Genomic DNA, 72,089 nt, shown 5'->3' with positions numbered 1-72,089 from the left:
AAATTAAACTAAAGTTGTTTACCAAGGCCAAGTTTAACCGACTCAACCCAGACTCAAGCCCGATTATTTTCACGTAACCTGTCGCGGCTCAAAGCGTGCTCGCCGCTAAAGGTAGAAAACCACGATCCGCGTCAAAAGAAATTGGTTAACCCTATCCGTTGATCTGGACCTAATCGAACGGTTGGAAAAGAAGATCGCTTAAAGTATTAGCGACGATGTCAATGGAGGCAACAACATCATCGCTAATGCTCCAAAAAAAACGTGGTATATTTTCCCTCCAAACGGTGTCGCTGCTAAAACCCCAGTGTCACCGTTAAAACCTCCGGTCGCCGCTAAAGGTGTGCTAAAACTTTCTGTATTCTGTAGTCGCTGCTAAAGGTCTGCTCAAACTTTATGTATTCTGTCATCATTACCCTTCTCGTCCATGTTAATCATTCAGACGATATAAAAATTGATCGAAACCCTCGCAACCTCTATCACCGGCGACGACAAGAGCACCATCACCAGCCATAGAAGCAACAACACCGACGACAACATTTAGCTGCTAGATTTTCTGTCAGGACGCAGTTTTTTCTCTGCATTTTTTTCTATTTATTTCATCTCCAGTGACTATCCAAGTGATTATCTACTAATTTGGGTGTTTGATTTTGTGTATTAAGGTTTGTTGACCTCTAATTTCGGGTTGTCATCACCACCACCACATCGGCCAGATTTTTGGCCACCACAACGCACCCACATCACCACCACCATTCTGATTTTGTTCCACCACAAGTTCAACTCCATTTCATGAAGTATTCTAATCTAGTTTTGTATATTGTATGCATAATATATATATATATATATATATATATATATATATATGTGTGTGTGTGTGTGTGTGTGTATGTGTGTGTGTGTAATGTGTATGATGTAAGTATATGAAATAGAATGCATAAATGTATGCAATGTGTGTACATTGGTATGTAATGTGCGTATATATGAATAGAAAAAATGATAAAAAGTAGGATGCTCTAATGGAAAAAATATATAAAAAAGTATGATGCTATAATGAAAATGTAATATGTGTATGAAGCATGTTTAAGTGTATTTGTATGTAATGTGTGTATATATGTATCAAGGGCTTTTTTGGAAAGTACAATGCTATAATGGAAAAAATGAAAAATAGTAGGATGTTATAATGAATATGTAATATTTGTAGGATGTATGTTTAAGTGTATTTGTATATATTGTAATGTGTATGATGTAAGTATATGAAATAAAATGCATAAATGAATGCAACGTGTGTATATATGTATGTAAAAAATGAAAAAAAAGTAGGATGCTATAATGGAATAAATGAAAAAAAAGTATGATGCTATAATGAAAATGTAATATGTGTAGGAAGCATGTTTAAGAGTGTTTGTATGTATAATGTGTGTATTTCTGTATGTAATGTGTGTATATATGTATCAAGGTCTTTTTTGGAAAGTACAATGCTATAATGGAAAAAATGAAAAAAAGTAGGATGCTATAATGAATATGTAATACGTGTAAGATGTATGTTTAAATGTATTTATGTTTCTATATTGTACATCTTGTAATTTTGCAGGCTATATATGGGGTTTAGTTGGGCGATACACTTTTACATGATGACAAATGTTATAAGCCTAGGGCATAGAGGTGATGGAGTCGGGGATCCACCACCTGTAGTGTAACATCCCAAAAATCATGGCAAAAATTTTCATTTTAAATTTAATTAAAACAACTTAGTAACTTTGCTCAAAACATTGAAAAGCATTCTACATAAAACAATTATCAGAGTATTAATCCCAAAGATCATATAGTGCGGAAAATATAGTGTGATGCGCTGCAGTCGCCCCGAGCTCTTTCATTTGAAAACATAAGTACCTGAAACAAAAGCTGAAAGCCGTAAGCATGAAGCTTAGTGAGTTCTCCAGATACCACATACCATACATATCAACTGATCCATACATGCCATACATAACCATGAACCATACATATATCATAACCAAATAAAACGCTATGTGCCAAAACATAGTCTTGTCATTATGCCACAGGCCAGCACATGGTCTTTCTTGCTAAGCCGGGGGCCACCCCCTGGGTCTTACAGACAAGTGCCAAGAGCCACCTCCTGGTCTTCCATCAAAGCATCACAAAGACAACTAGCATACATACTACTCTACTTGGCTAATCAACATACAGTGTGCAAGGAGCCACCTCCTGGTCTTTCATACACAATAGCATACAATGTGCCAAGAGCCACCTCCTAGTCTTTCATACATAATACCTAGGGCTAACCCCCAAGTCTTCCTACCATACATAATAGCGTACAGTGTGCCAGGAGCCACCTCCTGGTCTTTCATACATAATGCCTAAGGCTAACCATCGGGTCTTCCTACCATACATAATAACATACTGAGCGCCAGGAGCCTCCTTCTGGTCATTCATGCATAATGCCTAGGGCTAACCCCCGGGTCTTCCTACCATACATAAACTAAATGGGCCGGCATTGTGGCCATAGACCCATACACATAGTAAGGAGACTCACCTCACACTGTTGTAGTCCCGCGAATAAATCGCTGGCTGCTGGCTGACAGATCCCCAAAATGTCAATCATCAAAACAACACCCAATTAATAATTGGGTTTCAATACATATCCATAAGTCCATGCTTAGGGTAAAAGGCTACTTTACCCCCAAATTAGCTTGACTCAAGCCCAAGGCCCAATCCAAAGGACCAAAAGTCAACTATAAGTCAAAGCCCAACATATGGCCCAATTTTCCAAATTAGGCCCAAACTCTACATGGTCTTCCCTTATGGCCCAACCATTTAGTCCAGTCCAACATTTGGCATTTCTAATAGCCCAATATCCCAAAATCATAAAGGCCCAGACTATGGCCCATCTATGGCCCAATTTTCCAAATTGGGTTTAAGCCTCACATATGGGCCTTACCCTAAAGCCCATCTAAATATTCTAGTCCATATGATCATTCTTGGATGGCCCATTATTGGCCCAATTACCAAAACCCAATAGAAAAGCCCAACTCAAGGCCCAAGTGAAATTAGGGTTTCACATAAAATGACAATTAGGGTTAAGTGTTTCTCACTTGACCCATTAAGGACTTAATCCATTAAGTTTGTCACTCTACTAAATAAATGATATGGTGTAGTTGGGCTTAATACATAATCCAATACCAATGGCCCAAAATACGGGTCCGATAAGTCCAAGCGCATAATTCCAAAATTAAGGTTTTCTAAACCCTAATTAGGGTTTCCAACCCATTCATAGCCCAATAGGCTCAATAGCTAGGTCCTTAGATCAATTAGGGTTTATTAGGCACATTAGAGTTTTAGTCCCTTTGTCCAAACATCTCAAACGAATCAAACACAACAAGCATACCGCCACCCAACACGATGGCTGGTGGAGGCAGCCACCAGCCTACGGTGGTGGTTTTGAGATTTCTTTTTATTATTCCGACACTATTACAGTTTACAACCCAAATACCGGTAACACACCCACTCACTAACATAAACACACACACACACACACAAACACCCTGGTGGTGGCCGACAGTGTTACATGGCGGCAGCCACCACCGTGAGTCTTCCGGCCAAAAATCCCAAATAAAACATCACAAATGCTAAAATCAACGCATATACGCCCCTTGACACACAAACACATCGTATTACAACAGAAAACACACACACCCGATTGCAAAACTCGAACACAGTCGTCTCTCCCCGGTGGCATGCGGCGGCGACGACGTTTGGCAGCAGCTCCCGGTGAAACAGCCGCGTGGCGGCGACAGTAGTGACGAGACCCAACAGCAGCCATTTCGACCGATATTCCCACGAGAACAACATCGAACTCGGCGGTCCTTTATCGGCTACACAAGACGTCCGACGACAGGGGATGTTGAGGAAGTACCGACAGCAATCCAGCAGGTGGAAGGATGGCGGTGAATGCAGTGGGGAACGGAGGTCGCACCTCCACCGGAAAACGACCAGAGTGGTCGTTACACTCGCTTCATCCGGCCTTCATAATGGTTGTGGTTTCATCCTTGACTTCGTCGGCGACAGAAGTGATGGTGGTGCAAGCAACGTTATCCGGCGGCGATGTGGTTGACAACGGCGGCTAGGGATGAGGGGCAATAAGGTGGCGGCGGCTGGAGACGTTCCAAGGGTTGTGGCGGCTGGGGAATTGAAGATCTAGGGTTAGGTTTAAGCAATGCAAGGAGGGACGGGATACGTGGGGTTAAAGTACCGCTCCAAGCAAATCTTTGCACAATTGACGAGTTTGGTCCCTCCCATGAGAATCTTTTCAAATTTAATCCAATATTTACCCCTTTAGACCCCGATTCAATAAATCTTTACAATATAAATCCAGAATTTACATTTTATGCCTTGCTTCCATAATTCCTTTCATATTAGGTCCAAATGATACCAAACACCCCCTGTCCTCTAAAAATCTTTACAAAATAAATCCCTAAACATATACTTTTGTGACATCCCCAAAATCACGGCCAGAAAAGACCGGTTTCATTTATGTTTTTAAAATAATTTCAGAGTAAATCCATTGATTTAAAAGAGTTGCGAAATTCGTCCCCAAAAACATTACATGATAAAATAAGGTTTATCAAAGCATTTCTTAAAGAAATGTATTTTCATTATATATCAAAACTCGGGATGTCATATTCCGATACAGATACAAAAGCATAAACAATAAAACATAGACCTTACACAGTTATATATAACTACTCGTCTATAAACAAAACATCTTCACAAGTTCTCCAACTTATGCTCTCGCGCCACTACCTCTAATACAAAGAAACTGAGTGGGTCAGACATGGGAGCCTGGTGAGCATATAGGGTTTTCAACCCACAATAAATAATTATATTTAATTTCACCAACCAACAATAACCCGATTACCCATTCCCGTTATCCTCACTTTACGTCCCTAAAACAACAACTATCACAAGGGACCTAATTTAGGATTTTCATCGGGACGAACAATAATGCAAAGGGGTTTCCTCAACAATGAATGTCCTAAGGCAACCATGAGGGGGATAGAATACAGCAAATGAACACCCAAGTTCACCAACACCTACACGTTATGAGCCTGACAGCGTTCCATAGGACAGTCTAGAAAGAGTCCGTGGTCGTCATCCATATTCTGCTGAATGACTAGATCACAATCACATCGAGGCCTCTCATCAGTTTATCACACATCAACTATCTACCCAAGTTCTACCCAACATTTTAGTAGATAACAACATACATATGCATTCATATGCAACTTAAAAATGATAAGATACTCATTCAATACTCATCCCAAATAAACAGATAACATATATATACACGTATATTTATACACACGTAACACGTATTCTAAAGTAGATACTTCATATCTATGTGTTAGAAGAAAGGGAATATACACTCACTTGATCAGAAGATGATCGGACAGCACTACGGCTCTAAAAGTAGTATTCTTCGGTGAAACCGAGAGATCTTCACACACCGGGCTTCTCGCGGGCAGAGTTTCGGCTCGGAAACTCTTTTCTTCTCGGGATATTCGGAGCTTCGGGACTCGCTTCGGGTCTCGGGATGATACCGGGGCTTCGGGGGTACTTCAAGAAGGCTAGAAAGAGTATCGGGAGTGAGAGAGATGAGATAGAGCAACCTAAATCGGCTGACCCTCGGTTTCTATTTATAGGGTCATTTTTCAGCTCTCACGTCGTGAGTTTTAAGTTCTCACGTCATGAGCTTTAGTCGTCACTACGTGCGTCATCACAGGTTGTGTGTGACAGGCTCTGAAAGGTCAAATCATTGAGTTCACGTCGTGAGCACTGTATTCACGTCGTGAACTCTGACACAGTATCGGGGTTCGCGCCCCGAACTTCATAAATTCATAACTTTCGCATACGAGCTCCGTTTTCGACGTTCTTTATATCGAAGCGTAGGTGAGACTATGCTCTACAACTCTCATTTAGACTCCGTCGGCTAATTTTGATTTTATTTTTATTATATTATTATTATATTATTTTTAGTAGGTCGGGACAGGAAAACTCCGTTATAAATTCATAAATCCTTCATCTGAAGTCCGTTTCCGTCTGTCTTTTTACCGTTGGACTACTATCGATGAGATCTTCAATTCTCGTTTAGATTGTTTCGGCTAGAAATCACTCGATCTCATATTCGAACTTCGGGCTGCATACCGCTAAGTTGAAACTTAGAAAAATCATAACTTCCTCATACGAAGTCAGATTTAGACGTTCTTTTTATGCACGCTCTCGGTTTAACGTATTCTACGAATTTCTTTTAGATCACGAAGGCTAAATATCGCTCTATCTTAAATTCATATTTTACGTCATTCAGCGTCGTGCCGGTTCTGTCGCGACACTTCGACAGGTCATAACTTCTTCGTTATAACTCGGATTTCAGCATTCTTTATATATTCGTAAACCTCGTCACGACCACTACCACATCCTTCATAGATATCGAGTTTATCTAACAGTTCATTTTGACGCTTATTTTTATCCTTAATTCAATTAAGCCACACAATTAAGCATAAAACACATAATACTCAAATAATACATTCTTATTATTTCAAAATGAGTTACAAAGGTTAACCTAGACTATTACATGCATATTAATGCCTAGCCCAGAAACGCGGGCGTTACAATTCTCTCTACCTTAGGATGATTCTGTCCCCGGAATCACACATCAGCAAACAAATGCGGATAGCGGCTCATCATGTCACTCTCCGTCTCCCAGGTGAGATTTGGCCCATTCGCATGTTTCCATCAGACAAGCACAAACTCGACCATCTTGCGTCGCAACTTCTTAGTCTTTCAGTCAACGATTGCCTCTGGTTCTTCAATTAACCTTTTGTTCTCATCAATTCTTAACTCAGAAATTGGAATTATATCGGGAACTTCTCCCGTGAACTTCCTCAAATAACACACATGAAAAGTGTTATAAATTTCATTCAGTTCTTCGGGTAATTCGAGCTTCTAAGCTTGGTTCCCAATCCTCTGAAGAACTTTAAACGATCCAATAAACCTTGGACTCAGTTTTCCCCTTTTACCAAACCTTATAAGTCCCTTCTACGGCGAGACTTTAAGTAAAACCGAATCTCCAACTTCAAAAGTCACCGGTCTTTGCTTTTTGTCAGCATAGCTCTTTTGACGATCCTGAGCTGCTAACATTCTCTCCCTGATTATTTTCAACTTTTCAGCAGTCTGATGGACTATCTCCGGTCCCATAAACTGCTTTTCCCCAGCCTCAAGCCAACAAGACGGCGTACGAAACTTTTGTCCGTACAAAGCTTGATAAGGTGCCATCTTAATGCTTGAGTGGAAACTATTATTGTAGGAAAATTCTACCAAAGGCAAATGTGCATCCCAGTTGCCTTGGAATTCCAGGGTACATGCTCTCAACATATCTTCAAGTGTTTGTATTGTTCGCTCGCTCTGCCCATCAGTCTGTGGATGGTAAGCTGTACTTAAACACAACTTGGTGCCCAATTCCTCTTGTAGACTTTTCCAAAACCTTGAGGTGAAACGACTCTCACGATCCGATACAATCGTTAACGAAACACCGTGAAGCCTCACAATTTCCTTCACGTAAGAATTCGCAAGCTTATCCATAGACCATTTCTCATTGGCTGCTACGAAATGCGCACTCTTAGTGAATCGATAAACGACCACTCAAATCATGTCGTGACCATTCTTTGTTATGGGCAGTTTAGTGACAAAATCCATAGCAATGTCTTCCCACTTACCCATCGGCACAGGTAAAGGTTCGAAACTCCCGTACGGTTTCTAATGTTGTACCTTCACTCTTGCACATGTCACACACTCGACCACATACTTTGCAATATCAAGCTTCATCGTCGGCCACCAGTAGTAGGGTTTTAGGTCCCTATACATTTTAGTGCTACCAGGATGAATCGAGTACATGGTTTTGTGAGCTTCTTCCATCAGAAGATCTCTTATTCCTCCTGACTTAGGTACCCAAATACGATCTTGGAATACCTTCAGTCCATGACCGTTTGTACCGAACACCAACATTTTGCCTAAACGTTCCTCCTTCCGGTCATTCTTTTCAGAAGCTTCCTCTTGAGCTTTATTTATACTCTCCACAATTGTCTAGACAACTTCTATTCTCAACGCTCTTGGCCTTTTTCTCTCAAGATTGACTTTCCGACTGAGAGCATCAGCGACAACATTTGCTTTACCGGGGTGGTAAAGTATCTCACAGTCGTAGTCCTTAAGTAATTTTAGTCAGCGCTGCTGCCTCATATTCAGTTTTTTCTGACTAAAGAGATATTGGATACTCTTATGATCAGTGAAAAGTTTGTACTTCGTGCCATAGAGGTAATGTCTCCATATTTTTAGAGCGAAAACTACCGTTGCCAGCTCCAGATCATGAGTGAGATAGTTCTTTTCATGGTCTTTTAGCTGTCGAGATGCATATGCTATCACCTTTTCTCTTTGGGTCAAAACACAACCCAAACCAACACCAGACGCATCGCTATAGACAGTGAAGTCTTCAACTCCATCGGGTAAAGAAAGAATCGGTGCCTCGCATAGCTTCTTCTTTAGCAACTCGAATGCTTCTTTGTGCTTATCACTCCAAGCATAAGTAGCTCCTTTGTGAGTCAAAGCTGTTAGTGGAGTAGCGATCGAAGAAAAGCCTTGGATAAACCTTCGGTAATACCCGGCTAATCCCAAAAAGCTTCGGATCTCCGTGGGACTTTTCGGTTGTTCCCACTTCATCACAGCTTCAATCTTTGCTGGATCAACCATTATCCCTTCTTGGTTGACCACGTGACCCAAGAATTGGACTTCTCGAATCCAAAAATCACACTTGGAGAACTTAGCATAGAACTTCTCCTTCTTCAATACTTCCAACACTTCTCGTAAGTGTCTTCCATGCTCCTCGTGGCTCTTCGACTAAATCAGAATGTCATCTATGAACACTATTACAGATTTATCAAGGAACGGATTACAAACCCTGTTCATTAAATCCATGAATGCTGCTGGAGCATTGGTTAGTCCAAACGACATAACCAAAAACTCGTAGTGCCCATATCGCGTTCTGAATGCAGTCTTCTCTATATCCTGCTCTTTCACCTTCAGCTGATGATATCCTGACCTTAGATCGATCTTCGAAAAATAGCTTGAACCTTGAAGCTAATCGAACAGGTCATCAATCCTCGACAATGGATATCTATTCTTTATCGTTGCTTTATTCAGCTCTTTGTAATCAATGCACATTCTCATACTCCCGTCCTTCTTCTTTACAAATAGCACCGGAGCTCCCCAGGGTGATGAACTAGGTCGAACGAAACCTTTGTCCAATAATTCCTGAAGTTGCATCATAAGCTCCTTTATCTCCGTCGGTGCTAGTCTGTAAGGTGCTTTTACTATTGGCGTGGTTCCTGGAAACAACTCTATTCTGAACTCCACTTGTCTATCAGGCGGTAATCTAGGAAGATCTTCGGGAAATACTTCCGGATAATCACACACCACAGGAATGCTTTGCATCGCCTTTTTCTCCTTCTTTGCATCAATCACAAATGCCAAATATGATGTACATCCTTTGACCAAACACCTTCTGGCTTTTATTAGAGAAATGATTCCAGAATTTACTCTGCGTTTGTCCCCATACACCATAAATGACTCTTTCCCTGGCGGGTTTACTTTTACAATCTTCTTCTTGCATAATATCTCGGCATCATTGGCGCTAAGCCAATCCATTCCCAACACGATGTCGAAACCATTTAACTCAATAGGCAATAATTCCTCGTGGAACTTATTCCCATTCAAATCAATTAAGATGTTTTTCATACGATGGCTAACAGGTATAAACTTGCCACTAACAACTTCGACTAATAAAGCATTATCTAGTCTATCAACAGACAAAGCTAGTTTTCTACCAAATTTATGCAAAATAAAGGAGTAGTTGGCTCCAGAATCAAATAAAATTTGGGCAGGCAATTCGTTTACGAGAAAGGTACCTGAAGCGACATCAGCTTCTTCTTTAGCAGCTTCCAGTGTCATCTGGAAAGCTCTTGCTTTAGGCTTTGGGGGAATGTTAGGTCTAGCTGCCTCCTTCTTCTTCGGACAGTCCTTCAAAATGTGCCCCTCTTCGTTACATCCAAAACACACTCTTTTGTTGGACGGACACTCGTTGGCGTAATGCCCCGTCTTTCCACACTTGTAGCAGGTCACTTCCTCACTACATTTCCTAGAGTGCTTTTTCTTGCACTTCTCACACCATTTCGGTTCGCCCCCTTTTCCTCCTCCAAACTTTTTCGAATCAGACTTCGAAAATTTGCTTTTCTTGCTGGAACCTGAAGTTCCTTCAAACTTCCTCTTCTCACCAACCTCTGATCTCTCCAGACCCTTCTCCCTGATCTGAGTCTCAACATTCTTAGCAACCCAGATGGCGGATTTCAAAGTTGTGGCTTGCTTAACCATTGGACCAAAGTCCGCTGGTAACCCATGGGCAAACTTGTTGACCTTTGAGAGTTTTGTTGGAACTAGATATGGGATAAGCTTCATCTTCTCAGTGAAACTTACAGCGTATTCAGCAACGCTCATCTTTCCCTTCTTCAAATTCTGAAACTCGTTATTGATTTCCAGAAGGTCCTGCTCTGGGCAGTACTGTAGTTTTAGTTGTTCCACAAAGTCTTCCCAAGACATCTTGCTCGCTTCTCCCTTGGGCATCGAGTCAGCTAACAGCTTCCACCAACTCAACACGCCAGATTTTAACAAAGGGATCGCAATAGCGGTCTTCTGCCTGTTGCTGCATTCGCAACTTTCAAACATTGTCTCCATTTCGTAGATCCAATCCATAACTTGCACCGGTGTCGGGCTTCCAGATAGACATGGTGGCTTGGATGCCATAAAATCCTTGTACTTGCACCCTCGTCCATCATTTCCACCATCCTGGTTGACTTGCCTAACAATCGGTGGGTTGGCTTGACCAATCACCCCACTAAAGTTTCCTCCATCCGACGGCCCTCCATTCACTTCGGGCTCTTCAACTTGTATTGAAAGTTCTTCATGATTTTGTTGAAGCAGACGTCTAGTTTCTCTCATCTGACGATCCAACATCGTCTGAATCATCAATTGTACACCAGCCATTGTCATTGGCTCAGGTGCTGCTGCTACAACAGGTATTTGCTCGATTACAGGTGGTTGATTCCTGTTTTCGTTCACGTTTCCAACTCCGCTTCTTGTTCTTGCCATTGTTGATCTATACACCGAATAAGGTGAATTTAGATTCTTATTCACGATAGATAATTAAATTATCCGTATCATTCCGAAACGTTTACATGGTAGTTCTAATTCCGTAGTCGCACGCTTAGAATCATAAACACATAAGGTCTCCAGATCCAGTTGACAACAAACTGTAGATCCGAATAAATAATACATATATGGCAAACATATAACATTTAGCACATAAAAGCATTTCAGGCAACTTTCCTAAAATAAACTAGTGCTCGTGTCTTAAATATAACAGACACTTATCTCTCAATCTTCACTTAGCATTCTAAGTTTAAGTCTAGAAATCCTACAAATTCCTAGTTCGCTTAAACTAATTCTCTGATACCAACTGTGACATCCCCAAAATCACGGCCAGAAAAGACCGGTTTCATTTATGCTTTTAAAATAATTTCAGAGTAAATCCATTGATTTAAAAGAGTTGCGAAATTTGTCCCCAAAAACATTACATGATAAAATAAGGTTTATCAAAGCATTTATTAAAGAAATGTATTTTCATTATATATCAAAACTCGGGATGTCATGTTCCGATACAGATACAAAAGCATAAACAATAAAACATAGACCTTACACAGTTATATATAACTACTCGTCTATAAACAAAACATCTTCACAAGTTCTCCAACTTATGCTCTCGCGCCACTACCTGTAATACAAAGAAACTGAGTGGGTCAGGCATGGGAGCCTGGTGAGCATATAGGGTTTTCAACCCATAATAAATAATTATATTTAATTTCACCAACCAGCAATAACCCGATTACCCATTCCCGTTATCCTCACTTTACGTCCCTAAAACAACAACTATCACAAGGGACCTAATTTAGGATTTTCATCGGGACGGACAATAATGCAAAGGGGTTTCCTCAACAATGAATGTCCTAAGGCAACCATGAGGGGGATAGAATACAGCAAATGAACACCCAAGTTCACCAACACCTACAGGTTATGAGCCTGCCAGCGTTCCATAGGACAGTCTAGAAAGAGTCCGTGGTCGTCATCCATATTCTGCTGAATGACTAGATCACAATGACATCGAGGCCTCTCATCAGTTTATCACACATCAACTATCTACCCAAGTTCTACCCAACATTTTAGTAGATAACAACATACATATGCATTCATATGCAACTTAAAAATGATAAGATACTCATTCAATACTCATCCCAAATAAACAGATAACATATATATACACGTATATTTATACACACGTAACACGTATTCTAAAGTAGATACTTCATATCTATGTGTTAGAAGAAAGGGAATATACACTCACTTGATCAGAAGATGATCGGACAGCACTACGGTTCTAAAAGTAGTATTCTTCGGTGAAACCGAGAGATCTTCACACACCGGGCTTCTCGCGGGCAGAGTTTCGGCTCGGAAACTCTTTTCTTCTCGGGATCTTCGGAGCTTCGGGACTCGCTTCGGGTCTCGGGATGATACCGGGGCTTCGGGGGTACTTCAAGAAGGCTAGAAAGAGTATCAGGAGTGAGAGAGATGAGATAGAGCAACCTAAATCGGCTGACCCTCGGTTTCTATTTATAGGGTCATTTTTCAGCTCTCACGTCGTGAGTTTTAAGTTCTCACGTCATGAGCTTTAGTCGTCACTGCGTGCGTCATCACAGGTTGCGTGTGACAGGCTCTGAAAGGTCAAATCATTGAGTTCACGTCGTGAGCACTGTATTCACGTCGTGAACTCTGACACAGTATCGGGGTTCGCGCCCCGAACTTCATAAATTCATAACTTTCGCATACGAGCTCCATTTTCGACGTTCTTTATATCGAAGCGTAGGTGAGACTATGCTCTACAACTCTCATTCAGACTCCGTCGGCTAATTTTGACTTTATTTTTATTATATTATTTTTAGTAGGTCGGGACAGGAAAACTCCGTTATAAATTCATAAATCCTTCATCTGAAGTCCGTTTTCGTCTGTCTTTTTATCGTTGGACTACTATCGATGAGATCTTCAATTCTCGTTTAGATTGTTTCGGCTAGAAATCACTCGATCTCATATTCGAACTTCGGGCTGCATACCGCTAAGCTGAAACTTAGAAAAATCATAACTTCCTCATACGAAGTCAGATTTAGACGTTCTTTTTATGCACGCTCTCGGTTTAACGTATTCTACGATTTTCGTTTAGATCACGAAGGCTAAATATCGCTCTATCTTAAATTCATATTTTACGTCATTCAGCGTCGTGCCGGTTCTGTCGCGAAACTTCGACATGTCATAACTTCTTCGTTATAACTCGGATTTCAGCATTCTTTATATATTCGGAAACCTCGTCACGACCACTACCACATCCTTCATAGATATCGGGTTTATCTAACATTTCATTTTGACGCTTATGTTTATCCTTAATTCATTTAAGCCACACAATTAAGTATAAAACACATAATACTCAATTAATACATTCTTATTATTTCAAAATGAGTTAGAAAGGTTAACCTAGACTATTACATCAATATTAATGCCTAGCCCAGAAACGCGGACGTTACAACTTTTAACCCCCAACTTCTAAAGCTGTGACAATTAACTCCTCGAGACCAACCCTTGATATATAATTATTGATTTTAGGGCTACCATACATTCATTAATTTATTCATTTAATAAGCAGGGTGTTACATGTAGTAGGATTTGGTCGCGGACAACACGAAGTGAATGGTAAGTCTTATTATGATATATTTATTAGCTATTTTTATTCATTTACTATAAGCTATCGTGAGTAATACTTTTAATTATATTTTTCAGCTGAGCTTCCTAAAAAAAATAAGAGGTCTATCAAAAAACATCAAACTATCAAAACTGATAAGGGAAAACAAGGGAAAGCCTGTGGATTTGGATTTCAACAGGGAGCTTACATATTCCCCTGTAGGGAATCATGGTAATTGGTTTACCAATGATAATGGGAGGTATATGTCAATGAACATCCCTTTGAGCATATATATGGTTGGGACAATGTTTCTCCTGCTTTAAGGAATGCCATAGTCGCACATTTATAGGTAACTTGGATAATATTTTAAGTTAATTATCTAACTTTTTGTATTTGTAGAATAAGTTTGATTTGGATAAGGTTAAATTGGATCCCGAGAATGCTCAGTTGTTGCAGAGCATTGATGCGAGTCCACAAAAAATTTACAGAGGCTGGAAAAGTAATGCGCATAATTGTTTTCAAATGCCGAGGGGCTTGCAGATATCCCAAGGGCATTAGCCAACCCCCCGACGGTATCTCACGTGGGTGCAAGCAGTCGAACATTTTAAGATGCCCGGATCTATAAAGCGTTCGACATCAAACAAATGAGTCTATGTACAACAACAAGTTGTAAACAGAGGGGGTTTATGCACGTATAACAATGCCTACTTCAAAGAAGTAAGTTATAATATATTTAACTGTTTACTTAAAGTATAATTAATCTAATTTTCAATGTTAAATACAATATCACTCAAATCGAAGTATTTCGTAAGGTTAATATCGATCATCAAGGGGTATTTAGTAGTCTTGCGGTTGATCAACAATATGTAAGTGGTTAATTTGTATTTTCATATAAGTGTTTATATCATCAAGGGGTATTTAGTAATCTATTTTTTATGATGTTTATCATTTTTTAAAATACATAATGCTTTAGTCTAAGAGATCAATCAACAAACTCAAGCTTCTTCTGAAGCAAGCGATCTAACACCAAAGGATATACAAAATTGTTTTAAATGAATATCGGGTATTTGACGAGGTCATATCAAAAGCATCGGCGTAAACCTTATACGGTTGTGTCTATGTACGATCAGGAACAACCACCGACACAATCACGACAACAGGTAATTGTTAGTTTAAGTGGGCTTGGAACATAACGCGGTCCACCTGTGCAGTTGGTGTAACCGGTGGTGTTCCGCCGGCACGTCGGTTACTTCTGCGTGGTGGCATTCTTCTGCCATGGTGATTAGAGATGGAATGATGGTAAGACCTTGATAATAGTTATAAATCGGGTATTTATCGAAATAGAACATGACAGCTATATGTTTGTTATGACTTGCCTTTATTGTAACTTGTAAACAATTCATAAAAAAATACTATAATAAGTAAACAATTGCATAACAATCTGAATTTAATAGTAATAACCAATGAAATAAAATGTAGGCCATTTCATTGATAATGTTTCATAGTAGTACATAGCTTTGGAAAATTGACCTTCATGGAGGTCTATAATACACCTGAAACCCAAAATAAAATCGACAGCATAACGACCCTTAGAATAGTGTAATCACTTATTCGTAGGGTCGGACCTACATACATGAGGGAGTAGAACCAACTCTTACTCACAAAACCTAGTCTATAACAAAAGTTGAGTATCATAAACACTACTCATGGTGAGTGACATCCTTCGACCATCGAAGTGTGGCTATGAATGCTCGCATCTCCCTTGTTTCCCCCCTGGCCTCCTCAGCTCGGCGCTCTGCCTCAATCATCCTCTGCTCCATGTTGGCATGCCTGTCCATGATCTCCCTAACCTCGACTCGGGCAGTCGTGACATCCTCTTGAAGACAATCGATAATCCTGCGTGTCTGATCATGATCTTCATCTAGACGACGAAACCGGGTGGCGGTGACCTTAGCAGTGGCACCAACATCTAGGATCTGGCTGGTAGACGGATTATCATGCTTATAAAGGCGCGAGATAAAACAAATCATGACAGGGAGAGCCCTGTCGGCTGAACCACCGTTACGGAGGTCGTAGAACTCTTGGCACATACCGTATGGGGAATGTTGGCCATGCTCACGGCTCCATCTATGTAGGTCCTCTGCCTAGTGGGGTGTCGGTTCCCATAGTGGTACACTTGCCATAAAAATATCGGGTCCACGAAAGGGACGTATCCTCTTACGAGGAGTGTGCATCCATAATGGACCACCTGGATGGCGGTATACCTGAAAACTCGACTCGGGCATAGGATCGTGCATGTTGCGGACAACAAAGCGTGGGTTGCTGACCTTAGACTCAGTATCGATGCCCTCCTCCATCAGGTCCTCTTCAATGTCCTCATCATCATCTTGACCCTCCTCCGAGTCCTCCTCAACGGCTGGTGCGTCAGCCTCAACATGCTCCTCGGGCTCCTCCTCGATCCATCCACCATTCCCAATATCGGGAAAGTAAGGATCTCCTGGTAGGTGAAATCCGGTCATGTCGACTGAACAAAGATAAGGGTATAAGAGGAACATAAGGAGTCTAGGTATATGGTTCTATAGTATCATAAAATACTCCTATAATATTTTAAACTTTTTGTTTAGTTCTTGAGTTCCTTTGTATGAGGTGTTGGTAAGTTTTAGACTTGTTGTTCACTACGACTATTCCCAAGCACATGTTAGTCACATCTTGGACAAATATAGTTGATTAAGCTATATCTATCGTAGATCTGATTACATAACTACCGATGCCTATTCGTAGTGTTCAACTTATCTTATTACTTTTGATTTGTGCTTGTTATGACACCATTCTGGTATGTATGTATGTACTTATACTTTATGAAAATATCATTATATTTTAAAAGTATACTTATATGAAATGTTTTAGTCAGAGAGTTTTAGTCCCATTGTATTTATATTTGTATATCTTATATGGTTTGATATACTTAGTTCACTATGAACAATGCTCTAATATCAATCTGTCACACCCCAAACCAGGATGGCGGAAACGTCTAGGGGTGGATGACTTCACGAACAATATCACAACATAATGTACAATAGTGATCAAAGCAAACACAACCATCGTAAATATAATTGAGAATGTTACATTGTTTCCAAGTATTGTATGTTTCAAAACCAATTACATTATGATGACAAAAATGAATAGTACGACGCCGTAACGTCCCATCCTCAAAAGCCTTGTGACTACCTGTTTAATGGATTCCTAAGAACACAAGTAGTTTTGAAAAGTGTCAACAACTAAGTTGGTGAGTTCATAAGAGTTTTGTATGGATAAAATCTGTAATTCTTTCCTTGTAAAAATGATAGTAATTGTTCCCAGAAAATCCAATATTTTCTTAAAATGTGTTGTAGTCTTAAAAACCTTAAGACCAAATATGTGTAAGTATTTCTATACTTAAAATAATATTATATACTTTTATTCTTATATAAAACCATTTGAACGCATGTTACCTCGTAAACTAAATGTATCGTTGATTTCCCATGTGAGTTATTACAACCATGCTAAAACCAAAGTTGGCCTGCCACAACGTTCTTCAGGCGTCAGAATGTTAGAAATTTGTCACCGCAGACCTGCCGGTCTAGCTGTAGCTAGCAGCTTAGGTGCGAGATTGTCAGTCTCGTATAGATCTATACACAAGTGTCACGCTATCTTACCGAGATTCTGGTTATAATTTAGGACTTTAGTGTGTACTCTGCTAGGTACAGTGAAGACTTTGTCTCACATAATTGTTTCAACAAGTTTACGTGTTAGTGTAATGAAAACATTTGTATGTGTAAATAACACTTTTCCATAGCATTAACATAGTGTATAATAATTATATACTTTTATATAATTATCTTGTCCTGTCCCCAAAATATTATAATAGTGTTAATGACCCATAAACTATACCTATTATAGTTTATTATAAATATATTGTTATATATATATATATATATATATATATATATATATATATATATATATATATATATATATATATATATGCACAAATATATAAGTTAACATGTTTTAGATTTTCATAAATAACATATATTATACATCTAACACAAATATATGAACTTTTAGTACGATAAAGTCAGTTTTCTAGTTTTTTGACTTTCTTTACGTCACCAAACGGTAAATATTGAAGTATGAACTTTGTAAAATTTGTTTTTACCTTTTTGTGACATTTAATTCAAGTTAACCTTATATGTTTAAAACAACATATTTTAGGTCAAATCTCACAAAAATGGTACCATAACCTGGTTATGACCATTTTTGCTATAAAAACCCTAATTTTACACAAAATGATAGATTTTTTTTTGGTTTTCTATTTGTAAAACCAAATCCATGGTATTTATAACTAGTTTTATAACATATGTCCAAAATAACATATTTTGATTTATATCCCACAAAAATGAGATAATAACTTGGTTAAAACCATTTTTGCTAGAAAAGTCATATTATGTTCATAAAAACCATAGTTTTTATAGTTTTGTTTTATGACTTTTTCTAAGAACATATAGCATGTTTATACCCATTTTTCATAGAATTGAATTTTATACAACATACCACACATAAATGTTCATAATACTAGGTAATAACATTATTTCATGTAAATAACACTTTTACAGAACATGAAGATAAAGCACGTATAACAACTTGTATTATAATACAAGTTTACTTGTATTCCCCCCCCCCCCCTAAAACTTGGATAAAAACGAAAATGAGGTGTATCAACTCACATTGAGTGTGTTTCTTGGTGGATAAAGAGGTGAAGATGAAATATTTCAAGCTAAGAACACTTGAAGATTGAAATATCCTATGAATATTAACACATATTAATGTGTGTAATTGTAACAAAACTAGTATATATATATATATATATATATATATATATATATATATATATATATATATATATATGTACATAATCACTAGATTAGTAAGGAAAAACTTACCAAAAGACCAAGAACCAACTTATGGAGATTAATCTTGAGAGAATGACTTGTTCTTGAAGAGTAGATGAAGAAAATGAAGAAGATGGAGTGAGGGGGGGGGGGGGGGGAGGTCTCGGCTGAATTAAGAAGGAGGGGAAGGGAGGGTGAGGCGGTGGGGTGGGTAGGGGAAAGGGCATGGTTTCTTGAATAAAAAATTCAAGTTTGACTTTTTAATTAAAATAACAATTCTTTATAAAAGGTGTAATCAACATATGAGACAAATGTTGTATTTGTAGTGTATTTGTATAAAAAATGGGTAATTTTTATAAGAGTTGGTGATTTTTATAAAAAGTGTGGTAAAAATGATGTATAATTACTTAATTTGAATCATCTAAATTCAAATTATTATAAAAATCATTATCATCAAAAATAATAACACATTACACGAAACTTAGGATGATTCCTAATTCTTTTCGTTAAAGTTTGAGCGTTTAGGTCGGGTATAGAATCTGTCACATTTGGTGACGAATTCACCAAAAATCTGAATATGTAACCTTTGTTATGAATTTGTCACGTAGTATATGGTTTATGAACTCAATTACATCGTGTTATGAATATTATTTATACCTAAATAATATATAATTGAATTATCGAATTTTTACGTTACTAACCCTAATTAGGGTTTATATTCAATAATTGGCAACAAGAAAGGTACTTTGTATTATAACTTGTCAATAGTACATTAGTAACATTAGAGAATATCACATTTCTCCTAAAGTTCTAATACGATTTGAGTTGACCTGGTTGACTCTTGTTGACTTTGTTTGACCAAAATTGACGACTGTGACAATCTTGTGCCAGGTGCAGCCTCGATTTCCAAGGCGTCGTACCGTTTGGTACCGCCTGAGATGCAGGAGGTGTCATCCCAATTGTAGGAGCTTCTAGGCAAGCAGTTCATCAGACAAAATAGTTCTTCGTGGGGAGCGCCAATTTTGTCCGTCAAGAAGAAGTATGGTTCACACCGGATGTGTATTGATTACCAGGAGTTGAACAAGCTAACGGTGAAGAACCGTTATCCTCTTCCGCGGATTGATGACCTCTTTGATCAGTTGCAGGGTGCATCTTGGTTCTCCAAGATAGATATGAGGTTTAGGTATCCTCAGGTTAGGGTGAGAGAGGAGGACGTAGAGAAGACCGCGTTTTGGACTCGTTATGGAGATTACGAGTTTGTGGTGATGCCATTTGGGCTCACCACTGCGCCTACAATATTTATGGAATTGATTAATCGAGTATGCAGGACGATGCTCGATCGTTCGATTATTGTGTTAATTGATGATATCTTGGTATATTACAAGACCAAATAGCAGCGTGAGGAGCATCTTTTAATCGAGAACGGCTTTATGCTAAGTTCTCGAAGTGCGAGTTTTGGTTACGAGAGGTTCAGTTCCTTGGACACCTCGTTAACCAGGATGAGATATTGGTCGATCTGGCCAAGATCGAGGTTGTGATGCAGTGGGAGGTTCCGAAATCTCCCTCGGATATCAGGAGTTTCTTGGGATTGGCAGGGTACTATCGGAGATTCATTCAGGATTTCTCTAAGATTGCGGTACCCCTCACTTGTCTGACGAGGAAGGGGTGGATTTACGATGGGGACCTAAGCAGCAGAAAAAAATTTGAGACTCTTTGGCAGAGATTATGTGAGGCCCCAGTTTTGACCCTCTCAGAGGGAATTGAGGATTTTGTGGTATTCTGTGATGCATCCATCACTGGTTTGGGGGCATTACTCATGCATAGAGGACGAGTGATAGCTTATGCTTCGCGGAAGCTAAAGCCGCACGAGATGTGATATCCCACACATGATCTGGAGTTGGGGGCAGTGGTTTTGCCCTCAAGATTTAGAGGCATTATCTTTATAGGGTCCGCTGTACTATCTACACGGATCACATGAGTTTGAGACATATTATGGATCAATCGAACCTGAACATGAGGCAGCGCAGGTGGCCGGGCGTAGTCAAGGATTATGACTGCGAGATCATTTACCATCCGGGTAAGGCGAATGTGGTGGCGGATGCCTTGATCCACAAGTCAGTTGGATCTTCAGAGGGGGTATCATGTATGAGGGTATCAGTGGACTCTTTGCTTTTGGGATTGATTAGGGAGGCTCAGGCCGAGGGTGTCCGGGAATAGAATTGGAAGAAATAAAGGATCAGGGGTGAGATTTCCAGATTTGTGCCGGATGGTCGTGGGTTATTGACTCGTTGTGGTCGGGTCTGGGTTCCGATGTCTGGTGGGGTCAGACAAATTGTATTAGTGGAGGCTCGTAAGTCTCGTTTTTCTATCCATATAGGGGCCACCAAGATGTATCGAGATATGAGATTGAGCTATTGGTGGCCGTGTATGAAGAGGGAGATCGCCTGGTACGTGGAGAGGTGCATGGCCTGCAGGATGGTCAAGGATGAGCACCAGATGCCGCATGGCAAGCTACAACCTCTGGAGATTCCCATGTGGAAATGAGAACATATTTCGATGGATTTCATCACTAAGTTACCGAAGAAGGCAAAGGATTTTGATGCTATTTGGGTTATCGTGGATCGGTTGACCAAAAGTGAGCATTTCCTGGAGGTTCGGGAGAGTTCTCCGACCGAGAAGTTGGCTGAGGTGTATGTTCGCGAGATCATTTCTCTCCATCGGGTTCCGGTCTCCATTTTTTTACACCGTGATGTTCGGTTCACCTACCGTTTTTGGCAGAAGTTCCATGAGGAACTGGGCACGAGGTTGCACTTCAGCACAACTTATCATCCGCAGACCGATGGTCAGAGTGAGCGGACGATACAAACCCTTGAGGATATGTTGCGGGTCTGTGTCATCGATTTTGGTGGGAGCTGGGACTCCTACCTACCTCTTACGGAGTTCGCCTACAACAATAGTCATCACTCCAGCATTGGTGCTCCGCCTTTTGAGCTTTTGTATGGGCGGAGATGTCGTACCCCGGTTTGCTGGGGCAAGGTTGGTCATAGGGTTATGGGGCGGACCGAAGTGGTCCTTCAGACCATGGTGATGATTCAGAATATCAGACAGAGATTGCAGACTGCTCAGAGTCAGCATAAGAGCTATGCCGACCGACACCGATCCGAGTTGTTGTTTCAGGTCGGCGACATGGTGTTACTGAAGGTCTCACCTTGGAAAGGTGTGATTCGCTTCAGGAAGAAGTGTAAATTGGGTCCCCGGTATATTGGCCATTTTGAGTGATCGCCAAGGTTGGCAAGGTTGCGTACAGATTGGATCTTCCTGAGGAGCTCAATCAGATTCACAACACTTTCAATGTTTCGCAGCTGCGAAAGTGCGTGTTTGATGAGGATGCGGTGGTTTCCTTGGATGATATTCAGGTTGATGAGTGCCTGAACTATGTTGAGAGGTAAGTAGCTATTCTGTAGAGGAAGGGGAAGGTTTTGCGTAGCAATGAAGTACCTTTGGTAAAGGTACGATGGAAGCACCAGAGGGGCTCCGAGTGGACCTGGGAGCCAGAGGCTGAGATGCGAGAGCATTATCCAGATTTGTTCACGATAGTAGACTTTGAGGACGAAGTCTAGCTCAAGCGGGGGAGAGTTGTAACACCCCGGTTTTCAGGTATTTTTCAATTAATCCCTTGGGTTTTAATTATGCTATTTTAGTCCCTAAGTCCATGAGAATGAGCCTTGAAGCCCTTGTGGCAAGATGGTAATCTTGGGGTAGGACGAGTACGCTAAGCGTACATGTGAGTACACTAAGCGTACTAGGGTGCGCCCTAGTACGCTGGGCGTACACATATGTACGCTAGGCGTACTCATGACCGAGAGAAACCTTAAGTTTTAGGGTTTGAGGGGTATTTAAGCATCTTTATGGCGCCTTTACCCCCCACCTTTTCAGCCTCCAAAGCCATTGAGTCGTTTTTGGCAAACCCTAGCCCCTTAAGAGTGTATTTTGAGCTAAAAGTGTGTTCTTGGTGTGCTTAAGGAAGAAGGAGTTGCATTAAGGAGCTTAGAAGTTGAAGCAAGCTTGTGGATCTTGAATCATTACCTTATTGGGAAGCTCCAGAAGGTAAAAAGTCTTCACCTTGATGCTTTGTTTGCTTGGATCTCATTTTGGTGACTTTATGTTGTTCTTCTTGTCTCAAAAGTCCCATTTTTATACATGTTTGGTTATGGACGTTTTGGGCTGTCCATGCATCTTGTAGAAGGTCTTAATGGATTAATACCATGCATTAATTACTTTATGGACGTGTAAAGTCATAAAGTTGGAAACTTTATGACCCTAGTATGCCTCTGGACCTTAGATCTGAAGTATGAGCTTAAGTGCTAAAGCCATTAAGCACTTAATGAAGAATTTGGGATCTGCGAGGGTACGCCCCTCATCGCTTGGTGTACGCCCCGCATACCCGGTCAACCACCCCGATGGTGGTTTCTGCGAAGCTTCGTGTACGCTGAGCATACCTCCAGAGTACGCCCTACGTACTCGCATGGGTCAGCCCATGTTGAGTTAACTCGGTTGGGTTGACTCGACTGGGTTGACTCAGTGGCTTATGGACTTTGACCAGTTGACCAAGAGTTTGATCAAGTTTGACCATGTTTGACCAAGTTTGACTTTGAGGCTATTTTGGGATTTTGATGGAAATTGGTCACTTGGTGGATGTAGGCATTTAGTAGAGAGCTGAGATTCGGAGTCGGGCCTTATCAGTCCTGTGCAGCTTGTGAGGTGAGTTTTCCTCACTATACTTTCAGGTCGAAGGCACCAAGGTCGGCTCATTGGGTTGATAACCTGATATTGTTGATATGCTGAGTATGGAATAGATATGCATGATAGTCTTGATATGCTAGTCTGGTAGATCTTTAGGACTACCTATGATACTGTCAGTTTATCTGTATATGATATTATCTATTATATGTCGACATATTGTGTGGGTTGGGTTGAAGTTGTACTGCTTTGTGCTGTAGCCAACAAACCCTGGAGCAAACCAGATATGAGCTAAGGGCCGAGGAGGGCATACCAGACTCATATTGAGGGCTCATGAGTATTCCAAATACGAGCTGAGGGTCGGGACGGGCATGCCAGACTCGTACTGAGGGCTTAGTGGTGTTCAGTCCGAGAACTGATCAGGTTGGGGAGCAAGCCAGACATAAGCTGTAGGCCAAGGGAAAGCCAGACTTATGTTGTGGGCTCAAGGGCAATCCAGTCTGTTAGCTGTGGACCCATTGCATGCTATTATTCTATATGTGCTCTTTGTTTGTGTATTGGTATTTTGGGGGAATTCACTAAGATTTTGGCTTACAGTTTTGGATTATGTTTCAGGTACCGCAAAGGATCGCAGGAAGGCGAAGGCGTGATCGTGCACCTCCTCGAGTTTTGATTTTATGATTTTGGGAAAATTCTGATATTAAACATGTTTTAAAAAGTATTTGTAAACAATGATGATTTATGAGTTGTTTTAAAAGTTTAAATTTTTCATGAATTTTATGGTCGTTGCACATATTCTGAGCCACAAGAATGCCAATATATGTAATAGGAAATTTACCCGGCTTGCATCCAGAACTCCTGGCCATAAGACTCACATCCTCGGTCCTAATTCCTAGACCATAAAGACTGGATTTTTGCAAATTTATTTGGAGACCCGACACCAAATAAAAACAATGAAGAATCCATACCACATTTGAGATATTTTCTGTAGACCATTCTCCAACAAAGATAACATCCTCTGCATAGAATAATTGGGAGCCCAAGGCCAAGATATTTACTCGATCAAATTACGGTTCGCAATCCCTAAATAAAAAATATCCCGAACGTAGATGTTACATCTAAACCGTTTGAATATTTAATTGTTTTTATTTGTTTTTTTTATATAGATGCACTAGTCATTATTTCAAATAATACCTATCATATAAAATTATTAAAATTAGTATTTAATACTGTTAACAAAACGCCTAATTTCCCCCACAAAAGAAACCCTAAAAACTTCCTAATTAGAATTCAACTTAAACAATATAAAACAATATAATGACTTAAAAAAACAACGATACAAACTTCATAATTAGAATTCAACTTAAACAATATAATGATTCAAAAAAAACCAACAATATTTAATATTGTTAACAAAATGTCAAATTTACCGCACAAATCAAACCCTAACAACTTCATAATTAGAATTCAACTTAAACAATACAAGCCGTCTAACCGCGCAATGCGAGAGGCAGCCAATACTTTATTTCGGCAATTAATTTAGAAAAATATCATATTTCAAAAAACACACAAGTCATTGGCAATCATCATTTGCATTAAAATATGTTTACAACAATATTGATGTCTTGGATTAAAAATAAAAGCACATTTATATTTTGGGTTAAAACTAATAGTGTGTTGTTGTTTCGGGTTAAAAAGAAAGCTTTGGGTTAAAAATAAAAATACCTTTATGTTTTAGATTAAAAAAAACATGTTTTGATGTTTTTGGTTAATAATAAAAGCTTATATTGAAGCAATTAGGTGTTGCAGTGTCGATTGCCAACTTCCATGAAAGCAAACCTACGAATCTCCATGAAATACAATTTTGTTGCAACAAATCCAGTCACATTAAGTGTGAGTTGGATCCTACTTCCATTTTCAGCTTCACTTAGAATAAATGTAGCATGATAATATTGAGTACTTGGGTTGACTCATGTTGCGGGTCTGCAATATTCACAGGTAAATTTAATGTAAAATAAGATCTTAATAACCATTTTGATTCAAATTCCTAGCCCGATCACTTTTCATGTCATATGTAATTATCAGCGACCTTCACAAATAACCTCAAACCAAATTGTAGGGATGTCACCGGTGATAGAAATTGGACAACCTTAGTGTCTTGTGTCGTTCAAGCCCATTAAAACTGAGCAACCTTGAAAAAATGTAATTTGTATTTCATTAGTATATTTTCATAAAGAAAACAATTGATAAGGGCATTAATTTATACAAAAAACTAATGGGGTCGGAGATAAGAATTCAATTTATACAAAAACAATTGAAAAAATATGAAGAATCAAAAACTACATGTCAACAAACAACAATATGGTAATATGAAAAAAAAAATCACATACCTGACCACTTATAAGTTATAGGACTTGCAACATGGAAGTTTCTTCTCTTGTGCGAATATAAAATCAATACATTTTTTTCTTTTCAAAATTCAATTTCCACTAATGGGAACAAATGAAAAAGAAAAGGTGTAAAATGTAAAATACCTCAACATTAGAAAATCAAAAGTTTCATCCATGTGCTTCAATGAGCCTCTTCATGTGTTTCTTCTAACCTCGAGCCTTCGGTAAAGTCAAAAGCACAATTAATGATGTTTAACTCTTGAACTAATAATATCTCAATCCAACAAATAATCACAAGTTGAGTAAGTGTAGTTCCTAATTGAAGAGAAGAATAAGTGTAGTGACCAATTGAAACAGTTTCCATTAGGAAGTTGTCGACAATTGCTAAAAAATGAGATGTAGAGTAGAAAAAGGAGGCTTGAGATGACAAAATCAAAATTAGAGGTCGTATTGATTATTAAAAATGAGAAAAACTACCAGGAACCAGCTTTGACAGAATCCCTAATTTTCCATCGTCGTTTTCAACATTTTGGAGTTTTTCTTGAATTGCGAGAAGGAACGCGGCAAACGGTGTATGGTTCGATAGAGGTGGTGACAATGGATGGTGTGAACAGCGGTTATGGTGGATAGATGTGAGGGTTACCAATGGGTAGTTAGCGGTTTGACCGTCATGAGTGGTGGCTGCTGGTGGCGACAATGAGCAGGAGTGAGGCTATGGTTTTTAGAAGGGCGATCATGATGAAGGACAACAATGGCTTGGAATTGATTTCAATAATGAATGGCTGTGAAGGGAGCTTTGGAATTGAAGAGGCGACGAAGATGATGTTGGCAGCGACAAAGGATGCAGAACTGCAGATGGTGAACTCAACCGTATATGTGATGGGGGAAGGGTGGAGGAGATCATGAAATAGAATTAGAAGCAGTAATCGTTCCTAACTGCGTTTTCCCCCAAATTAAGGTGCTCTTTGTTTTTTTTTTTAAAAAAAACATCTTTGACCACTTATCGCTGCGCCGCGCAGAACACGTGCAGCAGTTGGGCTTTTGTAGCTGCTTGTTTTTTAAAAGGCTTCTAACTAAAAATCCTCTGCCCCCGTGTGCTTCTTGGTGCAGCATTGGACCAACCACTTCAGAAGTCTTCTCAACCCTAATAATAATAATAATAATAAGAACGGACAAAAAAAATCACAAACGCCGCTCCATCCTCTTCCCTCGCTCAATCGTTCCTTCTCCAGATCGTCGACCTCAGCCCTTCGTCGGTGCACCTCCTTCCTCGTCGGCACAGGCACCATTGCAGCCCTTCAGAGCGTCGAAAGGTATGTTGATTTCTGATTTCTGGTTAAATGATCGTGGGCATATATCATGAAATCGATTGTTGTAATGTTAAAATGCCATAGACATGCTGAAACCTTTCATAGATTTGATGGGTTGAAGACAATTGTTCTTGAATACGATATGGTTCTAGCAGTGGCGGCCCTGGGGTGGTGTCGGCGGTGCGGTCGCACCAGGCCTCCGATTTTTAGGATAATTTATAGTTATAGTATTGGTATTTTTGTAAAATCTATTTTTATGTTTTATCAATAAATAAAATTAGCCCGGTAACTTTTGGTTCCAATTTTAGATGCGTTTTAACATTTAGCCTCCGATGCGTTTTAATTATCGAAACAAAGTCTCACTTTAAAATCATTGTCAATCAACAAGGTGGGAAAGTAGGATCCTGAAATAGTAAAAGCTCTGCATAAACTTGTTGAATAAGAGACAGACATAAAGATCATAAGTGAAGCTACTTGTCTAGCAGAGTATGAACTTGGCAGATTTGACTTTATAACAGGTATGGTTATATGGTATCATATATTGGCTAAAGTAAATAACGTGAGCAAACAACTTCAGTCTGAGACTATGCGTATTGATGAGGCAATGAGTAGTGTGGGAGCACTTATTGAGTTTTTTAAAGACTATCGAGAGAATGGGTTTGGGAAGGCTTTGGATTGTGCGAGAGCTATAGCTTCTGATATGGAAATTTATCCAATGTTTGTTGAGAAAAATAATAAAAGAAAAGTTGTTAAAAAAAGACATTTTGATGAGAATGACATTGGGTCATCAGAGCCGGTACATGAACTTTCACCTCCAGAGTCATTTAGGATTCAATTTTTTGTGTATATAGTTGATCAAGCTATTGGTTCATTGGAGCGAAGGTTTGAACAATACAAACAATATGAAGACATTTTTGGTTTCTTATTCTCAACAGAAAAGTTGAAGTTAATGAATACTAGCGAGTTAAAGTCATGTTGCAAAAATCTGGAAAAGAGGCTGCAAAATGGTCATATCTCAGACATTAATGCTGATGATTTATTCAACAAACTGGAGTTGTTACAAAAACATTTACCGGTTGAACACAATACAGCTAACGGAATACTAAATTTCCTAAAAATGATGAACACTTATCCAGTTTCTTGTCTAGCATACAGAATATTGTTGACTGTTCCTATTACAGTTGCATCAGCGGAAAGAAGTTTTTCAAAACTAAAGCTTTTAAAATCTTATTTGCGCTCGACCATGTCTCATGAGATATTAAACGCTTTGGCATTGATTTCGATTGAGAATGTGTTTCTTGAGAATATTGATTATGAAAGTCTCATAGATGAATTTTCTTCTAAAAAATGCTAGAAGGTCAATGTTTAGAAAATAGTAATGCGTTGTTTTTTTTTGTTGAAAAGTTGTTTATAACAGTTTTACAGTTTTATTTGATTACCAATGAGTGATGAAGACATTATTTTGTGGTAGTGAATTTATGAGATGTTTTTTAGCAACTTTATGTTTTGAATTAGTGGTAGCAAATGTAGTTAATAATATTTACAAGAAATTTTTGTGGGGCCTCATTTTAGTTTTTACACAAGGCCTCCGAAATATCAGGGCCGGGCCTGGGTTCTAGATTAAAATTTGTTGGAAGTCAATGTAAAAAGTCAAAATTGATGATATTGATGTTTGTTCTTGATCGAATAGGAAGTATGAAGACTTGTTTGTAACAAAACCCACTTGCTGCATGATCTCTATCGTTTTTCCAATCTTATGGAATGATTTTGTGTTCTAATTTCCTTTTCTGATTTTGCTGTCATATTTTTCTTCTTTGATTTTTTGTTTTATCTATTGTTTTGGTTTATATTATTTTACTGAAATAAATTGTTATAAATACTGAAGACTTAATCGAATAGGAAGTATGAAGACTTGTTTGTAACAAAACCCACTAGTGCAGTTTATCAATCTTATTTTGATTTGAATATGTTTTTTTACATTACCTTTGTTATAATCGTTTATATATTTAGTGCAATTTTCTTTTTTGATTTATGGCTTTGTCTCATGTTTTTATGCTATTTCAGTTACCAAGAGGGCAAATGTTAACCATATAAACCCACCTCCTATAGTTGTTGCACCATAGTCTACGGGTATTTCACCGCTGTAGCACGATATTGTTGAGACTCTAATTTGTACAAAAGATTGGTTGTTTGGAATTAAAGGTATTTGTATTTTTACTTGCTGAAACGTTGAATATAATGTATAAATTTTTTTCATTAACTTTACATTATTTTTGTTGTTTTGTAGGTGATGAAGGGTTTATGTTTACAAGAACTTACCAATGATGTTATGTAATTAGATAGCAATGATACACAGGAATAGATGAATTTGCTTTTATTTTGTTATAAGTTTGTTCGAAGACTTGTGCTTATTGTTTTTAAGCATGAATTAAGTAAATTGATTATTATAATTTTATTATTGTTGTATTTGTTGTTTTTTAAGTATGCATTCTATAAACAAAAAAAATTTTGTTACTTTTGTCGTGTTAATTTGGTCATTGGTATAGATGCACAACGAAGGATGTAAAATGAGTTTATTTAAGTTGTCTAAATTTTATTTCAATGTTGTAAGAGTAAAATTATTAAAATTTCGGTATTGAAAAAATATTTTAAGTTTTTAAAATCACTTTATTTAAATTCCAGATTATTGCAGCAGCCCAATGACGTTAAAAAATAAACAAACTTCTTATTAAAGGTTGCAGCCGTTTGTTCCACCTCTTCTGTTGCAGAGGATTGCAGAAGTGGACCGCAGACTTCATGAATTTTTGCTTCGAAAAAACAAACAGTACCTAAGAATCGAGATACAAGGATAACGATGAAAAAATGGGAATTTTAAAATTAAATCCGTAGAAGTTAATTTATCATCCGAGATATTTGGATTCAACAAGGCTTATATTCGGATCAAAAGTCTGTTAATAATAAAGAAATGTATGCATTGACTAATTGTATATTCAGCTTAAAGGTTTGGACGATTTTAAATTTAATATTATTTTATTAGTGGTATTTGTATTAACGGTTTGAACGTCTTAAAAAAATAATAATATTATAGTGAATTTATTTGTAGAAATAGTGAGATTTATTTTATAAGAGTACAGATAAAGCAATACGATGACTTAAATAAAAACTGATCCTGAATGTCTCAAATATTTACTAAACTTGAAAAGAACACACATGTTAATGTTAATCAGGTGTCGAGCTTAATTTTAAAACTACCCCGTTCCCGAGTTCAACTTAATGAGAGAAATGAAAGGAAATTGGTGGAAATAAGAAGAAAATAAAAGAAATTGATGTTCCCGAGTTTCATTAAAAGAGGGAAGTGGAAGGAAGTGGAGGGAAATGGGATGATCACTTTCCCTCCTAACTTTCCTTCCGATTTGGGAGGTTTTGGAAAGAAAGAACAAAATGATTCATTTTCCTTCCACTTCTCTCCAACTCGGGAACACAACAAAAAATTTGTTTTCCTTTCTTTTCTCTCGTGACTTTCTTTTCTCTTCTCTTCTTTTCTTTTGTTAAAGTTCAGAAATGGCCTTTTGGCAAATATCATAATTTTAGTTTTAAGTTTTTGATTTGTATCAATTTCGTCCATGTAGTTTCCACCATTTGCAATGTTAAGCCTCCATTATCGTCTAACTAACCCTCACTTAGGTGCTGATTGTTTTTAAAAAAAAACCTCTTCAGATCTTTTTTTGTTGCGCGGTGCAGCACACACGCAACACTTGCTCACTCGCAGCAGTTTCATTTTTGTGAGGCTTCAGACTACAAAACCTATGCGCGTTTTCTGCGCGACACAACACTTAACTTGCCTCTTCAAACATCTTCAACTTTCATTTTTTCCAAGTGATTTTTTTAGAAATTTGGTATAACTTATTTTTTTTTAAACTTTGATTTTTTTTAACTTGTTTTCTTTTTTATTTTTATTTTTTTATTATTTTTTTTAACTTTGATTTACGGGTTTGATACAATTTCGTTTTATAGTTTCCATAATTTTTTATAACTTACTTTTTAAAAAAAAACTTTGAATTTTTTAATTTTTTTTATCGTTTCTGTTAATAATATTTTTAGTTTCGGTTGCATCTTTTTTAACATGTATAATTCTTTTACGAACTTTGTAGACATTGTTTGCAATATCTTTTTAATTTTTTATTATTTTCTTTTTTATGTTTATTAAATTGAGTTTTTTTTTTCTAGAATAAAACCGATAGTTTCTTTTACATTTTTTAGTATTTTTTTATAAATTTTATATTTTTATTTTTTACATGTTCTTTTTAATACTGTTTCATTGTTTTCAGACTAGAATTATTAAAATTTCGGTGTTGAGAACTATTTTCAGTTTATAAATTTATTTATTTAAATTTCAGTTTTATTAGTAACAGTCTGCAGATATTAAAAAATAAACATACTTTTTATTACAGGTTGCAGTCGTTTGGTCCACCTCTTCTGCTGCAGAGGGTTGCAGAGGTGGTCCGCAGACTTCATGAATTTTCGCTTCGAAAAAACAAACAGCACTTTAGACTTTTCTTTATTACCATTTTGCCCCTTTTGTCTTTTCATTATTTGTCCTTTACCCTTATATATATATATATATATATATATATATATATATATATATATATATATATATATATATATATATATATATATAGTCTTAAGTTATTATATTCTAACTAATTATTGTGTGAATGTAGGAATGATTGCGAACCAATCATTTTACTTATTTTAAAAAAGTGATTAATACGTATTATTAAATTAAAAATAATTGAAAAATACCATCTAGTTTCATTCTAAGAGTATTTTAATCAATTAACATAGATCTAAAAAAGGACATTTTCATATTTTAAGGAATAATTAATTTTCTAAACTTTAAAAATCTTATTTTTTGGATAATAAATATATTAATTCGGACATTCTAAAAGAATGTGTTTATCATTATCTTGAAAAACACATTAAATTCTGACAAAATACTATAAACATATATTATCAAGATTAATATTTTTTAATGAATACAAATTTTATATGAAAAGAATTTTAATATTCTAAAATCAATAATTACATTCATTCTTAACAAATACAACTATCAACATACATAAATGACATTCATTCTGAAAGAATACAAGTAATAATGGAATAATTACATTTATTCTTCAAGAATACAACCGAGAATGGTTAAAAATCAAATAAAAACATTGAAATCTAAGTTAAACACTAATACATTCTGATAGAAATATTGTCGCTAATCCATTCCGACAGAAAAACATGCTAATCCATTCTGAACGAATATTGTTGCATTACTTTTCATTCTTTACCAAGCTTCAAATCAGTCTCTACCGCATACACGTATGTAAAAGACATAAATGCCCTTTTAATTCTCATCACCTACCATTCTGCTAACCTTTGCATGCTCTCAGAATTCAGTTTCTTGACTGCAATTACACTATTTTTTGAACTTGACTTGTCTTCAATCCAGCCTTTATAGACTTTTCCAAAACCACCTTCACCTAAAACTGTGTCACTTCTAAAATTTCTAGTGTCAGTTTTGAGTTCAGCAAAGCTGAATACTCTGAGATTGGGATGGGGCAAGATCTTGCCGCCTGGCTGTTGGTCATCACCACCACCACTTGCCGCCGAGAACTGGCTTTTTCCGGAGACATTGCTGCTTATTCCTGATGATGATGAATTTGTAGTAGTGCTGGTGATGGTGGTCTATGAAATGGCCGCTGTTATATAGAAATCAAGAAAAAAGTGAGATTATATGATCGAAAATTCAAATGTTTTATACAAACTGGAGTTGATTTTAATCAACACAAAACTCAAAGATAAAGAAAACAAAACTTGATGTGGGTTTTTTCTGCTACCAAAAAAAACAAAACAAAGAGAGAGACAGATGAAATCTTACTTGATTTGAGTACAAACTACAAAGAGTCATGAATATAAACAAATATTGAAATGAAAACATAACTTTAAGTGTTTTTGAAGTAAGTTATTATGCAAAATTAAAAAGAATGAGATGAAATAAATTTAGATTTGGAAATAAATGCCAACAGAAAAAAACAAATAAACATAATTTAAAGGGAAAACAAATGAGCTTTATGTGTTCTTGAAGTGAGATTTTATAGTTAATAAACAATATAGAACATAAACACAAGACCCATAAACATAAAAACAAAATCTATAAGGAAAAAAAAGTGAGATTACATTTAAATCTATCTGATTACATATAAATCCCAAATGTGAGATTACATAATCTATCGAAAAAGAACAAAACCCAGATATATTATTACGTAATCTATGCAAAACTATAAGAAAAGTTCCATCTTTATACCTGAACTGAGATTACCAGTGGTGTCCGTCGTTTGATTAGTGGAAGAAGAAGAAGAAAAGCAAGCACGCATGATAATAATTAAACTCCTTCGACTACTTCCTCCTTTCAATAGAACAGAATCAAGTGGACATCTTTGAATCCTTTTCTTTTTATTCAAATGTAATTATTAATAAAAAAGACCTTAATGTTACCTGATGAACAAGTCGGTCGTCACTACCCTGCTGCACTGGAGTGGAAGACCGGTGGTGTGCCACTGCTTGCTACCGCCAGTGAGTAAACATCGATGTTCACGAGATCGCTGACAAGGTTAACAAAAGTGGAATTGGGTGTAAGTCTCTGTATGCGACGATGCCAATGAAGATTAAAGAACCAAAGAATGATTTTGAATTTCCGATTATGGGAGTGTCGGCTGGAGACCTAGAGCCTAGAGGTGAGATGAACGGTAGTGGCTGATGGTATTATGTGTCGATAGTGGCTCGGTGGTGTTGGTCGGCGAAGGGGCAAGCTCCAGCCCTCTTATCTTCTTCAATCATCGGTGGGTAGGGTTAACAAAGATGAGCGATGGGCAATGTAAAATTGATTTTCCATTTAAAGAGGTTATTAATTCATTTAATAATTACCATATATAATTATAGCTAACATTACCAAATTACTTTTTTGGAACGACTGACCCACAATCATTCTTATATCTCCACAATATTTAGTTAGAATACTTGAACATCTATATATATATATATATATATATATATATATATATATATATATATATATATATATATATATATATATATATATTTCATATTTGTCGCTTTAACCCTCCGGCGTACCGGCGCGACAAACCTGTTATAATCATAAATGATTATATAGCGCCACCCGTTCCTTTCTCCTCCGCCACCATCCCCACCACCACAACCGCCACCGCCACCACCACTACCACCACCTCTGACACCAGCTGACTCCACCACTGTTACATCCGTTACTTATACCATCGTCACCTCTGTCACCATCACCTCTTCTGCCACCAACTGTCATAATCATTTATGATTACTCAGTCTGTGAACAAAGATATATGTATAATTATTTATGATTAGGCATATACGTATAAACATGCATAATCATATATGATTATACTTCTCTGCCATATAATTATTTATGATTAGGCATACCTAGTTGTTGCCGGTACGTTGGAACGTTAGAGCGGAAAATGAGAAATATGTGGCTGAGGTTGAATCTCAAGATCTCTATTTTTTTTAATCTCAAGTGAACCGTCCCATATATATATATATATATATATATATATATATATATATATATATATATATATATATATATATATATATATATATATATAAAGTCAAGATCAAATAAGAAGGAAAATTTTGGTAGGAAGGTAAGAAGTTTTTTTTCTACATATTTTTTTCGCGAACAAACAAAATGAATCATTAGATGATTCATTTGTAAGATGATTCACAAGAAAAAATTCTCAAAAAAACATCTCGATGATTCATTTATACAATGATTTTGTTGTTATTCATTAAAATTGTCATAAAAGTGAATTTTTTCTTAATTTACTTAAAAGTGAATCATAAAGATGTTTTTTTGGGAATTTTTTCTTGTGAATCATCTTACAAATGAATCATCTAGTGATTCATTTATTTTGTTCGTCAAAAAAATATATAGAAAAAAAACTTTTTACCTTCCTACCAAAAATTTCCTTCTTACCGGATCTATATCCTATATATACAGTATTGTAAAACTCGCAAAGTTGGCCGATTACTCGTCCGGCTACTCCCTACTCGGCCCCTTACTGAGGCGAGTTATAAAATCTGAGTATTCATCGATCGACCTGTTACTGAAGTGAGCAGTGTTGTAAAACTCGGCCAACTCGGTGATTAATATGTATAATATAAATAATACTTTATTATTTAACACACACATGTGATTATACTACATATATATATATATATATATATATATATATATATATATATATATATATATATATATGTTAAAGTTTAGTAATTATTCACGAAGTGAGACCTTTGTGTGTTTTTCAGTTTTTGTGTATTCACATGTATCCAATTTTGTTATATATTTCAATAAACTTATGATTTAGACATATATATTTTCCCTAAATATATTTATACAATAAATATCGAATCCAAGTACTCCCTGAGTACTCACAAATACTCCCGAGTACTCGCTCTTCGGTAACCAGTCGAACAGGTACCGAGTAGCGAGTTCTACAACCATGTGTATATACACACACACACACACACACATTCTGATATCGTGTCCACCGCCTACTTCCCACCGGCTTTATTCTGACAGACAATCACAAATTCCGGCGAACCCCCACAAATTATGCAAATAGAAACGTATTTATCATATATCCAACCACATATATACCACACACGACATATATACCACACAGATTTAAATTCACACCTGCATACTAATTCCAATTCCAATACATACAAAGTGATTCTAATCTGAATCACCTACATACATTGATTCCAATCAAACACAAACAAAAACTAGTTAATATCTCTCTCTCACACACAAAAATTCTAAACATATGAATACTAGTTACTAGTTATTACTAATTACTAATTACTGAGTAACCATTGATTACTGATTAACCATTGCACCAAAAATAGTTTAAACAACCAAAATATAACTTAAATTACACAGTTTTCACCAAACACAACAAAATATTCATCACCAAAAAAGCAATCCATAATCCAAAGTACCTTAGTTTTTGGTATAAACCTACACCCCATCATCCCAATCCTGATGAGCCCTTATTAGTTTAGTTGGAACAAAATTTTCATTTAGGATATAGAAATAAATCAAATAATCAGAACCCATTATCTTGACTATCTTTCCAGCGCACCACCCACCCCGATGGTGCATATTGACAATATCCCTATAGAGTATGAATGCACCAAAACGTCTAAACAAAATGGGCAAAGTTGGTCGATTTTGACAAATTCAATCAATGGGTGGAAGCATATGTCACTTGTAAGGGTTTTCTACTTGACGATGTACTCTGTATTCCTCAAATGATAAAATGAAGTTTTCTAAGGTTGAAGGGAGTAGTAGCACCCTTAGCACACTGTCACATCATTTTTTTATGCTGGCATGTCATTTTTTTGGCTGTCATCTCGCTAACATAATTTCCTTAGCATTTCATAAGGAGTGATATCACGCCTAACACATTAGATTTATTTTTGATTTTTTTCAATCTTAAATAGATTATATTTTTATAAAACACAAACAATTCAATATCAATAAAAATACTAGTTATAGTTTATAGACAAATTTACCTTGTTTTAACAAGGATTAATAGAATGGTCAAATAAATTTTAAATAGGTAACGACTTGCTTAAAATTTTACAAATATCTTGATTTTGTAACAACTTAACATATAGTTTTCTACTCTATCAACACATCAAAAATGTCAACGTAAAGAAACATTTATGTTAATAATAAATGGACACTTTTATATACATCTACAAATAATTTATAAAAATAAATATTATTATAAAAAAATTACCACTACTATCTAGAAACAAAAATCAAAAACCACTCACATTACACCAAATTTATAAAACAACCATCGAACTTCCTCATCTTTCTTGAAAGAGCTTTTTTGATCTCCTTTTCCGTTTCCTTTTTTTCATTAATTACATCCTACATCTACCAATTTCCTATTATCATTTCTTAAGTTTGTGAAAGAAGGTTATTCCCACAAAACCACTCCTTCGGTTGTGTGAAACTGGAAGTAGAAGCGAGATCTTTGACATTATTCTTGAAAAAGAGACTTGCTTGAGATGGAGACGCCTTTGATGGGAGAAAGGAAGGTTCTACAAAGCGATTGTAGAGGGGGATTATTGCATCCACAGGCTAACAACCAAAAAATATATTTCTCTCTTCTCGTTATGGTGTTGGCGAGCCATGGAGGGCGACCCCTTTGGCGCAATCCAGGGGGTATCCAGCGCCCTTGGCGACCTCCATAGCGAGGCCCACTCCCTAAAGCCTAAATAATATGATCCCTTAAAACCGGTTTATCGAATCTAACTTCAACCCTCTTGCTTTTTTCAAACGTCATTGTTTCCGTTGTGTGAGATTTCTGACCACGACTTCAAAATTTTCGATCACCGCTTCGACTAGGCTGGTTTGTTTTCTGACCACAATCTCCGACTATGGAGGGTAGTGTCATTGCTCGAAAACAGAAAGACATAAGGGTTTGATTGTAACATCCTAATCTTCAGGTATGAATTTTAAGCTTTATATATTTATATTTAAGGGCAACTCGATGAGTTGGAAGGCTCCAACTCGTCATGTAGAGTTTTAGTGGTCGCGCATCTTTTAGGGTCTACTCGACGAGTTGAAGGCTGAACATGAAAACCCTAATTTTTAGGGTTTGCATCCTATTAAAAGGCCTTAACTCTCATTGTTAGCCTCCCTTATCGCCCCCTTTGTCCAGAGAAACCCTAGTTCGTGTTTCATCTCTCATTTTGTGTGTGTAAGCTTGGAGTGTGATTTTTGGTGCTCTTTTGGAAGGAACTTGAAGCTTGAAGAGTGTTGATTGAGAGGAAGACTGTAGATTCGGTATCTACACTGTTGGGGCAACCATTTTGAGGTATAAAGTTGGTACCTTGGCCTTTTATTGCTTAGATCTTCTCCTATGGAAGTATATCGTCAATTTTAGCTTATTTTGGAGTCATTCTTGGATTTGAGCATGTCATGAAACTATGACTTCAAATCTGGACGTCTCATGGCCTCCTTAGACTTAAAGTTGCCAATTTTATCAAGTATTGGCCCTCTTTCATGCCCTAAGTTCCTTAATAAAGCTTTGATGAAGTGTTTTAGCCCTTTGATGCCATGCATGGACGTAAAGTTAGCAACTTTATGTGGTATCTCAACCCTAGGGGACCAGATCTATAGTTTGGGGCATTAGAATCACTTAAAAGTGGCTTAATGAGTTAAGACAAGAAAAAATTAACGAGTTGCCTTGCCAAATCGATGAGTTGGCTCGGGGTTTCTCCGATCTTCTGGACACTGTACTAACTCGACGAGTTGTTGTGATAACTCGGCGAGTTGACTAGGGTTTTCCCGGTTTTCTAAGTTCTGAAGGAACTCGACGAGTCAGGAAGATGCACTCGACGAGTTGGGTCAACATGGACTGTTGACCTTGACTGTTGACTCTGACTTTGAACATGGTTGACCAAGTTTAACTTAAAGGGTATTTTTTTTGGTATTCGGGATTTTTAATGAAGATAGTCATCTGATGGTTGTAGGCAGTTGAGTTCGGAACTGTAAGTTGGGATTTGATATTACTACTTCCGCACTAGTTGTGAGGTGAGTTCTCCTCACTATACTGACAGGGTGGAAGGCACCAATGCCAACCCTTTGGATTGTATCATGTTTTATCGTATGATACTATATGTAGTGATCGGGTAGATCTGTGTCCTAGTATGTAGGATGATGCTATGATTGATGATCTGTTAGACCTATATGATAATTGTATGTGCTAGCTAGCGTTTGATATTATGTGATGGAGGGTGGGTTGTGGCGGTCCTGCTTTGTGCTCAAGGCCAACAGACCCAGGGCGGCCTGGATAGACTGAAGGCCCAAAGGGGCGTACTAGTCAGGCCGAAGGCCCGGATAATGGTCCAGACAGGCCGAAGGCCCGGTGAGGCGGTGCAGACAAGCTGAAGGGCCGGTGAGGCGGTCCAGACATGCTGCAGGTTCTGAGAGTGGGCTAGATAGGCTGTAGGCCCGGTGAGGCGGTCCAGTTATGCTGAAGACTTCGTATGCATATTGTTTGTTTATGACATTGTTCTGGTTGTATGGTGTTGGTATTTTGGGGGAACTCACTAAGCTTTGGGCTTACAGTTTTGGATTATGTTTCAGGTACTTTGGATGATCGCAGGAAGGCAAAGGCTTGATCGTACACCTCCTCACATTTTGTGTTATGATTTCTGGGATTTCTCTGATGTTAAACTATTTTGAAAAAAATTTGTAAACAATGAATGGTTTTGGGGATATTTAAAAAGTTTAAATTTTTCATGAATTTTACGGATGTTACACGTTGGTATCAGAGCCTTGGTCTGAGTGAATTGGAGTAACACTCGTGTGAATCCAGTCTCAAACTAAGGAAAAGATTTTCAAAATACTAAAGGAGGATGCGATGTGTACGATCAGTCGGAGCCAGTAAGTAGACCCAAAAATACAATGTTATTATTTGATATTGTGATACTTTAGAACAATATGCTAGTGACCGGCTAGGGATCTTCAGGAATTGGATGATAGAATTGCCTGATCATTGATGCCTTATCTTGTGTTGAGTTCCTCATTGATTGTTGCGTGACTCTTTTGGGTGTGAATTAGTTATTGAATGAATGCGTTAAGTCACATACTGCATGGGTTAAATGGTATTAGGTTAGAGGGTTTGGTCCTGCTGTGCAGCTCTCGTCTGAGTCCAACCGTTATAGGATTAAATATTTTAGCCTAGGGTTGTTTAATTCATGTGGTATGTGATAGTGTTCATGAAATGACTATCTGGCACCAATAGAGGGTCGTATGGCAGTTGGTGGTAGGATGATTTGTGCAGGGTCAGCCGGCCAGTCGGGAGATATTTAGCCTTTCCTCTAGGGAGTGAGGATTGAGTGTATAGTTATGCTTGCGAGTAATGTTAGGGCGATGTGATGATCCATGAGACAAATATGGGTAGTGTGGAAGGTAGTATGGGCCCGTACTACTAAAAGCACAGGACCCGTATGCGTAACAAGGGAGTCACAACCCCTGGGGATTCATTGGGAGTTGGTTCCCCATTATTATGCAAATTATCTGATATCTCTCTGGTGTATTTCCAGTATGGTGGTTACGAGGCGATTTGAGACCGGAAGCGGGTCGGGATCAGGAGTTGGTAGTCAGGGTGCGCCAACATTGTCAGGGACCGTTAGTCAGATGAGATAAGATGAGTTGGATGTCAGGATTCGGGAGATCCTGCACGAGGAGGTTGTTGCACTTTTCCGGGCTGAGTTACTAGAGATGTTTGGGTCTATTAAGACCATTATGGTTGAGTAATTTGATGAGCGTTATGCAACCATTGTTGAGACGGCTGCCACTGCAGCCTCTGCAGCCGTGGCGGCTGCAGGTGGTGGGGCAGGTCGGGCCCTTCAGTATCGCGACTTTGATAACACGAAGCTCCCTACTTTCGATGGATTCCAGGACCCGATCATAGCTATGAGGTGGCTATCTAATGTTGAGGGATGATTTTTCACGTGCTCATGCTCTGCTGACCAGGAGGTCGGGCGTGCTCTGAACCTGCTAAGGTCCGGAGCCAAGGATTGGTGGAGACTTATTACGGGATCATATTCTGATGAGTAAAGAGTTGCGGTATCATGGCATCAGTTCAGGGAGATGTTTCACACTCGATACATTCCACGGGTTGAGCGAGAGAGGTTGGATCAGGAGTTTTTGGATTTGAGACAGGGATTGGAGTTGGTTACGAAGATCACCCGAATGTTTACCGAGAGGGCGATGTTTTGCCCTGAGTTTGCTTTAGAGTAGGATCAGATGACCCGTTATCTGAGCATGCTCAAGATAGGCATCAGACAGTTCGTCTCTACTCAGAGGTGTGACACTTTGTTGGAGTTATAGGAGTCCGCTAGAAGGCATGAGCTTGAGATCGAACTTCAGTTAAGGGAGCGGAAGCATGCCCCTGGACAATCGCAGCCGGCGCCGAAGCGGTTCAAGGCCGCTGATTCTAGGTATGGAGGTCAGCGTGGCCGCACTTGTTGGAAGTGTGGGAAGGTTCATGCCGAAGCTTGTCGATCCAGTGGTGTGTGCCATAAATGTGGCAGGGAGGGGTACTTTGCGAGGGATTGCCGCAAATTAGCCCTGGTTCAGGATATGAGGATTTGTTACCATTGTGATCAGATTGGTCATGTGAAGACCAAATGTTTGTTGCTTTCCGCTAAGCCGGCGCAGGCCCCCGCGCCAGCTACATTGAGGATCACTGACGGGGCTCAGGGCAGGACGGAGCCCCCGAGGGCTCGAGGTCGCGCCTTCTAGCTTACAGCCGAGGAGGCCAGAACAACACCTGATGTTGTGACTGGTATGTCTTTATCTCTTATCTTATTTATGATTGTATTGTGCTCATATGTTTTTACCTATGCTAGGTATGTTCTTAGTGAACTCCTTGCCTGCCCTTGTATTGTTTGACTCGGGAGCGAGTCGATCTTTTGTCTCTTGATCGTTTAGTAAGGAGTTTAATTTTCCCTTAGGAGTGTTAGAGTGTCCGTTGTGAGTTTCCATCGCCAACGAACACGGGGTTTCTGCTTCATCAGTCTATGGGGGTTGCATTCTAGAGATATTTGGGGTGTCTTTTTCGATTGATGTCACACCCCCAAACCGGAACGGCGGAAACGTTCGGGGGCGGAGGACGTCATGTACAGTATCACAAGAATGCATAATAGTAAACAAGCAACAATATCATCCATTGCATTAATATTATAATTTTAATACAAGTGTGTGCCTTATAGTTTATAAGACACCAAAAATATGAATCAAAATAAGAGATGAGTCTTGAATGTGCTCCATCTTCTCAAAACCTGGTCATCGGTACCTGTCTACTGGCGACCTGAGAATACAAGTTATTTTGAAAGCGTAGATCAGCATTAAAGCTGGTGAGTTCATAAGTATTTTAGTGTCATTGTTTGTATAAGTTTGAAGAAAGTATGTGTAAATGTTTGTAAGTGTTTGATGTAAATGTTTGTAAACTTCCTAGAAAATCCTATATTTTCTACTAAAGTAGTTTTCTACCAAGACTCAACTGTTCTCTATGTTTGTTCTTTTGTAAAAGTGTGTGTGTTTTCCCAAAGTATGACTATCATTACCAAAATATAGTTTTTCATTACCGTTTATATGAGAAGATCACAATGTGAATGAAATGGGAAAATAAAGATGTACTGTAGTTTTATCTAGGTAACTACCAATGTATTAACTACCTTAAACTTGTTAGTTTAATTAAGGTAAAATGTGATATGATTGTAACCATACTTGATTGACTAGTATAACACGACGTTCGACACGTCGAAATGATATGACATTCGTCACCCGTAGACCTGCAGGTCCCACTGTAGCTAGCAGCAAGGTGTAGGAGGGTCAGTCCCGTATAGATCTATAAACAAATTCACGCTCTCCCTCCAGGAGACTCTGGGTACAAAACGTGACACAACTGTATATTGCCGAGCCATGAAGTAGTATCTCACATTAATATTATAGTATTCTTGTATTTTTATAGTATGTACTAGTGTAGTGTATGTTCTCCCTGTCTGGTATGTACTATGTTCTCTAGTGTATAGTGTATAGTATGTATTGTTTCTCGTTATAGTATGTACCGTTTCTCTTTATAGTGAGTATTGTCTCTCGTTATAGTATGCTCTATCTGTTTCTCTTTATAGTGAGTATTGTATCTCGTTATAATATGCTCAATATGTTTCTCTTTATAGTGAGTATTGTCTCTCATTATAGTATGCTCTATTTCTCTTTATAGTGAGTATTATCTCTCATTATAGTATGTTTGTACTGAATCATGTTTGAACTGACTCTTTGTATGTTTCATTGTTCTAGTAATAGTATTAGTGACTTTCTAAACTATACCTATTATAGTTTACTAGTAATGTTGTTTGTATAAATGAACATGTTTGTACACCTTTGCTACCCAAAGGTATTGAACTGAAGGAAGAACTTTTATATCTATATATATACACATGATATATAACTAAGATTCAAACGACCTTCGGACAAACAACCGATACCCTAAGTCCACAACCAAACAAGGAACAGGAAGTAAGGCGAGTTATCAGTCCTAAGTCCTTTCAATCCTACTTATATAACTATATCTATATAGATATGCTTTTGACAAAATATAAGTTTAAAAGTTTGATAAAGAGTTTTTCATATAAAGGAGTTTGTAAAACGATTTGAAGCAATTTGTTTGAAAACACAATTTGAAGTATAAGAAATCCAATTGTTTGATAGTTATTAATCACATGTGATTGATATAATAACTATTATGTTTGTACTTGTATTCCCCCCATAAAAGCATTTAAAATCATTTAAAAGGTAAATTAAGAGGTATGAACTCACCTGTAGTGAGTTATACGAATGTAATATCAGTTGTAGGATGCTAAGTGTCAAGTGAAGACTTGAGCACAACGGATCCTAATAAGCATATAATGACACACATATATGTATATAATTAGTGTTTAAAAAACTAATCATGTAAGGAAAGCACCTTAGGACTTAGGAAACACTTAGATTGAAGTGTTATAAGTACAAAGGGTTACATAAAATGGGCTTACGGCCGCACAATGGGGTTTACGACCATTGTGTTTACGGTCTAAGGAAGTATACGGCCCTAGAGTATACGGTCAAGTGGGTATACGGCCAGGTGTGTACGGCCATGGAGTTTACAGCCGTACACTCCTTGAAGAAGTTGTCAAAAAGTGTAGTCCAAGGCTCTATCTTGCATCCTCTAAGTGTTCTTGATTTTGTGAAGGAGTATAACATGATTTTGAGGCCAAAACATGCACCCAACAAGGGTTTACGGCCAAGGGAGATGCACATGGCCGTAAACTCTTGAAGTTCATGCATTAGATGATGATTCAAGACTAGGAATCAAGAGTTTAACAAGCCTAACTAGGAGATAAAAGATATACTCACGTTTTTGAAGCTTAGGAGGGGGTTCACGGTCCAAGAACTAGTAGGTGTTCTTGGTGAAAATGAAGAACACTTGAAGATCTAACCAAAAGAAGAATTTCATGGATGAAATCATGAATCTTCACTAGATATAGAAGGATATCAACTTGAAAATGGAAAGATTACTTACAAGATTGAAGATCAAGATGAAAGTTCTTGATGATACTTGAGAGAAAAGATCGAGTTCTTGAGGTGGAAGTGTGAGAAATGAATAAAGTGAAGGAATATCACACATAAAGCCATGAGTTTACGGCCACCATGAGTTTACGACCACCATGAGTTTACGGTCGTAAACTCCTCTTGATGGAGCTTTTGGCCATTTTGGAAAAGTGGTGAACTTAGGGAACTCATTTCTAAACCCTAACTTTGAAGGTACTGGGCTTAGAATACTCAAATTAACTCTAAACAATGCTAAAAGATAGCAGAAACGAGTCTGACTTTGATTGAATTGAATGAATGTACAAGATAGAAAGTTCGGGTTGTCACATCATCCCCCCGTTAGAGAGAATTTCGTCCCGAAATTAGAGTTTAAACAATTAAGCTATTACAAATAACTAAACGAAAGATGAGGATATTTCAGTTTCAGCAGATCCTCGCGCTCCCAAGTGAATTCAGGTCCTTGCTTGGCATTCCAGCGAACCTTCACTATTGGGATATGGCTTTGCTTCATTTGCTTGAGCTCTCGGTCCATGATCTCTACAGGCTCTTCCATGAAGTTGAGGCTCTCGTTGATCTCGATCTCGTCGAGTGGGATTACAAGAGACTCGTCGGACAGACACTTTTTCAAGTTCGAGACGTGGAAAGTAGAATGTACGTTACTGAGTTCGCGAGGTAGTTTGAGTTTGTAAGCTACAGAGTCGATTCTAGCGAGAATCTCGAAAGGCCCTACGTATCTTGGATTTAGCTTTCCCCGCTTTCCGAAGCGTATCAAACCCTTCCAGGGTGAGACCTTCAATAGAACACGGTCGCCCACCTGGAATTCCAAGGGTTTCCTTCTCTTGTCTGCGTAGCTTTTCTGTCGGTCTCTAGAGGCTTTCAATCGTTCACGAATCTGAACAATCTTCTCTGTCGTTTCCTGAATGATCTTTGGACTCGTGAGAGTGCTGTCAGGAATTCGTCCTTTAGCTAACTGAGTGTCGCCCACCTCAGCCCAGCACAGAGGGGATCTGCACTTACAGCCATAGAGGGCTTCAAATGGAGCAGCCTTTATGCTCGTGTGATAACTATTGTTGTAGGAGAACTCAACAAGGGGTAAATGAGTATCCCATACCTTCCCAAAGTCTATCACGCAGGCTTGAAACATATCTTCCAAAGTTTGAATAGTCCTCTCACTTTGTCCGTCGGTTTGCGGATGGTAGGCTGTACTCATGTCCAACCTGGTTCCTAGGGAACCTTGTAGCGACTGCCAGAACCTCGAAGTGAATCTACTATCTCTATCAGAGATAATGGATATGGGAACACCATGCAGCCATACTATCTCCCTAATGTATGTTCTTGTTAGCTTCTCCATCTTGTCAGTCTCTTTGATAGGCAGGAAGTGTGCGGACTTTGTTAACCTGTATACGATCACCCATATGGTATCGAGACCACCCATAGTCTTGGGCAATTTGGTTATAAAGTCCATCGTGATCCGCTCCCACTTCTATTCAGGTATCTCCGGTTGCTGAAGTAAACCTGATGGTTTCTGGTATTCGACCTTAACCTTGGCACAAGTAAGGCATTTACTCACGAAGGTAGCAATCTCTGCTTTCATGTTAGGCCACCAGTATAACTTTGTAAGATCCAGATACATCTTATCTGAACCTGGGTGGATGGAATATCTAGTGTTGTGAGCTTCGGTCATGACCAAATCTCTGAAACCACCGTGTTTCGGTGTCCAGATCCGATCCATGAGATATAAGGCTCCGCCACCCTTAACTTCCAAGTTCTTATCCATCCCTCTCAGGGATTCACCCGCCACATTTTCAGGTTTCAAAGCTTCGAGCTGAGACTCCTTAATTTGTGTGGACAAGTGTGAATGGATAGTCATAGTCAATGATTTGACTCTACGACCAAAGTATTCTTTCCGACTTAGAGCGTCAGCTACTACGTTGGCCTTGTCGGGATGATAATGAATTTCGCATTGGTAATCACTGAGTAGCTTGACCCACCGTCGTTGTCTCATGTTGAGCTCCTTCTGGTCGAATATATGTTGTACGCTTTTGTGGTCTGTAAAGATAGTGCTTTTTGTACCATACAGGTAGTGTCTCCAGATCTTCAGAGCAAATACCACTGCTCCTAACTCAAGATCGAGTGTGGTGTAGTTGACCTCGTGTGTCTTCAGCTGTCTCAAGGCATAGGCGATGACCTTACCTCGTTGCATCAGAACACAACCGAGCCCTTGATTGGATGCATCGCAATAAACCACAAAGTCTTCTATCCCTTCGGGGAGGGACATTATCGGTGCGGTGGATAAGGCTCGGTTTAGCATTTGGAACGCTTTCTCTTGCTTCTCTTCCCAGTCAAAGGCCACGCCCTTCTGAGTCAATCTTGTAAGCGGTTTCGCAATCCTTGAGAAGTTCTGAATGAACCTGCGATAGTAGTCAGCGAGGCCTAGAAATTAAGGAATTTTCGTAGGCGTCTTCGGTGCTGACCAGTTCTCAATGGCTTTGATTTTGGAAGGATCCACGTGTATTCCCTCTTCGCTAACCACGTGCCCCAAGAATTCGACTCTTCGGATCCAAAATTCGCATTTCGAGAACTTCGCATAGAGCTTCTCTGATCGCAGCGTTTCCAAGACCTGACGCAGATGTTGACTATGCTCCTCCTTACTATGTGAGTAGATAAGTATGTCATCGATGAATACAATAACGAACTGATCAAAGTAAGGACGACACACCCTATTCATTAAGTCCATGAATATTGCGGGCGCATTGGTCAATCCGAACGACATCACTACAAACTCGTAGCGTCCATAACGAGTTCGGAAGGCTGTCTTCGGAACATCCTCCCCTAACACTCATAACTGGTGATACCCGAATCTCAGGTCTATCTTTGAAAAGAAGTTCGCCTCTTGAAGTTGGTCGAACAGATCGTCTATGCGAGGCAGAGGGTAACGATTTTTGACGGTCAGTTTGTTAAGTTCTCTATAGTCGATGCACATACGGAACGATCCATCTTTCTTCTTGACGAACAAGACCAGTGCTCCCCATGGTGAGAAGCTTGGCATAATGAATCGTTTGCTGAGAACTTCGTTAAGTTGACTAGATAGTTCCTGCATCTCGTCTGGTGCTAGACGATAGGGCAATTTGGCTACTGGGGTAACCCCGGGAACTAAGTCAATTCTGAACTCGACTTGACGTTGCGGGGGTAATCCTGGGAGTTATTCTGGAAAGATGTCGGGAAAATCGCGTACCACTTGGATGTTCTTTATGTCCTTCGTCTCATGGATCACATCGACAACATGAGCAAGGAATGCACGACATTCCTTTCGCAAGAATTTCTGGGCTTGTATGCTCGAGATGATGCGAAGGTTCGTGCCGGGTTTGTCGCCGTAGATAACTAGAGTTTCGCTAGATGGCAGATTAAGGCGAACAACCTTTTCGTAACACATGATGTCGGCATGATGAGAACTCAACCAATCCATGCCGATTATGACGTCGAAACTTTTGTTTGAGACCGGCATGAGGTCGATTGGAAATGAATGGCTATCTAATGTTAGTGTACAACCTATGTATATGCAGCTAGTGCTCTCTGTCTTTCCGTTAGGCATTTCTACGGTGAACGGTTCTTTAAGTGCATGAGATTTATGTTTAAGCAAGTGAGCAAATTTCTGGTTCACGAAACTCCTCTTCGCTCCACTATCAAACATAATGCATGCATATGAGTTATCGAGGAGAAACGTACCAGTGACCACTGTGGGGTCGGCAACTGCTTCCTCGTGGCCTATAGCCAAAACTCTTCCCACTCCGTCGGCGTTCCCTGCCTTCAGGCAGTTCCTCTTGTAGTGGCCCACCTCGCCACAACCGTAGAAAGCCTGGCCCACACCAGCGCCGGGGACTTGGGTAATTGGCTTTGCCGGAGCTTTGCAGAAACGGGCAGTGTGCTCCTTCCTGTTGCAGTTAGAGCACTGCATTTCCCGGGAGGGTCCATTGTGGTGGAAGCTGCATTTTTTGCACTTCGGCATGCTTCCCACGTACTGCTTTACCGACACAGCAGCCTTAGGTGCCATCGCAGCATGAACCGCTACGACATGCTATTTTTTGGCAGCTTTCTTCTTCTTGTCATCCCAGAATTTCTGCTTGTTGTCAGCGGCTTTGGAGGGTTATGAGATGGCTAGGGTTGTTGTTGATGACGGGGTTCGGACCCCATGGTCAATGAGCCTTTTTGCCAATCGCTTGGCACTATCGAAGGTAGTGGGGTTGGAAGCTAGGACATTCCCCTGAAATGGAGGCACCAGCCCGCAAATGTACCTCTCCACCTTCTTTGCTTCAGAAGGGACCATTCCCGGACATAGTGCTACCAGATCGCTGAATCTAGCAGTGTAGGAGACTATGTCGGAGCCCTTCATGGTTAGGCTCCAGAGCTCCTGCTCTAACTTCTGAACTTTGCCCCTCGGGCAGTATTCCTCGATCATGAGCTCCTTAAGAGCTTCCCAGCCGATAGCATTTGCCACTATTAGGGATAGTGACTTGACATGGATATTCCACCACGTCAGGGCTTGGTCCGCAAATGTGGAAGTGGAAAATTTTACCTTGCTCCCTTCCGGACAGGAGCAGATCTCAAAGATCGACTCAGTTTTCTTGAACCATTGCGAGAGGGCAATGATTCCGCCAGTTCCATTGAAGGCCCTTGGTTTGCAGCTGGTGAAGTCCTTGTACGAGCACTCCCTAGAGCGTACTGGAGCTTCAACTATAGTGGGAGGCACATTCGTCCCACTCCCGCTGGTACCGGTTGAGTTGAATTGTGCTAGGGCTGTCGTAACAGCCGCATTCACAGCAGCTTGAATAGCTGTTGGGTTGTATTGAGGAGGAGGAGGAGGTGGAGTTTGATTTAGAGTTCTTGGAGTAGCGCGCCTGTTTGATCTACGTGGAGGCATCTTAAAGCTAAAAAATCACAAAGATGAAGATATTGGTAAGAAATTAATAGAGAGTATGATGAGAGTGACTCATGGACTAACTCTCCATAGCCCAACAACACAATTGAAAGCATGATTGAATAGAGATCTAGTACTAGAAAGATGAAAGCATTTGGATAATTTCCATGAGATTAGATATCTGTCAATAACATTGGTATTACAGATGTAACAAGTTCGGGAAAAATGACCTAGGAATAGGTCTTACATCACCCCAAGATAAGAAAATTTTGACAGAATAAAGACCTATTGACCGAAAGTTCAAGGTCTTAAGATAAAATGAAATTACAGGAAAAAGTGCTAATTAGAGCATAGATAAGAAGGCTAATCCCTAGATAAGAATGAAATTTGAGCCGAGCAGTCCTTACTGGCGACGGGAACCCCTTGGGTGAACCCTTAAGTCAGCCAACTGACGCTCCATGTCAAGAAGGCGTCGCTCGTACACTCGCTGGCGCACACGATGTTCTATAACTTCAGCTCGAGTCACAGCTAGCTCTTTCAAAAGAGACTCATGGTCTCTCGCAGTTCTATCACGAGCATCCTCCAGACGACGAATACGGATATTATTGATCCTCGCATTGGCATCAAGTTCCGCAATTCGGTTGAGAGCTGTCCTACCCTGAATTTCGTTACGAGCAACCCTGCGGACCTAAATAGGCAGGATTCTGTCCGCTGAGCCTCCCTCGCTCACATTGTAGAAGCTTCGGCCTCCGTTGTATGGAATGGGTTGACCCTGTTCTTGACTCCATGTCTCCAAACTTTCCACCCACAGAGGCGTCGGGCCTTGAAAAGCCGGACGAGGGTTAGGATTTGGGTTTGGAGCTATCAGGGGTTGATTATTGACTTCTGGCTCAGAGTCAGAATCTTTCGGGAAGTTCTCTGTGAAGTCATCGTGTAATGGGGTCGCATGATTCTCTTCTGGCTCATCGTCGGGTCATCCATCATTGCCGTGGTTGGGGAAGTATGGGTGGCCGTGGGGATGGAATCCAGCCATGTTATCTACGCGAGAAATAGTGGTAAAAGAAATAATTAATAGACGTACTAATTAAGATAATTATAAGATGATCCTTACCAGTTACTCCAACATTTGCGTAGTGCATACCAGTCATATGTAACCAAAACAGGATAGACCTTCGAATAAGTGACCCTAACTCTAAATCCACAACCAAAGAAGGAACAGGAAGTAAAGCAAAGATCACAGATTCTAAGTCTATGACACCCTAGTCACATATAACCTTAGCGTATCCACTCAGCAACTATTGACATACTAATAAAGATCTTTTTAGTTTGCACATAAGTAGTTATAGTAACACAAAATACTCCTATAGTATTTTAAGTTTATGTTCTGTTCTAATGTTTTCATTGTAGTAGTATTGGTAAGTTTTTAGACTTGCTGCAACATCACAACCATTCCTAGGCACATGCTAATCACTTCTGGGAAAGATATAGTTGATCAGGCTATATTACTCCCAGATCTGATTATATGTCCCCAAGCCTACTTGTGCTGTCCAACAATCGTAATACTTTTGTTCTGTCCTAGTGACACTGGTTTTAGTATGAATGCAGGTACGTATACTTTGGTTAAATATTTTATTATTTAAAAGTATAAACTCTTGGTCAGAGTATTTAATCCCGTTGTGTTTATAGTTGTATATCTTTTTTGGGTTGATATACTCAATTCACTATAAACAATGCTCTTATACCAATCTGTCACACCCCCAAACCGGAATGACGGAAACGTTCGAGGGCGGAGGACGTCATGTACATTATCACAACAATGCATAATAGTAAACAAGCAACAACATCATCCATTGCATTAATAGTATAATTTTAATACAAGTGTGTGCTGTATAGTTTATAAGACACCAAAAATATGAATCAAAATAAGAGATGAGTCTTGAATGTGCTCCATCTTCTCAAAACCTGGTCATCGTGACCTGTCTACTGGCGACCTGAGAATACAAGTTATTTTGAAAGCATAGATCAGCATTAAAGCTGGTGAGTTCATAAGTATTTTAGTGTCATTGTTTGTATAAGTTTGAAGAAAGTACTTGTAAATGTTTGATGTAAAAGTTTGTAAGTGTTTGATGTAAATGTTTGTAAACTTCCTAGAAAATCCTATATTTTCTACTAAAGTAGTCTTCTACCAAGACTCAACTGTTCGCTATGTTTGTTCTTTTGTAAAAGTGTGTGTGTTTTCCCAAAGTATGACTATCATTACCAAAATATAGTTTTTCATTACCGTTTATGTGAGAAGATCACAATATGAATTAAATGGGAAAATAAAGATGTACTGTAGTTTTATCTAGGTAACTACCAATGTACTAACTACCTTAAACTTGTTAGTTTAATTAAGGTAAAATGTGATATGATTGTAACCATACTTGATTGACTAGTGTAAAACGACGTTCGAGACGTCGAAATGATATGAAATTCGTCACCCGTAGACCTGCAGGTCCCACTGTAGCTAGCAGCAAGGTGTAGGAGGGTCAGTCCCGTATAGATCTATAAACAAATTCACGCTCTCCCTCCAGGAGACTCTGGGTACAAAACGTGACACAACAGTATATTGCCGAGCCATGAAGTAGTATCTCACATTAGTATTATAGTATTCTTGTATTTTTATAGTATGTACTAGTGTAGTGTATGTTCTCCCTGTCTGGTATGTACTATGTTCTCTAGTGTATAGTGTATAGTATGTATTGTTTCTCGTTATAGTATGTACCGTTTCTCTTTATAGTGAGTATTGTCTCTCGTTATAGTATGCTCTATCTGTTTCTCTTTATAGTGAGTATTGTATCTCGTTATAATATGCTCAATCTATTTCTCTTTATAGTGAGTATTGTCTCTCATTATAGTATGCTCTATCTATTTCTCTTTATAGTGAGTATTATCTCTCATTATAGTATGTTTGTACTGAATCATGTTTGAACTGACTCTTTGTATGTTTCATTGTTCTAGTAATAGTATTAGTGACTTTCTAAACTATACCTATTATAGTTTACAAGTAATGTTGTTTGTATAAATGAACATGTTTGTACACCTTTGCTACCCAAAGGTATTGAACTGAAGGAAGAACTTTTATATCTATATACATACACATGATATATAACTAAGATTCAAACGACCTTCGGACAAACAACCGATACCCTAAGTCCACAACCAAACAAGGAACAGGAAGTAAGGCGAGTTATCAGTCCTAAGTCCTTTCAATCCTACTTATATAACTATATCTATATAGATATGCTTTTGACAAAATATAAGTTTAAAAATTTGATAAAGAGTTTTTCATATAAAGGAGTTTGTAAAACGATTTGAAGCAATTTGTTTGAAAACACAATTTGAAGTATAAGAAATCCAATTATTTGATAGTTATTAATCACATGTGATTGATATAATAAATATTATGTTTGTACTTGTATTCCCCCCATAAAAGCATTTAAAATCATTTAAAAGGTAAATTAAGAGGTATGAACTCACCTGTAGTGAGTTATACGAATGTAATATCAGTTGTAGGATGCTAAGTGTCAAGTGAAGACTTGAGCACAACGGATCCTAATAAGCATATAATGACACACATATATGTATATAATTAGTGTCTAAAAAACTAATCATGTAAGGAAAGCACCTTAGGACTTAGGAAACACTTAGATTGAAGTGTTATAAGTACAAAGGGTTACATAAAATGGGCTTACGGCCACACAATGGGGTTTACGACCATTGTGTTTACGGCCTAAGGAAGTATACGACCCTAGAGTATACGTTCAAGTGGGTATACGGCCAGGTGTGTACGGCCATGGAGTTTACGGCCGTACACTCCTTGAAGAAGTTGTCAAAAAGTGTAGTCCAAGGCTCTATCTTGAATCCTCTAAGTGTTCTTGATTTTGTGAAGGAGTATAACATGAGTTTGAGGCCAAAACATGCACCCAACAAGGGTTTACGGCCAAGGGAGATGCACATGGCCGTAAACTCTTGAAGTTCATGCATTAGATGATGATTCAAGACTAGGAATCAAGAGTTTAACAAGCCTAAATAGGAGATAGAATATATACTCACGTTTTTGAAGCTTAGGAGGGGGTTCACGGTCCAAGAACTAGTAGGTGTTCTTGGTGAAAATGAAGAACACTTGAAGATCTAACCAAAAGAAGAATTTCATGGATGAAATCATGAATCTTCACTAGATATAGAAGGCTATCAACTTGAAAATGGAAATATTACTTACAAGATTGAAGATCAAGATGAAAGTTCTTGATGATACTTGAGAGAAAAGATCGAGTTCTTGAGGTGGAAGTGTGAGAAATGAATAAAGTGAAGGAATATCACACATAAAGCCTTGAGTTTACGGCCACCATGAGTTTACGGCCGTAAACTCCTCTTGATGGAGCTTTTGGCAATTTTGGAAAAGTGGTGAACTTATGAAACTCATTTCTCAACCCTAACTTTGAAGGTACTAGGCTTAGAACACTCAAATTAACTCTAAACAATGCTAAAAGATAGCAGAAACGAGTCTGACTTTGATTGAATTGAATGACTGTACAAGATAGAAAGTTTGGGTTGTCACATCATCCCCCCGTTAGAGAGAATTTCGTCTCGAAATTAGAGTTTAAACAATTAAGATATTAGATAAAACTAAACGAAAAGATGAGGATATTTCAGTTTCAGCTGATCCTCGCGCTCCCAAGTGAATTCAGGTCCTCGCTTGACATTACAACGAACCTTCACTATCAGGATACGGCTTTGCTTCATTTGCTTGAGCTCTCGGTCCATGATCTCTACAGGCTTTTCCATGAAGTTGAGGCTCTCGTTGATCTCGATCTCGTCGAGTGGGATTACAAGAGACTCGTCGGACAGACACTTTTGGTATGTACTTGAACGGATTGCGAGCATGATCCTTTTGGGTTGCCTTCACCAAAGCAACTTGATAGGATGATTTGTGGAGAAAGAGATTAATTATGATTTATTAATATATTATATGAATAATATATTAAAAGAGAAATCATATTATTTAATTAATAATAGTCAAGAATTAATGAGAATTAATTTTGTGACTAAAAGACATTAATTAAATAAAGGGGACTAGAACTGTCAATTGTATGATAGTTGGATATTAGGCTAATGGATTCCATAGAGGATGGAGTGGACGAAATCTATGGGGAAACCCATTAGAATTCATCCAAGCACTCTAAAGGAGGAGTCCATGGCCTGCTTAGGGCCTAAGTAGTTAGATTAGGGTTTCCTAGTTCAAAACCCTAATAGCCTCACATATTTAAAGACCCCTAGGGCACCAAAAACGTGGTTAAGCCTTCATTAGGGTTCTTGAACGTATTTTGGTGCCTCCTTCTCTTCTCCTAAGTCATCCTCTTGCTCTTGGTGTTTGTGAGCCATTAGAGGTGTGACATTTGTTACACTAAGCTTTCAGAAGCCAATTACAAGAAGGAATAGATTGTTATTACTACATAACAATCAAAGGTAAGATCTAAACCCTATTCTTATGTTAATATTGATTATCACATGCTAGATCTAGGGTTTATGGCTTTGGATGATTATTGCATGTTCATTAGACAAACTAGATCCAAAGATTTGGGGTTTGCATGTACACCATAGGAATGATGTAGTGATCAAAACCCAACAATGGTATCAGAGCCTAGACTGTTTGTTTGATGTTTTTGACGCTTAATTGTTCATTGCTTGCTTGAAAATCGTTTTTGGGCTTTCTGTCTGATGAACTCGACGAGTTTCAATGTGAAACTCGACGAGTTGGATGAACTCGACCAGTTCCAAATGTGAACTCGACGAGTTTAGCTATCAGACAGAAATATTTTCGGGATTTTCGATTTTTCTGCCAGATTTTGTTGAGGATAATTACCAAAACTCGTTTTTCTTGCCAAAATCCGAATTTTTAAGTTTGGAAGGGTTATCCTCATCAAAATTGATGGATTTTGTTAAATATGGATAATATAGGATTATTATTAGTCAAATATTTGAACTAGTAAGTTTGAAAAGTTTCAATTTACACCCCTTAGGTTTATAGTTTACATTTGAACTCTAAAAGTTTTAGTTTTGAAATTTAAATAGTTAAATCCTAATATTGGAATTTAAATCTTTGATTAAAAGTTTAATTTTGAAATATTTAAATTCTAAACCCTAATGTTTTGAAATGTTTCGAAACTTTCCCTCAAGTTTTGGAATTTAAATTTTTTATTAAAAGTTTAATTTTTGAAAATTTAAATTCTAAAACCCTAGTTTTTGAAAAGTTCAAATTACACCCTTATGGTTTCATTAAGTTAATTAAAAGTATAATTAAAAGAGAGTTAATAAATCCATACTGATATGGTTCATATTTAATTAAATTAAAAGTGTAATTTATAAAATTAAACCACCTAGTATTTTAAAAGTGTAAAATACACCCTTATACTATATATAAAATTAAAAAGTCTAATATTATATATAACTTACACTGCTAGTCTTACCGTTAGTAGGCCTCATTCACGAAGCCGATCTAGAAGGGGGGGTATAAGGTTATGGCCTATAAAATGGCCGTTTAATGGGTGTCCACTCTCACCCACCGCTTCCTTGATTGGTGGAGGGTAGTTAGCCGAACGGGTAGGATAGGGCAATCCCTCTCCTCATTAAAAGTATAATGAATAAAGTAACTAAATGTTTTTACAAAATTCCCAATCTTAGTTACTTTAGGAAAAAGTGAAATCGATGCAATGCCATGGAATTACACTTTGTACCCTTGTCGAGACAATTAGTGGAGCGTGTGTGGTTAACCGGCACACTAAGTTGGGTTTGGCATTGGTAGTGAAGGGTGACTCGATGTTTGTCATAGATCGATGGAGCGTGTATGGTTAACCGGCACATCGATTAGGTGACTGTAACATTGGGGGCACCACGTACATTCGCATGGTTATTCACACCTTATTTGTTATCCTCGGCACCCCACTCACAAATGAAGGGCATAATCGAGATTAAACATGACATTGAAAAGTTTAATTAATCTCAAAAGATCTAGGAGTTTCAATTCATTTAAAACTTAACCTTCTTTTCGTTTTTCATGGTGGAAATTGGTAAATCGTCATTTACCTACCTTCAAATGTTCTGCGAGTTGGATTACGACATCCCTCTTCCAATTTGTAGGATATTGTGTTGGGTCCTAGCCTTAATATCTCATTTGGGTGGTTTATTAAGGACTCAATCAACTAAACTTGAATTTTCTCCCGTTTCATAGATGTCAAAGTCTGACAACTATGGTCTTCCTAAATCCGTTGGAAAAAGTTTTCCACGTGAAGATGATGTTCCACAATTGTATTGTGGAAATGGAAATCATGCTTCATTTCCTCCACCTCCTCCAATAATTCTCCCTGACCCACGTGTTCGAAGACTTGAAAAGTTCAAGGTCACTCAAGCCCTATTGGCAAAAGACACGAAAATGGAAAGTCTATATGCGCTCATGTCTTGGATAAAAGGTTACATATTGATAGATAAGGATGATGGGTGTCGATGTCTCGAGGAAGTTGGTTGTTGACTTGGTTCTTCAGTCACTTCCCAAATCATATGGTAAGTTCGTTAGAGAGTACTATATGATGGACCACGACATGACCCCTATTGATTTGACTTATTTGCTTATTGCTGCTGAATCAGAAATGATATGGCACACTGGACAACAAATTTGTCTGGTAAATCAATATCCCAACCCTCTATGGGCAATGGTAACATTGGAAGTCTAGAAAAGTTTTCTCTAAGCAAGAGAAAGGCTGAGTCTGAGATAGTCCCGTGTGCCATTCCAGAGAGTCCATATGTTTCTACTGCCAAAAGAAGGGACATTGGTTATGTAGCTGCCCTGACTACCTGAGAGATCTAAGAGATGGGAGAGTCAAGATGTATAACTCTACTTCAGGTAAAATCCACTATCTAACTCCATTAAGTTCCTATTTGGAGATTCTTTATACATGATGTGATAAGATTACATTTTGATGTTTTGAAGGATCGAAGAAAAGAAAGGAAGCTTAAAGAAAGAAGCAAGTTGAGTCTGATCGCGAAGAAATGGATTACGATCGCATGGATTCGATGATCGGATTTTTGAACTGCTGCTTAGAGTTATGATAGATTGCTTAGGAATACGTAATAGCATAGTTTTCGTTTGCATTGTAAGGATATATTTTTTCCGCAATAAAATAAATTTTGATTTTATCTTATTTATATTTCCTTGCAATGGCAATTATGAAAATTGATATCTGTGTGTTTCTCTTATAAGCAATATTAAGTGGATATGATACTTAGTTATGTTATTTATGGTAGCGTCGTGATTTTATATGTAAGGAAAGATTCCCATTGCCCAAGTTTCAATTGGACAGAAGCTTGGAATCATATGATTTGAATCATGTGATGTATGGAAATCTTGGTACTTAGAAATTTGAAGGCTAATTCCTTGACAAAGAGTCAAGTAAAGGACTAGGAGACCGAGTTCACAATGTTGTGCACTAGTCAAGTCCACCATAAATCAAATGAGATTATTCGCCATGATTTACTAAAAGTGTAGTAAATATGGTTATGCTTACAAGATTAAGTGTAATTCTGAATCATTGAAAAGGTTCAATGAATGACAGAACGAATAAGAAGAAACAATTAGGCAGAAAGATAAAAGGTTCTCCAATCTAAGAAGAAGGGAGAGTACTTTTGTATCGTGTTTTATGATCGTCTTAAATATTATAAGAACCATATTACAATTTATCCTCTAAGGAGATCTTGGTGTATTAGTATGGCTAAGAAGGGGAATGGGAATTGTTGAAATGGTTAAGTCAATTGTACTTCATACAAAAATCAATTCTTAGAGTCATACTCCAAGATTGTAAATTGAGTGACATAATCTTAAGTAGGAATGTTCTTACACTAGCACATTTTGATAAGTTGTGATGTCTTGGATAAGACGAAGACCAACTAGTACCAAATTGTGTGTAGGTTTGTCTTGATAAAGACACACACACTGACTCTTGAATATTTGTTTTGTCAAGAAATGTTTCTTGATAAGAGAATCTTATATGTCAAGAGGTCAGTGGGAGTCTAAAGATCTTGAAAAGTTTCAAGAACAAATCAAGAAGTAAACCTATTAAACACTAGCACACGACTTGAGGATTGTAACCTATCGTGTTGACAAAGTTTTATTTCTATGTCAATCCAGTTGAGTGATTATGCATATGAGTTCTATGAGTTCTCAATTGAATGCATAAGGGCAAACACCTTGATCAATGAAAGTACATTGACTGGCATAGGTGAGCTGCTAAATAAATTAGAAGCAATGGTGGGACCCTTGATGGCAAGGAATTAAGAATGAACAAGTTCTGTCCATAAGAGGTTGAATTTGTCACAAACATTATCTTACGATTTTGCTTATGACAAATTTGCATGGATAGGAACACATGCACCATAAAATCTAAGTGTCATAAGGTTTCTCTCCTTCATGAAAATGATTGTGAGGAAACACTTTCACTAAGAGATATTTTAAGGAGATAGTGATTATGTAAATTGCATTCTCAAATTCGATTATGATTACGACATCCCTCTTCATAGTTCGAATTGTGAGATTTGGCAGTTAGTCTGAACGTTTAGGACTTAGTAATATAAGTTCTGAATTAGTTTAGACACACATGTGAGTTATCTAAGGAAAGGTGTGTGAATTTGAGAAGCTTAGATAAAGGCTTATCGAAGCACATCGTATTGGAAATATGAACTTTGAAAGTCAATAAGTATTGTCTTTTAGAAGTCAAATTGTTTTCTGAATACGTGTCAAAGCTAGTGGGAGTATAAATGTTATGCTGGAATGGATATAATCATCATGTTAGTGGGAGCATGATTATTATTTTAAGTATTGCAAGTTGGCAATATTAATTATAGAAAACAAAATTTTCAATTTGCAAAATTTTCAATTTGCAAAGTTGCAGGGGTTGAAAAGTTGTTTTTGCCATAATTAAGGGAGAGAATGTTGTACTTCGTTTCCAATCTAAAAGCTTAGATCGAGAAAATTTTAATTGAATTTAGTCAAGGATATATTTATTATTTGCATTCTCAAAGTTCGATTATGATTACGACATCCCTCTTCATAGTTCGAATTTTGAGAACACGGCAAATAGAAATATTATGACAATATTATAGCAAGAATCTGGTAAAGTATCACGTTCTTCATTATGAATTGTATCCCATACGCTTCGGGTATAGGATCGATTGCATATGCTGTAATATTTGACTGTTCTAGAATTTTCCAAATGCCTAGGGCATTAAGAGGGAAAAGGGACTAGAACCGGTTTGACTAAAATAAATTGAACAACTGTCAACGACAATCTAAGGTTCGCTAAGGATTGGTCGCTTGTGAGCAGTTGGAAGTATAGTAATGAATGAACCATATCGACATTATTATGAATAGATAAGACTCTATTCACAATGAGTTGTTATATGGCAAATATGGAAATGTTTCCATATTGGGAGTTGGACGTTAAGAATTTATGTCTAGATTAGAAACTTCTATGCAAGAAGGATGTTCAAAGGAATGTACTTTGAATGTGAGACTTCATGACTATGGAATTGTCTTTCAACACTATCCAATATAGCACTTTGTAATTTCATTGGCAAAGTCTTGGTGACTTTGGCGCTGTGATAATACGAAAGGACTGTTGCATAAGATGTTAGAATCTAACATATTCTAGTAGTGGCGAGAATTTTGTATTCTTACACTAATGATTAGGAATTGTGAAATTAGCATCATTAGAAATGTGTTCATTTGATCTATTTCACAAAGTAAAGACCATAGGTAAACATAGTGTTTATGCTTAGTGCATGGGACAACTGTTGTTATAATTCAAGTAAGAAGTTGATTACCGGAAACAACAAATAAGGAGTAATCAATATGGTGATTAAATACAAGGTGTTTTATTTATACTCAAAAGTTTGGGAGGATTAGTATTATTCTTGTGTTTCACTTTGCATGTTTTGAGTTCCCGAATAATAAGATTATTCAAACCCTTCACAGTCGCTCGTACTTTGGAAGTAGGTATGAAAGAAGACTGTCATGAATCCGTCTGTAGATTGTCTAAAGTGTTTAGACATGGCACAAGTTTGATGCAGAATTCATGAGTATTGCTATAAGATTAGAGTATTGGATTAAACCCACGCTCACTTGGATCACTTCATGGATTTTATCACGAGTGATTGGTGAGACGATAATATCTTATATTCTTGAAACCGATATGTGTGAGTTGTATTCTGCAAGTCGGTTGCACATTGATAATATGTAAACGCACCAGTAACTTGGTGTTATAAAACATATTGTTGTGTGTGATTTTATGAGTAGGTACAGGCGAGCATTCGAGTCGAAGTTTATCCGTTCCTTTTACCCAAAGTGGGATAAAAGCGATATCTGTGGGCCCCTCGATGATTTAGTGATGACACCCTAAGCGCTTGGCCAAGCCGGGACTGAGTTGATGTGTTCAATTGTAGTCTGTTGTCAGTCGTCATAAATCGGAAATCGGGAAACAACACATAGACTGAGAGAATGATTTCAATCCATGTCTCACGTCTATACGATATCTAGAATGGAGGAATATATGATCCCTTATCTAAAGAATGCGTATCTGATAAGATCAGAGTTGACAGCGGCTTTTGAAAGCTACGATTGCTGATCAGGATCTGAAGTCATATGCATAATAGTTATTAGACTTATCCAAGTGGGAGACTGTTGGATTAGTGTCTAATCCCATAACTATTTTGGTATGTACTTGACCCGATTGCGAGCATGGTCCTTTTGGGTTGCCTTCACCAAAGCAACTTGATAGGATAATTTGTGGAGAAAGAGATTAATTATGATTTATCAATATATTATATGAATACTATATTAAAAGAGAAATCATATTATTTAATTAATAATAGTCAAGAATTAATGAGAATTAATTTTGTGACTAAAAGACATTAATTAAATAAAGGGGACTAGAACTGTCAATTGTGTGATAGTCGGATATTGGGCTAATGGATTCCATAGAGGATGGAGTGGAAGAAATCTATGGGGAAACCCATTACAATTCGTCCAAGGCCTCTAAAGGAGGAGTCCATGGGCTGCTTAGGGCCTAAGCAGTCAGATTAGGGTTTCCTAGTTCAAAACCCTAATAGCCTCACATATTTAAAGACCCCTAGGGCACCAAAAACGTGGTTAAGCCTTCATTAGGGTTCTTGGACGTTTTTTTGGTGCCTCCTTCTCTTCTCCTAAGTCATCCTCTTGCTCTTGGTGTTTGTGAGCCATTAGAGGTGTGACATTTGTGACACTAAGCTTTCAGAAGCCAATTACAAGAAGGAATAGATTGTTATTACTACATAACAATCAAAGGTAAGATCTAAACCCTATTCTTATGTTAATATTGATTATCACATGCTAGATCTAGGGTTTATGGCTTTGGATGATTATTGCATGTTCATTAGACAAACTAGATCCAAAGATTTAGGGTTTGCATGTACACCATATGTCACACCCCCAAACCAGACAGCGGAAACATCCGGGGGTGGAGGAATTCATTTGTAGTATCACAACACATGTAATATAGTAATCATAGTACAAACAACCATTGTATTAAAAAGTATAAATATTTACATGTGTTTCATATTGTATACTGAAACCAAAAGGTTGTACAAAAGTTAAATACAAAACATAAACTGCTCCATCTTCAAAAGCTCGGGTGTACCTGTCTACGGATTCCCTGAGAATACAAGTAATTTGAAAAGAGAGTATCAACATAAAGTTGAGTGAGTGCATAAGTATTTATGTTTTGTATGAATGTTTTCTGTTTCTTGAATATGTAAACTGTTTCCAGAAAATCCTACATTTTCTGTTGTATATGAAAAGAAGTTGTATATGTATAAAACTGTTCTGTTTGTAAACCAATGTTCTGTACTTGTAATCTTTATATAAACTTGTATCTTGTCAACTGTATCTAGTAAATTGTATCTTGTAAACTGTATCTTGTAAACTGTATACTGTAAACTGTATCTTGTAAACTGTATCTTGTAAACTAGTACTTTGTAAATGTACTTAAGTTTAGTAATTATACACTAACGTATTGTTAATATCTTTTAAATGAGTTATTATAACCATACTAACTAGATGGCCTGACCCAACGCTATGTATGCGCTGAAAGTTGATGATAACAATTTTCACTCACAGACGTGTATGCCTGACTGTAGCTAGCAGTCCGAGTGCGGGAGTGTCAATCCCAATATAGATCTATACACACATTGTTTCGATCCCCTGCTGGAGACTCTGGTTATAATATTAGGACTTTACTGTATTGTTTAAATTGAATTAAACAAACTGAACTACTTGACTCATAAAAGCATATAACGTTACATGTATAACTGTTATGAAAACCCAATCATTCTGAAATAAATGATTGATAGTATATCATTGAATTAGTATTCTTAACATGTACTTGAATGAATGAATCCAATTGATTAGTTTTGAATTAAACCTTTGTTTTTGTAAAACATTGTACTCTAGTATACTAGTATCATGAATTAATGTTCTGTGTAAATTATACCTATTATAATTTATATGTACTTTCTGTTTTGGTAACGGGTATTCATGTGTGGGATCCTTTGCTCAACATGTACAAAGGGTAATTGAATCTAATTGAACAAACTTTTATACTTGTATACATATACAAATATATATAACTAAAATTTAAATGACATTTGGACAAACAACTGATACTTGTGATCCCACATCCAAACAAGGAAAAGGAACCAAAGTGGGTTGTCAGTCCTAAGTCTTTTAAACCTTATTTATATAAATATATGTATACTAGTATGATTTTTGGGGAAAAATATAAGTTTATAAAACATTTAAAAGAAGTTTCATATTTGGAAATCCATTTTGGTAACTTGATGTCTTTTTGAAATAACCACTTAAAACCACTTGATTTGAATAGATGTTTGAAACCATTTGTTTTGGATAACTGTATTTCATTTGAAATCATTTGTTATAACACAATATATTTGTGTTAGACTTGTATCCCCCCCTTAAAACAGTAAAAACTATGAAAATGTGGGGGTATGAACTCACCTGTTGTACGTTACTCAAATGTAAGATTGGTGTAGGATGCTAAGTGTCAAGTGAAGACTTGAGCACACACGGATCCTATTGAACATATAATGACACATATATGTTTATAATTAGTGTTTAAACAACTAATCATGAAAGGTAATACCTTATTAGACTAGGAAACACTAGGATTTAAGTACTACAATCACATATGATTGCATACTAAGGGTGTATGGCCATTATAATGAGTTTATGGCCAACATGGTATGTCTAATATGAGTTTACGGCCCTATGATTTTACGGCCGTAAACTCATAGTATGTTGTACCATTTTGTGTTTTAAAGTCCTATGTTCTTCCTTGGGTTGTTCTATACTTAGTTCCAAAGCTTAGAAAGAGGTTTAGGGTTCATTTACACCCTTAATTAGGGTTTACGGCCCAAGCAGATTGCCTTGGCCGTAAACACCTTTTGTTCATGATTTCTTGATGTTTTCAAGTAGTATAATCAGTAAGTATTACACCAAGGAAGATACTCAAGGGTTTAGAAGCCTTTAGGAGTGTTTAAAGTCAACTTATGCTTCATTATGTGGGTTTACGGCCAAGGGAGATTGCCTTTGCCGTAAACTCCCTTTGTTCTTGATAATTGAATGATTCCTAAGTGTTATTTAAGTATTTCATGTATATAGCAAGCTTAGGAGAGAGTACTTACAATATAGAAGCTTGATTGGGTGATTAAAGTTCAAAAACACTAGTGTGTGTTCTTGGTGTTCTTGGTGAAATGAAGAACACTTGAAAATCTAGCAAAATGGAATGATTTCATGGATAAAATCATGTATAATCACTAGATAAGTAGATGTAACAACAATTCAAGTGAAAGAATTCTTACATTTTTGGAAGATCAAAGTGAAGATCTTATGATACTTGAGAGAGTATCTTGGGTGTTCATGACTAGGAATGGAAGAAATGAAAGGAAATGATGTAAACTCATGCTTATAGCATGGGTTTACGGCCTTAACATGAGTTTATGGCCCAAACATAAAGGTTTGGCCGTAAACTCTTCTTAATGAGTTAAGAGTTTGATTAAGGCACAATGGACTCAAGCTGATACTTCCTACTACCCGATTCTTTTATACACTAGGCTTAGAACACCCAAATAGACTCTAAATAATGCTAAAAGTAGCATAATCAAGTTTGTCTTTGATTGAATTGACTGAAGGTACAAGATAGAAATTTCGGGTTATCACTTTATCCCCCCGTTAGAGAGAATTTCGTCCCGAAATTAGAGTTTAAGCAAATAAGTAGTTACAAATAACTAAACGAAAAGATGAGGATATTTTAGTTTCATTTGATCCTTGCGTTCCCAAGTGAATTCACGTCCTCTTTTGGCATTCCAGCGAACCTTCACTATCGGGATACGGCTTTGTTTCGTTTGCTTGACTTCTCGGTCCATGATTTCTACAGGTTCTTCCACGAAGTTTAGGCTCTCGTCGATCTCGATCTTGTCGAGTGGAATAACAAGAGTCTCATCGGACAGACACTTTTTCAAGTTCGAGACGTGGAAAACAGGATGTATGTTACTTAGTTCTTGCGGTAGTCGGAGTTTGTAAGCCACGAGATCAATTCTAGCAAGAATCTCGAATGGTCCTATATACCTTGTATTCAACTTGTCACGCTTTCCAAAGCGTATCATGCCCTTCCAGGGTGAGACTTTCAACATGACGCGGTCACCAACCTGAAAATCCAAAGGTTTTCTTCATTTGTCGGCGTGGCTTTTCTGTCTATCTCTGGAAGCTTTAAGTCGCTCCCGGATTTGTACGATTTTCTCCGTGGTTTCACGAATGATTTCTGGACCAGTGAGGACACTGTCAGGAACTTGACTTCTAGCTAGCTGCGTATCGCCTACTTCAGCCCATCACAGAGGAGATCTGCACTTACGGCCATAGAGAGCTTTGAAAGGAGCAACCTTTATGCTAGTGTGATAGCTATTATTGTACGAGAATTCGATAAGGGGTAAATGAGTATCCCATGCTTTACCAAAGTCTATCACGCAAGCTCGTAACATATCTTCTAAAGTTTGAATCGTCCTCTCACTTTGTCCGTCAGTCTGAGGATGGTAGGCTGTACTCATGTCCAGCCTAGTTCCTAAAGATTTTTGTAAAGACTGCTAGAAATGGGAAGTGAATCTACTATCTCGGTCGAAAATAATAGATATTGGAACACCATGCAGTTTAACGATTTCTTTGAGGTAAGTTCTTGTTAGCTTCTCCATCTTGTCAGTTTCTCTGATTGTTAAGAAGTGCGCAGACTTGGTTAATCTATCGACGATTACCCAAATAGTATCATAACCACCCGAGGTCTTGGGTAGTTTGGTTACGAAGTCCATTGTAATCCGCTCCCACTTCCATTCTGGTATTTCAGGTTGTTGCAATAAACCTGAAGGTTTCTGGTATTCTACCTTTACTTTGGCGCAAGTAAGACACTTGCCCATGAAGGTAGCGATTTCAGCCTTCATATTAGGCCACCAGTACAGTTTCTTAAGGTCTAGATACATCTTGTCCGAACCTGGATGAATAGAGTATCGAGTTTTGTGAGCTTCATTCGTGACTACTTCTCTGTAACCACCAAACTTAGGTGTCCAGATTCGATTCATGAAACAATAAACTCCATCATCCCTGACTTTGAAGTTTTTATCCATTCCTCTTAATCATTCACCTGTCACTTTTTCAGGTTTTAAGGCCTCTAGTTGAGCCTCTCTGATTTGCGTGGACATATGTGAATGGATTGTCATGGTCAACGACTTTACTCGACGTCTCGAGTATTCTTTTCTGCTAAGGGCGTCAGCTACAACGTTAGCTTTACCAGGGTGATAAAGAATTTGACAATCGTAGTCGTTCAGTAGCTCTACCCATCGTCGTTGTTTCATGTTCAGCTCTTTCTGATTGAAGATGTGCTGGAGACTTTTATGGTCCGTGAATACTGTGCATTTCGTGCCATATAAGTAATGTCTCCAGATCTTCAGAGCAAATACTACTGCTCCTAGTTCAAGGTTATGTGTTGAATAGTTGACTTCATGTGTCTTTAGCTGTCTTGAGGCATAAGATATCACCTTTTCCTCTTTGCATAAGAATACATCCAAGTCCTTGATTAGAAGCATCACAGTACACTACAAAATCCTCTGTTCCTTCGGGAAGGGACAGGATCGGTGTACTACACAGAGCTCGCTTCAGCGTTTGGAACGCTGTTTCTTGCTTTTCTCCCCAGCTAAAAGTTACACCTTTTTGCGTCAAGGTGGTAAGAGGTTTAGCTATTCTAGAGAAATTCTGGATGAATCTGCGATAATAGCCAGCAAGACCTAAGAATTGACGGATTTCTGCAGGTGTTTTGGGTGCTGACCAGTTTTCAATGGCCTTAATTTTGGAAGGATCGACGTGTATTCCTTCAGAACTGACCACGTGATCTAGAAATTCAAGCTTTCTAATCCAAAATTCACATTTTGAAAACTTCGCATAAAGTTTCTATGTTATGAGGGTTTGCAATACTTGACGAAGATGTTGGCCATGTTCCTCTTCACTTCTTGAATAAATAAGAATGTCGTCAATGAAGACTATAACGAATTTGTCCAAAAATGGACGACACACTCTGTTCATTAGATCCATGAACACAGCAGGTGCATTCGTTAATCCGAATGGCATCACTACGAATTCATAATGACCATAACGAGTTCTGAACGCGCTTTTGGGAATGTCATCCTCTAAAATTCGTAACTGGTGATACCTGGATCTTAAGTCTATTTTTGAGAAGTAGTTCGCACCTTGAAGTTGATCGAACAGATCGTCAATGCGAGGCAGAGGGTATCGATTCTTAATGGTAAGTTTATTCAGCTCGCGGTAGTCTATGCACATACGGAATGATCCATCCTTCTTCTTTACGAACAAAATCGGTGCTCCCCAGGGTGAGAAGCTTGGTCTTATGAAACCTTTACTAAGAAGTTCGTTAAGTTGGCTGGATAATTCCTGCAATTCTAAGGGTGCAAGATGGTAAGGAGACTTGGCTACAGGGGTAGCCCCTGGAATTAAGTCGATTCGGAAATCGACTTGTCTTTCGGGAGGTACTCCTGGAAGATCATCGGGAAAAACGTCGAGAAAGTTACAAACTTCAGGAGTTTTCGCGATATCTTTCACTTCTTGCTTTTTGTCTACAACATGAGCTAAGAAAGCACAGTACTCTTTGCGAAGGTACTTTTGTGCCTTGATGCAAGAAATGATTTGGAGATTCGTTCCAGGTTTGTCGCCGTAAATAACAAGTGTTTCATTAGTTGGTAAATTCAGACGAATGGATTTTTTATAACATAGGATGTCAGCCCGGTTAGGACACAACCAATCCATACTTATTATGACGTCGAAACTCTTGATAGAAACCGACATAAGGTCAATAGGAAACGAATAGTTATTCAAAGTAAGAGTACATCCTATGTATATGTCGTTGGTGGATTCAAATTTCCCATTAGCCATTTCAACCGTGAATGTTTCTATTAATGGTTGAGAGTTTTGTTTTAGCAAGTGTTTGAAATTATGGCTCACGAAGCTCTTCTCAGCACCACAATCAAATAGAATGCATGCATAAGTGTCGTTGAGAAGAAACGTACCCGTAACTACTGCGGGAATTGCCACAGCTTCTTCCTGGCCCAAAGCTAATATTCTCCCGACTCCACCAACATTCCCAGGCTTAGGACAATCTCTCTTGAAATGTCCTACTTCACCACAATTGTAGCATGCTTGACCTACTCCAACAGCATGTACTTGGTTAAGTGGTTGGGGTGGTGCTCTACAGAATCAGGCAGTATGTCCTTTCCTGTTGCAGTTACGACACTGAATTTCTCTATAATTTCCATTATGATGAAAATTGCACTTGTTGCACTTTGGGAGGTTACCAGCATATGGCTTAACTGGTGCTGGATTTACAGGAACAACAGTAGGTACAGTCGCAACGTTGACTGCAGCCAGCTGTTATTTCTTTGAGGAATCTTGTGAAAACTTTCCCTTCCTCTTGTTCTGACCCTTCTTGTTGTTGTTGTTGTTATTGTTGCTGTTGTTGTTTCCCTTTGGTTGTTCTGATGTAGCAACCGCCGAATGTTGATGGGTTCCGTGATCAATGAGAGATTGTGCCAACTCTTTGGCACTGTTAAAAGTAACAGGCCTTGAAGCTAACACACTTGACTGAATTTGGGGCGATAGTCCCCAAATATACCTCTCAATCTTCTTGCTCTCTAGAGCAACCATCTCCGGGCACAGAATTGCCAGATCACAAAATCTACTGGCATAGGTTGATATATCAGAACCGACCATTAAAAGACCCCAGAGTTCCTTCTCAAGTTTCTGAACTTCGCCCTGCGGACAATATTCTCGCATAAGCATAGCTTTGAAGTTCTCCCAGCTGGTTGAATTAGCCACTACTAGAGTAAGTGACTTAACGTGACCATTCCACCACGTCAAAGCTCTTTTAGAAAAAGTACAAGCAGCGAACTTGACTTTGTTGTTTCAGGACAGGAGCAAATTTCAAAAATTGCTTCTGTCTTTTCTATCCATTGCCTTAATGCCATAACGCCACCAGTTCCATTAAAGGTCCTGGGTTTGGCATTGGAAAAATCCTTATAATTGCACTCTCGCGAATGCCCATGACCTTCACCATGGTTAGCAGGATTTGTACCAGCTCCAGACCCACTTGCACCAGAAGGATTAATCTGAGCCATAGCAACATTTACAGCTGCTGTGACCGCCGCTTGGAACATAGTGGGGTCGAACTGAGGAGGTGGTGGTGGAGGTGGTACCGGTGGTTCATCAGTATTACGACGTCTTGGATTCCTACGAGGAGGCATCTTTTTCTATAAAAGTCAAAAGATACAATGATGATAAGATATCAAGAGTGAATATGAATTCTAATATCTCTGAACTAAAACAGATAGTTCGTCATGAATCTTGGAATGAATTGGATATAGAAGTCTATGACAAGTACAACTTGTAACTGAATAATACGAAATTAAATGGTTATTTTTCAAGAGTATGAAAATGCATGTCGATTAAATTGGCATATTGAATACATAAGTCTGGAAAACTTGACCCTAAACAGGTCTACAATACACCAAATTCTGAGAAAAACATCGACATCAAAAAGACCTATCGAAAATAGAATTTTCGTGGTCTTACTGAAAAACCCTGAAAATAACATTAAAACCTAACCATAGACTTAACTATAACCAAAAGAGTGAATAGGAAACGAGTAGAGTACTTCCTAATGACGATGAGTATCATTTGGATGAACCCTCAACTCAGCCATTTGACGCTCCATAGCAAGCAAATGCCTTTCATACACTGTTAGGCGTGCTCGAAGCTCTATGACTTCAGCTCGAGTTTCAGCTAATGCTTGCAATAGAGATTCATTGTCTCTTGTATCTATCTCACGAATATGCTCAAGACGATTAATACTGACTGTATTAATTCTCATATTGGCAACAACTTCCCCGATTCGGTTGATGGCTGTTCTACCCTGAATTTCATTTCGAGCAACTCTACTAACTATAATTGGCAGGACTCTGTCTGCCGAACCTCCTTCGCTTAAGTTGTAGAAGCTTGTGTCTCCATTGTAAGGCATTGGTTGATTCTGCTCTTGACTCCATGTTTCCAAGCTTTCTACCCACATAGGCGTCGGACCTTGGAAAACTGGACGAGGGTTAGGATTCTGAGCAATTGGTGGTGGATTATAGGCTTCAGATCCAGAATTGTTATCTTCAAGAAAATTCTCAGCAAAGTCATCGTCTAAGGGAATCTCGTGATTTTCATCTGGTTCTTCATCTTGTTCTTGGTTTGGGAAATACGGGTTTCCAGGTATGTGAATTCCAGCCATTGTTATCTAAGCGAGAATAGGGATAAGAGATATAGAATATAGTTAGTAACGATAAGTTTCTACAAGAAAGTCCTACAATTAACAAATAATGTACTAAGTACAACTTGTTCTATATATTACTATAATTATAAAGTGCATATTAATTATATATAACTTGGTTATATTCGACCTTTGATTAAATGACCCGACTCTAAATCCACAACCAAACAAGGAACAGGAAATGAAGCTAAATCATATATTCTAAGTCTATATAATTTTAATTATATATAATTGTAATATACCCTTAATATTTATAGTTCTACCCTTAATTTGTTCTATTGTTTTCACATGTTTGTTATTAGTATATAGTACCTAAAATACCCCTATGGTATTTTAATCTTTATGTTCTGTTCTAAAGTTCTTCTGAGTATGTATGGTAAGTTTTAGACATGCCACAACACCAATATCACTCCCAAACACATGTTGGTCATATTTCAAATCAATATAGTTGATCACGCTATATTAATCCCAAATATGATTACATAACTGTCCAGGTTTGACTGTAATGTTCAACATCCAAATACTTTTAGGTTCTTATGACTGTGATACTGTACTTGTAGGTATGAGTGTTAGTATACTTCTTGTAAAAATACTTAAATTTTTAAAAGTATACTTGTAGTCAGAGCTCTTAGCCCCAAATATATTTATAGTTTGTATAACTTTTATGGATTGATATACTAAGCTCACTATAAACAATGCTTTGATACCAATCTGTCACACCCCCAAACCAAACGACGGAAACGTCCGGGGGTGGAGGACTTCATTTGTAGTATCACAACACATGTAATACAGTAATCATAGTACAAACAACCATTGTATTAAAAAGTATAAATATTTACATGTGTTTCATATTGTATACTGAAACCAAAAGGTTGTACAAAAGTTAAATACAAAACATAAACTGCTCCATCTTCAAAAGCTCGGGTGTACCTGTCGACGGATTCCCTGAGAATACAAGTAATTTGAAAAGAGAGTATCAACATAAAGTTGAGTGAGTGCATAAGTATTTATGTTTTGTATGAGTGTTTTCTGTTTCTTGAATATGTAAACTGTTTCCAGAAAATCCTATATTTTCTGTTGTATATGTGTAACAACCCAAAAATACGACCCAAATTTTTTTTGTTTCAACATTACTAAAAATCACAACATCAAATGTCATATCATAAAATCATGGAACGTGTATCTCAAAAAGTTATAATCAATGTATCAAATCAGAAAATGTGTCAAATCATATTAGACTATCAGAGTAAACTCCCAGGCTAAACTGAAGCTGTAGTGTGTGTCATGTCATCATCCCGAGCTCTTCCCCCTTGCTAGCGGAAGTACCTGAAACCAAAACTGAAACTGTAAGCACAAAGCTTAGTGAGTTCCCCCAAACTACCACATACCATACAATAACATATAAAACAACTACTGGGCCTTGCCCACTGCATCGGACCGGAGTCCGGAAACTGCATCAGAACGAAGTCCGGAACTAACCAGGGCCTTGCACTCTGCATC

At 38.1% G+C, this 72,089-nt stretch overlaps 1 protein-coding gene and 2 long non-coding RNA genes across 4 annotated transcripts; 1 reads left to right on the top strand and 2 right to left on the bottom strand.

The window, feature by feature from the left end:
• Positions 1 to 25,552: 25,552 nt before the first annotated feature.
• On the bottom strand, positions 25,553 to 26,937 carry LOC145117293 (uncharacterized). 2 transcript variants are annotated; one of them, XR_013712597.1, is made up of 3 exons: positions 26,493 to 26,937; positions 26,160 to 26,234; positions 25,553 to 25,816 (listed from the first exon to the last, which is right to left on the bottom strand). It is a non-coding gene; the product is annotated as an uncharacterized LOC145117293 (long non-coding RNA). The 2 variants fall into 2 exon arrangements; XR_013712596.1 differs by having other exon boundaries at positions 26,160 to 26,937.
• Positions 26,938 to 27,845: 908 nt separating this feature from the next.
• On the top strand, positions 27,846 to 28,679 carry LOC145112948 (uncharacterized). The gene has a single exon (XM_079049058.1). It carries the CDS (start codon positions 27,846 to 27,848, stop codon positions 28,677 to 28,679), a length of 834 nt encoding a protein of 277 aa, XP_078905184.1.
• A 3,757-nt stretch (positions 28,680 to 32,436) lies between these two features.
• Positions 32,437 to 34,261, bottom strand: LOC145111412 (uncharacterized). The gene is made up of 3 exons (XR_013710257.1): positions 33,875 to 34,261; positions 33,684 to 33,785; positions 32,437 to 33,078 (listed from the first exon to the last, which is right to left on the bottom strand). It is a non-coding gene; the product is annotated as an uncharacterized LOC145111412 (long non-coding RNA).
• Between the last annotated feature and the right edge of the window lie 37,828 nt (positions 34,262 to 72,089).

This window comes from Lactuca virosa, chromosome 5, assembly GCF_052849685.1.
Source record: "Lactuca virosa cultivar CGN04683 chromosome 5, Lactuca_virosa_CGN04683_v6, whole genome shotgun sequence".
NCBI classification, from domain to species: Eukaryota; Viridiplantae; Streptophyta; class Magnoliopsida; order Asterales; family Asteraceae; genus Lactuca; species Lactuca virosa.
Note: the sequence above shows the minus strand (reverse complement) of the source record. Positions and strands in the feature narration are given on the sequence as shown.

Excerpts from the sequence above, each read along its gene's own strand:
- LOC145112948 (XM_079049058.1), top strand. The coding sequence starts at position 27,846 with ATGGTTATATGGTATCATATATTGGCTAAAGTAAATAACGTGAGCAAA.